We start from the raw sequence: 72,089 nt of genomic DNA on the forward strand, positions 1-72,089 counted from the left end.
GAATGACAAGTAAACAAAAGCCAACTACTTTGAAATAGAGAATATATTTTTATTTTTTTTGTTTTCCAAGGTATCTCAACAGCCGGCAGCCGTGAGACTAATCTTTCGTTCCTCAATCAGTGCATTTTGCGATAGAGAACTGGCCACAGAGTTTGCTCCATTCGCAGAGAATGTATTTTCAAATCTTATTCGAGAAATAATTTTTAATACTTTAAATAAAATTGAAATTATAGATACTACACAAAAAGATACAATAAATTTAGTAATTTCCTCAGAAGTAGAAGTATTTGAAAATGTACTAAAGAAATTGATTTTTAAAAAAATAAAAATAGTTTCATATTTAATGTTTGCATTAGAGTTGCAACAATTATAGGGGTGTTCAATTATTAAGCCACACTATGAAGATTTGGGAGAGAGTGGTCGAGTTGGGGTTGAGAAGGATAGTTTCTATCTCGGAGAACCAGTTTGGATTTATGCCCGGGCGTTCGACAACGAGGCAATTCACCTGGTGCGGAGACTGGTGGAACAGTATAGGGAAAGGAAGAAGGATCTGCACATGGTGTTTATCGACTTGGAGAAGGCGTATGACAAAGTTCCTAGGGAGGTTCTTTGGAGATACTTGGAGGTAAGTGGGGTCCCAGTGGCGTATATCAAAGCAATCAAGGACATGTATGATGGAGCTAATACCCAGGTGAAGACGGAGGGAGGAGATTCTGAGCATTTCCCTGTCTTGACAGGATTGCACCATGGATCTACTCTTATCCCCTTTTTGTTTACTTTGGTGATGGATATGTTGACGCGACGTATTCAAGGTGAGGTGCCTTAGTGTATGCTTTTTGCATATGATGTAGTTTTGATTGATGAGACGAGGGGAGACGTGAATACTAAATTAGAGGTGTGGAGACAGACCTTTGAGTCTAAAGGGTTCAGGTTGAGTAGGAGCAAGACAGAATATTTGGAATGTAAGTTTGATGACTTGAGGCAGGAAAATGAGGTGGTTGTTAAGTTGGATTCCCAGGTGGTTTGTAAGAGGGATAGTTTCAAGTATCTTGGGGCCATGATTCAGGAGAATGGTAAAATTGACGAGGATGTCTCCCACCGTATTGGGGCGGGATGGATGAAGTGGAAGCTCGCTTCGGGGGTGTTGTGTGATAAGAAGGTGCCGCCTAAGCTTAAAGGAAATTCTACAGGGTGGTAGTCCGTCCGACCATGTTGTATGGAGTAGAATGTTGGCCAGTCAAGAACTCTCACATTCAAAAATTGAGGGTCGCGAAAATGCAGATGTTGCGTTGGATGTGTGAGATTACTAGGGGTGATAGAGTTCGGAATGTGACTATTCGGGAAAAGGTTGGAGTGGCTTCAGTGGAGGACAAGACACGGGAAATCCGATTGAGATGATTCGGTCACGTGATGAGAAGAGACACGGATGCTCCGGTTCGTAGGTGTGAGATGCTAGTGTTGGATGATTTCAGACGGGGTAGGGGTAGACCGAAGAAATATTGGAGAGAGGTAATCAGGCGGGAGATGGAGCAGTTATAGCTCACTGAGGACATGACCCTAGATAGGAAGATCTGGAGGACGCAGATTAGGATAGAAGGCTAGTGTCAGTTTGTGTCGTTGTGGTAGGGCCATTACTTGGTAGGTGTATTATTCTTGTTAGGCCAACTTATTGCAGGCTTTATTACGAATTTCTTTAATATTCCTTGTTTATAATTCCTTGGGGCTGGCGTATTTATGTTTTGTCATCTTGTCTCATGCTTTATTACGGATTTGTTTATCATTCCTTGTCTTGAGCCGGGGGTCTATCGAAAACAGTCTTTCTACTTCTCCGGAGGCAGTGGTATGGACTGCGTACATCTTACCCTCCTCAGGTCCCACTGTGTGAGAATACACTGGGTTTGTTGTTGTTGTTGTTGCATTAGAGTAGACTCTCTAATGTTTGCATTGATGCCGACTTTCTAATTTTTGCATTAGAGTAAACTGTTTGTGTAACATTTAATTAGAGTGTGGTCTTTCTTCAGATCTTGCTAACACAGAATGTTTATGCATCGAACTGTCCATCATATTAAGTGAACAGAGAAAGTTGTATTTCGTTTTTGAATTTATATACTCGCTCAACATATATAGCTATTCATATTTTATTAATTCATCTACTACTTTCATATAAAAGGAAAATTCAAAATGTATATTTCATACACACTTGCACTTCTTCTTTTTCTCAAAGGAGAACTAATATATCTTAGCTTGTAACATGCAAAGAAATTCTAGTAGGCTTGTGTAAATGTCTTCAAATGGGACTCGTGATTGAAGGTTATATTGATTAAACTTATATATCAGCTACCCAATTAGCGTCTCTATAAATATGAGCAATAGAGACCATCCAGTTCCTAACCAAGATCAGGTGACAAATGCAGTTAATAATATTACTATATCGATAAGGCACAATTCTTAGCACACGAACAGATGAACTACATTAGCATCCTAGCATTAATCACGAGATAACTTATTTTCAACCAAACGATTCAAGTTTTACTGCCCAATAGCAGTAGAGTAATTGATACTAAAAATGCATCTGTAAAAAAATAGTACAGCATGTGAAATGAAGATAAAGAAGAATGAGGTGCGAACGTACGATGGACACATTATAGTGGATTCGAGTCAGGTCACTAATCACAAATATGGTAAAATCTTTTTATCTACATGCACTGAACTAGTGGTTCTAGGTAAAAAGATTTTTACCGACACTTGTGATAAGATAAGTTGATAACAAATAATTGGAGTAACTTTTTAAGTTCAAAAGATGTAAAAGATATCAATTTTATATCTAATTTAATTTTATAATCCAACTCATGAATCGAGAATTGTTTAAATCCGCTTAGGAGAAGAGAAGAGAGAGGAGAGGACAAACTAATATATGGGATTAATATCAGTGCTCAATAACAAAAATAGATCTTGATCTCAAGCTTAATTCAACTCAAAAACTAACTGACGAAGAAAATATGTTCAAGTTCATACAAGAATACCATTTTTTTAATCACATGCCGGAGTTTTCAACATAATGTAAGATTTGTGATCTTTGGCTATGATATGATATTTTAAAAAATCATGGAAAAAAGTGCTCCAATAAGGAGGTGTGGGCATCCACTTAGCTCTTCTAATAATTTTTTTTAAAAAAGTATGGAGAGTAGGGTGCCCGCCATATCTCACTCTTATTAGTCAATCAAGGCTATTGAAAATCTTGAAGTGACGATTGGGGCAGCAAAATTAAGAATTAATTAATACTCAAAATGTGGTTGAGAAATAGGTATTCGATCTCCCCTTCCTAAAATCAATAATAGTGTACAATATTAAATAGGTTTTTAAGTTTATCTCCTCTATGTTTAAAAATAAATAAACTTATCAAATTCAGAAAGAGGTGCAATTATCTACTCAACTTTTGAGAAATCTTAAAGCAAGAGAGAGAGGATAATACACACACCATCAAATATTGGCCAAAGTGTGTTTTGCTAATCATTGGATAATAGTTCAGGTAGAAAATTCACACTTACAATATTCAGATATGAAACCAAAAAAATGGATAATTAGGTGTGCTTTTTTACTCTTAACTCTTTATTTCATGGGCAAACAACACAAATCCCTACAGTTTGGAGCTTAATTACGGAAAATTTTGACATTTTACATAATTACTGAAAAATTTAATTTTGGGTCTATCGAGATATATAATTAGCTTCCGATACATCCAATGAAGATCATTTTTTCCTTTGTAAAGATACATAATTAGCTTCTAATACATCCAATGAAGATACATAATTAGTTGAGATTTTCATAAGAACTCTGTAAGGGTGAGAATTTATATAAATATAATAAGTTAAAGTGTGTATTTATGTTATTTTTCCTTATTTTATTTCATTTAGAAGAACCATTTTTGGAAGGAACTTTGATAATAATTGGACTCATGTCTTAAATTTCCACTGACCCAATTTAAATGGGTTAGTGAAACAGTTGGGACTCTTGCAATATCTTTTGGGCAAAGCAATACAGCCTGGGCTGATAAGCAACTAAGCCTTTGGGCCTAAGCCCTTAATATTCTGTACACATATATTCTCTTTTTAGGTTTGAGACACTTAAAAGCCTCTTTTTTATTCAAGTCATCAAGTAGTAGAAGTGCTATAAAACATCCACTTGTATTTAATGTGCCAAGTACAAATATAACAATTTGATGGAAACTTATATATTTTGATTAATATTTGAACTTGAAGCCTCTTTATTGAGGTCATGCCATTGACATAAAACAAAATACTACTACTAATTATTATGGCGTAACATATATATACATGTCTGGTTTAAACGTATACTAGATCTAATATAAAGATAAAAATTACAAGCAACGAACCTATCCATCTTATAGTTTCAGTGTCCGATTCCAATCAGCGTGAGAATGTTATTCTCAGGCTGCCTCCAATAGAACCCCTGCAAAATTACCGGCAGGATGTTGCACGATACAAGAACGTAAATCAGCAACGCGTTCGTTCCCATCCACTTCAATACTATGGTCCAGTATTTTCTATATCCCAACACATCAACAATCATGTAGACTCCAGTGAAGAGAAATCCAGCAGCACCAGCAGTAACACACATGTAACTGAAGGTATACAAAGCCTTGTTCAAATGCATCCCAAAGCCGTAGTCACATATTGCACCCAACAGTACCAGACAAGAGGACGGTATCAACCATTGCTGGACTCTAACTTTATGACCCTTGAAATGGACGATAATGTGGCCGTAATGCAGGCCAATGAAGCATGTTACAATTGCCATTAATGAACTCAATAGTCCTTCTGGATCAAATGGGGCGCCACACCATGATGGTGCAACTGGAGGAAGAGGACCGTAGTCTGGGGAACTGACACTACATTCTTTCAATCGTCCATAAATAGGCCTGTTATATAGATGTTGAATTCCCAGTATCTTTCTATCGATCATTCCTACAGCGTTACATGCTGGCCCAGTATCTCCTCGTACACCGCATTTAACTGAGAATGTTACTGTTTTCGAAGAAGATAGGTCCGTTGGCATCTGATACTCCCAATCAGGAACGTATAAACCATAGAACAAAGAAAGGTATACGACAGTAACAATTATAGTCAGAGCCCATTGAAGACGATATTTCTTCATCAAAGACTTTCCTGAACTGACGTTAAAATTAGTAGCGTTGAGCCAAATTTCACACATAGCTGCCACCAAAAACGAAACTGCAATTCTCTGCAGTATACCCATCCATCTAATGCTCTCAAAATCCGCTCCGTAAGTAAGACTTCCGGAGCCATGAAAATAGCCTCCTTGAAGAAACAGACCAATGACAAAAAGCTTAAGAGCGCGATAGATTGCTTTTCTAGTCCCGATCAACCTACAGGGCAAGTTCTTGAACGCGAGTCCAAGTGATACACCCACAATAAACAAGAAAAATGGCATGACAAAATCAGCTAGGGTTACACCATTCCAGGGCGAATGATTGACAGAAGGATAAACTCCGCCAGCATATTCCACGAATACCATCAACACAACAGTGAGACCGCGAAAAATATCCAGAGAAAGAACGCGGCCACTTCCTGTTAATGTAGACTTGTTGTTCAAGTCTACATTAACGTTCTCTTTCGTTCCATCGCATGTAATAATTTCAATCTTAGAAGAGACATTATTGGCTTCTGTCTGAACTTGCACATAATTATTCCCCCACCTTATTCGTTCACCATTAATCTTCTCTCCAGTTAGTCGATCAGATTCCATTACTGTCGATATATTAAAACAATGCAACCGGAGAAAAAAATGAAGAAGACGAGATTTAATTTCTTTCTCTCTAAGTAACAATTTGAAGGGAAGTAAAATAATTCTAATGTTGTCTACTAGAGGTAGAAACACTAGTATTTATAGTAGTGAAAACCTAATTCAACTAAAAGTAGGAAAACTATTTCTATATTATCTACGGAGTATAATATATTAAAAAGTAGAAAAGTGATTTTCAACTTTTTGTTCTTCACTAAAAATACTCCTTTACACAAAACTGTCTTCTAATCACTATTTTTTTAAATTTATTATTTAATTATTTTTATTATATTAACTAAACTCCTAAAATATATGGGACTCCTAAAATATATGAAAGGAGAATCAATTAATATTTTTCTTTGTACTGATCAATTAGAAAAATACTCTTAAATTAGGATAGAAAAATACTCATAAAATAAGACTCTATTAAGGAAATACTTCTATAAATAATGAGATGCACATTAAACTAGAAAAAGAAATCGATTTAGTTGTTGAAAAAATATGATTGATGTTAATCTAAATTGATTCGATTGCATGTCTAGATTGGTAGATGCTTAATTTTTCAACTCTCAACTTCTTCACTGTTTTTGACAACATGATAGAATTCAACGTGTGTGTATATATATACTAGTTTAGGTGTACGCGTCTTGCGCGTGTACCTTACTTTAATGAGTTCAAATATTACATTAGATATTTGTTTAAATAATAAGAATGAATATAATAATTGAATTTAATATTTTTTGAGCATGTAAAGATGGAGAATTTATTTATTAAACCTAATCTTTATCAAAAATATTTTTAAAAGTCGATCGACATTCAATCTAATCTTTACACGCAAAAATATTTTCAAAGTCATCCGACACTCATCTACTACCAGTAAACAATAACAAAATAATATGATAATAGAGATATCAAAATAATAAACTGAACCTAGCCTTTACATAAAAAAATTCTTCAAAGTCCACCAACATTTATCTATCACATATAAACTGCAACAAAATAATACGATAAAAGTGATATCAAAACAATACAATTAAACTTAAATTTTACACACAAAAATTTCTCAAAGCCGATCGAGATTCATCTACGAACTGTAAACTACCACAAGATAACAAACTAATAGAGATATTACAATAATACAATTAAACCTACTCTTTACCTAAAAAAAATTTTCAAAGCCGACCCACATTCATCTAGTATCTGTAAATTAAAATAAAACAATAAGATAATAAAGATATCAAAATAATACAATTAAATCTAACCTTTACACAAGAAATTCTTCAAAGTCAACCGACATTCATCTACGACCTGTAAACTATATAAAAAAAATATAATAGTAATCACAAATTAAAGCTTCGATTTTGAACCAACTAATTTTTCTTTGAGCGAAAATTTTGACCCTAAAGAATGATTTTGAGTGAAAACAAAGAAGACATATATATACACACATGTTGAATTCTATTACGTTGACAAAAACAGTGTAGAAGTTGAGAGTTAGAAAATCAAACATCCATCAATCTAGACATGCAATCAAATCAAGTTAGACGAGCATCAATCATATTCTCCCGCTAGGCAAATCGGTTAGTTCTTTAGTTTAACTTACATCTCAATATTTATAGAAATATTTTCTTAATGGAATCTTATTTTAGGAGTATTTATTCTAATTGAATAGTACAAAGAAAAATATTAATTAATTCTTTTACCATATATTTTAGGAGTCTCATATATTTTAGAAAGTCTGTTAGAAAGAAAAATATTAATTAATTCTCCTACGATATATTTTAGGAGTCTCATATATTTTAGGAAGTCTAGTAGAAAGGAAAAAATATTAATTAATTCTCCTACCATATATTTTAGAAGTCTCGTATATTTTAGGAAGTCTAGTTAATATAATAAAAAATAATTAAATAATAAATTAAAAAAATAGTGAAAAGACAGTTTTGTCTAAAGAAGAATCGTTTAATGAAGGGTAAAAAGTTCAAATCACTTTTCTAAGAGTCTTCACATTTTTAATATATTATAGATGTAGGTGTAGATATAAATATATATATATATATCTTCTTTGTTTTCATTCAAGTCATTCTTTAGGGTCAAAATTTTTGCTCAGACAAGAATTATTTTTTCATCAAAACTGAAGTTCTGTGATCACTATTGTATTATTTTATTGTAGTTTACAGGTGTGATCACTATTGTATTATTTTGTTGTGGTTTACAGGTCGTAGATAAATTTACAAGTGATAAATGAATGTCGGTCGACTTTGAGGAATTTTTTAGATAAAGGTTAGGTTTAATTGTATTATATTTAAATATCTATTTTGAGAATTTTTTTGTGTAAAGGTTAATTAGTTTAATTTTATTATTTTGATATTTCTATTATCGTATTATTTTGTTATAATTTACAGGTAGTAGATGAGTGTCAGAAGGCTATGAGGAAATTTTGTGTAAAGGTTAGATTTAATTATACTGTTTTGACGTCTCTATCATCGTATTGTTTTGTTGTAGTTTACATGTGGTAGATGGATGTCGATACCCTATACATTATGTTTTTTTTTTTTTTTGATATTTATCTCTGAGATCACTACCTATTAAATTTTGCAAATACGTACAAAGAAATATTTTTAAAAATCTTTAATACATTATACGTGCTAAAGGGTTACTATATAAGTGGCCGTTGTTTGTATGCATGCAATATTTTTCAAGATCTTGAAAACTTAAATATTTCTCAAAGATGTTTATGTAAAACAGTTTCCAAAGCTTTTATGGTAAAAAATTTGTTTAGTACTACTGAATAATAATAGTGAGAGTTCTTTTTAAGAAAAAAAATTATTCCTTTACTCGTATATTTAAAACACTCACAACTAATAAACCTTTATGAAGCTTTGTTTATGACTATGCAACTCTATCCATCTTTATTTTGTGTACTTTCTTTTTTTTAATAAATATTGTACTTACAACATCCCGGGGTGGAAGGAGGATAAAGTAAATTATCCTGAATAAGTTTTATACTGTAGAATCTAATTCGCTCAATATATATACGTTTAGAGTATTTTTATCGTGTTCAACATAAATTCTGCAAGAATAAATTATATTTCTTATGATATAATTTTGTAGATTTTGAAATTGGATTCATGCGTCCATCAGCATAAGCTATATAGAAATCTAAGACATGTAGTTTGTGGAATTAAGTGGGAGTAATAACTTGTGGTATATTATATAACCCGAAAATTAAATATAAACTTACTTCTTCGTTTTTTTTTTTTAATTTGGATATTAAGATATTTTTTATCACTTCTTTTCGTTATTTAAAGAGTAGAAATAAAAAAATTAAAGATCATAAATTTGAAGGACAAAATTAAGAATTTGTTTAGTCAAACATTTTGGAAGAACTTTTTGAATTTTTTTCTTTTTTTACAATTATAGGATTTTTCTTGTTGTCTGGAGATTTTGAAAATTAAATCCAAAATCTATTGAAACCTTATTTTGGCCAAAAAATAATTTTTGAATTCTTTTATATTTTAAAACTTACTCCAAATTTTTATATTTTATAAGAAAATAAAACTCATCAATTTATGACATCAGCAAATTTTATCTATCCTTTTCGGTCATCTAATCCAAAAATGCATGCTCGTCCTGAAAAAATATTCACTAATAGAAAGATTATATTAGAGGAGAGCTAGAGTTACAGTTTCAATCGTGTTATTTTATTCCTTTTTGTACTGATGGATGTCTGTAATTGTGTATTATGTAACGAATTGTAGTAGCTGCTAGTATTTATTTATTAAAATATTATGTTATAATTTTACAATAATATATCATCTAGTTTACTATAACAATGATAATTTTGTGTCAACATTATAGGTACTTTAATAGGTTTTAAAACTTATGAATACAAATCAATATATTTCATATTTAATTTTTTTTATAAAAAAAGAAAATTTATTTCAAAAAATCTATTACCAAATACATTTTGAAAGTTCAATTTAAACTTCACTCAAATCTGATTTCTTAAATCTACACCCCTTAACATAAGGATATTTGTGCAAATAACTCAATGGAATATGCTGGTTAGTAGCAACCTAGTTCGATCCAGCCCAACTCATTTCAGCCCACTCTTGCTTATATATTCAAGCAATCAACTTATATTTTTCTTATTCAATGTCTCTTCTTTAGACAAAATTGCGGCGCTAAATGTCAGAACAAATAAATGCCGCTCTTTTCAAATGCAAATCATGGTCCCCCGACATTCAACGGGAACGAACTTGGCTCAAACGCCGTAAGAACCACCGTCTCCGTCTCGCTGCCGAACGCCGCCGCATCACCACCGCCGATGACTGCCGTTCATTGAGCCTCAACGCCGCCGATGAACGCCGTCGTTCCATGGACTGCTTGACTGACGTTGACGTCGATGAATTCCGTGCTTGCTTTGAATTAGGATTCGGATTCGATCCGAATTCTGATTTGGATCCGAAGCTAACCAGTGCTTTTCCCGCTTTGGAGCTTTATCAAGCTGTTAACAAGTTATCTCGATCCTCCTCTTCTGTTTCGATGGTAACTTCTGACTCTGAAACTCCTTCATCTGTTGAGAGCTCCGTCTCCATTGTTGAACCAGGTATCATAATTCAAAACTTGAAGTTTATGAGTTTTTCTTATACTAATATAAAATTTAGTTAAAAGTTATTTGAGTTCGTCCGAACAGTTGTAATATTTTTTTATTTTTTTTTGTGTTTGTGTGAAGGTGATGATCCGGAGACAGTGAAAATGAGGTTGAGACAATGGGCACAAATGGTGGCTATTTCAGTGCGTGGATTACCTTCCATATAGTGATTGATTCAGAATTAATTTAAAAGTTTAGTGATATTCGATCGATATATTACTAGAATATTACGTAGGTGCAATGCAAAACTCTGTTGTAAGATTAGTAGATGCAAAACAAGATGTAGAACTTTATGTATTGAGCAGTTGAATAAATGGAACTGGATGCTTAATTTACTACTTATGTTTTTTGAATTAAAATTATTAGTGCTGACCAAAAACGGCGGATTGAATAAATACCCCATAATAATAATATACAGTAATAATAAGATATTCAATTTAATCTTATAAGTGGAGTAGGGAGATATACAATGTAAGCAAAATTTATCTCTATTTTTGTAAGCTAGAAAGGTTTTTCTCTATTAGACATGATTCAAAAAAATGAAATCAACGTTGAATTGAAAGGAAAATAATAATAAAATAGGAAGATAACCAAATTAAAGAATTAAAAAAAGAAGCAACATGTTAATAATAATAATAATAAGTTTAATTTTCCTTTTAGGACTAGAATTCAAGATGTTACTAAATATTTAAACCAGAATACCTCCTTAAAAGGAAATTATTTTACAAGTTTTGGGGTGTTAATTTAGTATTATAATAAAAGCTTGTGATTATAAGGTAAGTAAAACCAAATTACAGATACTTATTATTTGCCAAAAGAGGATCACATGTTACATTATAGTTGGTGACTGTATACTTACTGTAATTACAGGTTCAACATTCTCGTGATTTTTTAGGATTGTTTAATTTGTCATTATCTCTGACCAAAAAAAAAAGGTTTTATATATGTTTTGCATGTCCCGGAATGTTCCAGTGGTCAAAATCCACCATATTTGTTTATAAAATTTATGCGCGCACACAGAATACTTGTTATAAGTGATGTTGTGTTAAAACTTTTTTCATTTAATTTTACTTGTTTATTATTATTAAAAATAAATATTTATTTTTAGTTGTCCAGTTTAGAACATGAATGCAAAGAGTATATAGGTATTATTATAGGGTGAAATCAAATGTTACGTTGTACGCATATTAGGGCAATGTGGATAGAAATTAAGTTTGAAGTTATAGTTAAAGACGTTAATAGAAAATGCAATAATTATTATACAAGTACGCATAAAGAGGCTAAATTAAATGAAACATTCTTTTCCAATTTATATAAACTGAAATTTTCTTTAAAGGATATATAGGATCGATAAGTTAATGGTAACTAATTAAGGGGTTGAATATATGATTAGCGTATGATGAATTTCCTTTATTAAGTAAAGAGAACAAGTGTGGCTTAATTTCACTCTCTTCAAGCTATTAATTGTGATGCTCTGGTTGATTAGGATTATAGATACATAAAATCAGTCAAAATCTTAAAGATAATTATTTATTTTTTCCTTTTTGTTTTTCTTCTTAATCCATCAATCAAATACTTTTAAAGTTCATGAATCCTAGCCCCTTTAAATTAGTTAATTATAAACAGTTGATAAGCTTTAAGTATCAAAAAACATTTGTAAGTATGTCAAAATTAAAATTATTTTTTTAAATAAATTGTTAGGTGTTTGAATTGAAATATAGAAACGGCTAATAAGGGCATGGTTGATATGTTTGGTTAATATATATATATATATATCAAAATATTCTTAATTTTTTGTACCAAGTTATAAATTTAGAGATATCCTTGTAAACAAATAAGGAACGACAAGTCTAAAGTAATAAGAAAGATAGGAAAAAAGATATTTGAGACTAGAAAAAATATTAGTAAAATACACCGACTATCCAGTGTAATCCTGGGAAGGTAAAATGTACACAGATTGTACCAAATTAAAGCAGAGGGGTTGTATCCGATAGACCCTCCTCCAAGAGAACAAATAGTTGAAAACAATGTATATATATAGAAAACAGAATAACTGAAGCAAAGACTGTCATGACGTTATACTATAGACAACCTGACAAAATCACAGATAATAATCAATCTCAAAGGACAAATAACTTCAAGAATAATACTACGACTGATGGTATAAAAGAAGGAAAGATTTTATAAAAGCACAACTTAAGATATCAAAAATACTAAAAATTTCTTCAATTTGAAAATATTACAAAAATTCCTTTTTTTTTTTTTTTAACCAAAAGGTAAAAATACATCCTAAAAGAGTCCTATTTTTGTCAGCTATTGAGGTGGCGATTTCCTCCTCCATCAACGGCACTTTTGAGCGCAAATCAAGCAGCAATTGCTATTGTTACTACCCTATTGTCTGATTTTTGATTTGTGCAAATTTCTCCCATCTTAATCTTTAATTTTCATCTCAACAGATTCAAAAATTTCTCTCAATTCTCAAAAAATTCATCCACAGTAAATTTTCAACCTTATTTTTTCTTAAACTAGTTTGTTTTCATTGTTGTTGAAAGTTGAGTAATTTGAAGTTTTGAGCAAAAATCAATCAAAAAACAACAACGATCCCATTATGACGAAGAAATTAAGGAAATCACTTAATGCAAAGAAAAAAAGAGATTCTGATGACAAAAAAAGAGTCTGTAATGCTTCAAAACGCACTTCTCGTGACGCAAAACGAAGAGATGTTGAAATTATATCAAGAAAATTTTTATGAAGGTATTATATGTTTGTATATTAAGCAAATTAATAATACAATTTTCTTGTATTTCAAACAAAATTACCTATGCAGTTTTCTTGTATCTCTTGTTATCTGAGTTTGTTAATTAAGGATAAGTTTGTATTTCTCTAATGTTTACTTTTCTTGTATATCTTTTTATTTCTTGATATTTTTTGTCAGTACAAGTGCATAATTATGTAGCTGTTGCTATTTTAAGTCAGTTATATATGCATAATTTTGTATCTCTTCGTTAATTTTAATCGGTTAAATATGCAGAATTATGTGTCTCTTGTTAATTTTTTATCTATTATATATGTAAAATTATGTATCTCTTATTATTTTAGTTCTGTTACATATGTTGTTTCCATATCTCTTATTATTTAACTCTTTTTACAGATGCAAACACTTGAATCTATTATTTTTAGTTTGTTATACTCTAATTTTCTTGTAGTGTTTGTTTTAAACATTTTTTATTCATTTACTACGTAAATTTTTTAGCCTATTAATAGATATAAATCATGCAGGAATTGTGATTTGCGTATTGCTTTGTTCACTGAGTTTCTAAGTGATGGACTACAAGTATCATATTCTGATATTGATGTCGAATTTTTTTGAATGAGATATGCTTTGCTCTTGTGCAATTATGGACATGTTAAGGTTGAGAATGGCTACGTTAGTGACAATGAAAACCCACCAAGACCTAAACCCAACTTCATTACTCCAGATGAAAATAAATTGAGTTTCAATTGAGTAGATTTAGTTATGTTGTTTTAGGTGCAATGATATAAACACTTTTAAGTTTTTGTCTAAATAAATTTTGTATCGCTTTCTATATAACACCTTTATTGTATGTATCTCTTGTTAGAAACTTTTGACTGTAATATGTATAGGAGAGATACATGTTATAACTGTAAGAGATATATTTGTATCTCTTTTTATAAATATTTTTATAATAAATTTGTTTTGACTTATTTGTCGAGATGATTTTTGATTGTTATCTCAATATCTCACTATTCAATTACATTGGACAAATTATAAAATATTTACTTATGCTTATGATTAGGCAAAATAATCAAGATGAGATGCATGTTTTCGTCATTCGTGGCGTTATTTTTTAGTGAACAGTGAGGATGATTTTTTAGGTTGAATTAAAGTTGAAGTGTTTTGTTTGAATAGAATGTTCATTTAAGAAATATTACTGTTGAAGTATTCTAGTTGAGTATTTCAATGATTTTTTAGAAATTATTCCAAGTGCTTCACATCTTTGAACTTATCTATAAATTCGTATTTCAATATTTATTTTTTGTTTGAAGTATGTTACATATATATGATTATTTCTATCACATACAAGTTTGTTACAATTATACATATATAACAAATACATATTCAGTTAGATTAGTAACATTTTGTCATCTTATATCTCAACGTACGTTAAAACATAAAATAAAAAATATTAGTTTAACAGATATATAGACATATGTCAGATATATCTATGTGCAATTCTACACTGCGTTCTAAGAGATACAAATTAATACAACCAACCATTCTATGAGATGCGTATTAATACAAAGAGATACAACTAATAAAAATAAAGAAATACATATCAATACTAACAAAATATTCTGTGAGATACATATTAACCAAAAGAGATACAAGAATCTAAAATAACAGATACTTATACAACATTCAATGAGAAAATGAATTCACTATTAGAGTATGAGCTACGTTTTCAAGGAGATTCACCACCTCATATCATTACGGATAAGCAAGGGAGATGAGTTTTCATCAACAATGTATCGGGACTCAATTTATTTTCTTGTTTCGTCGATTTCAAGTTCTACAATAATGGCCGAAATCAACGTTTTCCTTCTTTGATCAATTTCAAGCTCTGCTTCAATGGCAGAAATTAAATTTTCGTATGCGACATATTCGCCTACTACAATGTCATCACTCTTATATCCCTCGTACTTGACATCAGTAATCCAAATACCAAAATGACGTAATAACAACGAAATATTTATTGTGATTAGTTGATAAAGAAAATGGCAGAAATAAAAAAGGAAAAGAAGAATGAAAGGTAGAAAGAAAACGGAGAAGAAGAATGAATATGCAAATTGAATATGGAGAATAATATTTCAAAAATCTTTCATTATTAACAATATGCCACTTTTTAGGAAATATTATTGTTAACTAAAAGATTTGGAGAGTTAATTGCTCATTCAATTCTTAATTTATTTCACCATGCTTAATTTTATAGATTTAGTTGGTGCTTAAAATGTATCATTACACTAGTATCTATTTGGTTTATATGTATCTGAAAATACAAAAATTAAAAAAATTATGAAATTTTAGAAAAAATCGGGATAAGGTGTAAATATGGGTAAACTAATCGAGATTTATATAAATTTTATAAGCGAGACAATGTTTAACTATCTAATGTAACTATCTTTCTGCCCTAATACGTGTTCTCCATAACCTCTCATCTGAAATCATGTCTCAAAAAATTGAAACTACGTCAATCATGTCTAATCATCTTTCTCCAATATTTATCATATATATATATATATATATATATATATGAAGAGAGAGAGAGAGAATTAAAAATATTTATATAACTTGTAAGTTTTGCCAAAACCTCATTTGATTATTACAGCTCATTTTTCTTTTCAAGTACTTTTGGTTATCTAGTTCATTATTTCAGGAAGACACTTTGTAAAAAGAAAATTTAAACAGAGCTAGATAAAAACAAATAATTTTCCAATCGTTGAAGCCTAACTTTATTAAAGTATTAAACTAAATATCTTATTGGGGAAGGGATATGCCTTTTTTTTTTCCCTTGCATTGCATGTAAACACCTCCAAAATCATGTGATAAATCATATTTATAGTGCGGATATATAACCAATAATCACGTGTAATGTAACATGGACCAATTATCATTTAATCAGTTCAATTAATTAAACAAAGACTTACTATTACTCTCTCTCCATTTTGATTCGTAGTTTGATACCATGTATACTTTTTTTGTATATCTTCAAAAACATTACTGAAGGTTGTATTTACTCTTAACATATTGCAATATTGTTGAAATTTTCCATTAATGGAATCTTAATCATCATACAAGCTGAAGAAAGAAGAAGGAAATATTTTTCTGAAAGTGAAAATTGATTTCATTAATTGGAATGATTACAGAGTGATCACATTTATACAACTAACTACCTCATCTAACTGTCTAACTAATCTTGATTAATTACTAATTGAGCTAGTCCTCTAACTTTGAGATATTTACAAAACAACCCTCATGCTACTAGGTAATACTTTCCTCAATACTACCCCTCAAGCTGTGATGTACAAAGATGTTTAGCACTCCCAGCTTGGACAACAAATGTTCATGTTGCGATCTTCCAAGGCCCTTAGTTAGAATGTCTGCTATCTGATCTTTAGTACTCAGGTACTTGACTTCAACCAAACCACTTTGTATTTTCTCCCTGATAAAGTGATAGTCCAACTTTATATATTTTGTTCTTTCATGAAACACTGGGTTTGCAACTATTTGTATAGCCAATTTACTGTCACAGTAGATCACAATAGGTTTTTCAATTTCTGTTCCTAGTTCATCAAATAATTCTTTTATCCACACCACTTCTGCAACTGAGTTGGCCATTCTTCTGTACTCAGTTTTTGCTGAGCTTCTTGATACAACTCCTTGTTTCTTTGATTTCCAAGATATGAGTGAATTACCATACTTGACCATAAATCCAGATACTGATCTTCTAGTGTTTGGACAGGCAGCCCAGTCTGCATCACAGAAGACTGTGATTTTATTTGATTTTTCACTAGATAACAGAATTTCCAATCCAGCCTATCCTTTTACATATTTGATTACCCTCAGGGTTGTATTTAGGTGTGATTGTTTAGGTTGCTGTAGAAACTGGCTCAGGGTTTGAACAGTAAATAAGATATCTGGTCTGGTTATAGTTAACTATAAAAGTTTTCCTATCATTCTTCTGTAAACTGATGGATCTTCCAGTTCTAGATCATTACCTGGTCTCTTTACTCCCTCATATATTCCTTGGTAGTGAGTTTAGTATAAGAATCTAAGGGAGTAAAAGTAGGTTGTGCTGCACTCAAACCAGCTTCAGAGATAATCTCCAAGGTGTACTTCCTTTGATGCATGACTATGCCTTTATCTGATGCAAACTCAATACTAAGGAAGTACTTTAGTTCTCCCAAGTCCTTTATTTTAAAGGTTTGATGCAACACTGATTTAGTCTTATGAATGAGCTTTATGTCGCTTCCAGTAATTAGTAAATCTTCTACATAGAGAAGAAGAATAACAATTGATATACCAGTCTTCTTAGTAAACAAAGAATAATCCAAATGACTTTGGATGAAACCAAGTTTGATCAGTGATTCAGTGAGTTTAACATTCCATTCCCTTGGTACTTGTTTCAAACCATAAAGGGATTTGATGAGCTGCATACAGGTTTCTCTCCCTGAACATCAAATCCAGAGGGTATCTTAAAGCCTTGAGGCAAGGTCATATATACTTCATCATGTAGATCACCCTGAAGGAAGGCATTGTACATATTTATCTGGTGTACATGCCACTTCATGGTAGAAGCAACAGTTAGGACAGATCTAACAGTCACTATCTTAACTACTGGAGAAAAAGTCTTCTGGTAATCAAGACCTTCTCTTTGATCAAAGCCTTTAGCTACCAGTCTGGCCTTAAACCTCTCAATGGAGCCATCAGCAAGGTACTTAATCTTATACACCCAATAACAGACTTGCCACGTGGAGGAGAGACCACTTCCCAAGTGTTATTATCCTCTAAGGCAGTAATTTCAGTTTGCATGGCTTGTATCCATCTAGAATCAAGCTCAGCTTCCTCAAATGATGAGGGTTCAACTTTAGTAGACACACCAATAAGGAAGGCTATATATGTAGGGAAAAGATGATCATATGAGACATAATTGGAAATAGAATAAATGGTTGAGGTAAAGTTAGGTTTGGAGGCAGTAACAAAATCTTTCTGCCAGATGAGAAGTAAGACATTAGGTGATGGAGAGGTAAGTGGTGATAGTGGTGGTACAAATGGGGTATCGGGTATGAAAGGTGCAAATGGTGCATCAGAGATAGAGGGGGCAGATGATGCATCAGCAAGAGCGAACAGATATGGGATCAAGAAGAGGGTGTATATCAGTGGGAGGATGTGCAGGTAACAAAAAAATATTGAATTCATTTGTAGAGAAAGAAGAAAAAGAAAAAATTGTTTCTCTAAATTGTACATCCCTGCTGATAAAAAATGCTTAGAGTGTGGATCATAAAGGATATAACCTTTGGTAGTTGGACTATAACCCATAAAAATAGAAGGAACACTTCGAGGCTGAAAATTATATTTTCTGGGGAGTTGAATAGCATAACATAAACAACCAAGAATTTTTAGATGATCATATTGAGGCTTGACCTTGTGAAACACTTCATAAGTAAATTTGCCTCTCAAGACAAGAGTAGGCAATCTGTTGATAATGTAAGCAATAGTCAAAATACCGTGACCCCAAAACTGAATAGGTGTATATGACCCTGAAATCTCAATGATCTTGCAACCTCTAGTAGGTGTCTACGTTTCCTTTCAGCAATGCCATTTTGTTGAGGAGTATGAGTATAAGTTCTTTGATGAATGATCCCATAAGAAGCAAGTAGTTTGCTACATACAACATTGACAATCTCTTAACCATTATCAGTCCTAATAGTCTTAACACAAGAAGCAAACTGAGTAGTGACCATTTTTAGGAAATTCTGAGGAATGACAAACACATCACATTGAATTTTATTAAGAAAATCTAAACTAATTTGGAATAGTCATCAACCAAGGTAACCAAAAACCTATTTCTATCAAAGGTAGGGGTCTTGTATGGACCCCACAATTACAATGAAGTAGATCAAACAAGCTATCGGGCTTACTGGTACTGACAGAGAAAGAGGGTCTGGTTTGCTTAGCTAGAGGGCATGTAGTACACTGATAAACTTCCTGAGTACAGGATTGAGGGGAAAATGGAACAAATGAGATAAAACTTTAGAAGAAGTGTGACCAAACTGCTTGTGCCAGAGAAAAATGACAGCTGGTGTGGAAGTTTGAGCATCATAAGCAGCGAGAGACTTGACTGGTAATGGTAGAACCTCTTTACTAGGAGCTTTAATGGGAAGGAGGTAGAGACCACCTGATTCTCTACCAATCACCCTCACTTGCCCACTGAAGAGGTCCTGTAAGATAAAAAAGTCAGGAAAGAAAATGACTGAACACTGAAAGTTTTAGTGAGTTTAGAGGCTGACAAAAGATTAAATTTAAATTCTGGGATATATAAGACATCTTGCAGAAGAGAGCCATTAATATTCAAAGAGCAGGATCCTTTATAGGATATATCAGTGGTAGCCCCATTAGGCAAGTTTACTTTGGATTGTTTTGTAGTAACTCCCTTGAGATTTATGAGTAGATATGAGTTGAATGTCATATGGTTTGTAGCACCTGAATCTACTACTCATACATTAGAAGAAGTAGGGATAGTACCTGTAGTGTTAGCAGAAACTGAAGTACTAGAAAAACTATATTGTCCTATATCATAATTGAGAGAGTTGACGATATTTCCATATTGATCTGGGGTGATATTGATTCCAAAGCTATAGTTGTTATTAACATTGGATGGAGAGCAGTCAGAAGTGTACAATGTAGCAGATTTTGCAGGTTGTTTCTAGCATTATGAGCAGCAGGATATGGAGAAGAATAGTGACTGGTTAGTCCTTGATATGGGATGTGTTTTTTAGCATAATTCATCTGATGAGAGAGTATGTTATTGTGAAGATTCTTCTGCTAAAATCCATGACCTCGCCCTTGCTTAGGTCCTTGATTATTACCTGACTGTAGTCCTCTATTTGTGAACTTAAAGTCCGGGGGATATCTAATAAGACGAAAATAAGCCTCCTTGGGATGTCCTATGACCTTACAATAGTCACATTGTACATTTGGATTATAAAACTTCTTCTGGTATGAGGTAGCCCCATTTCTCATAGACATTAAGGCAACTAATTCACTTAGATCTAATAAGATAAAAACAAGCCTCCTTGGGATGTCCCATGACCTTACAATAGTCATATTGTACATTTGGATCATAAAACTTCTTCTGGTACGAGGTAGCCCCATTTCTCATAGACATTAAGGCAGCTAATTCACTTAGATCAGGTGTGGATGCTGAATTAGTTATATTTATCTGGCTCTCACGCTCAATTACCATGGAGTAGGCTTTATTAATAGTAGAAAGAGGGATCATCATCAAAATGTGAACCCTAGCTTGTGAGAAACTAAAACAACTTTAATTCATCCATGAACTGAACGAATTCACGAGATTTGGGTCAATCACAGCAAGGAACAGGTGTTATACTATCAAATTCTACCCATAGTGCTCTCAATTTTGAGAAGTAAACAGAAACAGTACTAGTACCTTGGTGATCGTTGCAATTTCCTTTTAAAGCTGATAAGTTCGAGATCCATCAACCTTATCGAACCGTTCCTTAAGATCATGCCATACCGACGCAGCAACAGATGAGTAAATAATTCCCCCAAGTAATTCCTTAGAAACACAATTCATTATCCATGAAAGCACTATTGCATTGCACCTATCCCATAATACGACTAAATTTGAACCAAAATCAGCTCGTTTACATGTACCGTCAATAAACCCTAACTTGTTTCTTCCTAAAATTGCAATTTTCATTGCACGATTTCAAATTGAGTAGTTCTCTGAACCTTTCAGCTGCAGAGAAATGAGCATTGCTCCTGAGTTATCACTTGTACCCAGGAACAATGGATGATTTGAACTGATCTTCTCCGGTAATGTGTCATCAATCGCCATTGGTGAAGAAAGAAATGAACAAAGAAGAGTTGAAGACAAGTAATGTAGAATAATAAGGAAAATACAGAACAGGATCGGTCAATCACAGTAGGGATTCATGTCTCTGATACCATGTTGAAATTCTCCATTAATGGAATCTTAATCATCATACAAGCTGAAGAAAGAAGAAGGAAATATTTTTCTGAAAATGAAAACTGATTTCATTAATTGAAATGATTACTTTATACAACTAACTATCTCATCTAACTATCTAACTAATCTTGATTAAATTACTAATTGAATTAGTCCTCTAACTTTGAGATATTTACAAAACAACCCTCATGCTACTAGGTAATACTTTCCTCAATAAATATGGTTCTTTTTTAGTTAGTTTATATGATACTTTCTAAAAGATCAAGTCTTATAAAATGGTATTTTATACATTTTTATATAAAAACCTTCCTTTTATTTTAGCTATAAATGTAAGATTTTGTTTGCACATTTAATAATTTCCTCTCCAACTAATAATTTTGACATCGATCACCTCATAGAATTGTCTTAAGTAATTAATATCCATTATCTCTCATTGGCTTATTTTCTAGATTAACTGTGTGTTACCAGATTGATCAAATATTAATGGCAGTCGAAATTTTCTTCTCGTGTGTGATCTTCAAGTATTAGGAACACTGCATATAAATTGAGTTATTTCATGTCATTATCCGATCATTCTCATACTCGTCTGACTAAAATTATCATAACTCTTATAATTATATTGAATTAAATCAGTTCAAAAATATTTTTAATATGATATGATTATCTTCAAATCAAATTTACATTGTTTTCACCTAAAGGCTTGCATGCATCATTTAAAAATATCCTTGCACCTTGTATAAAAATTCTTGTGCTTTCAATTATAAAGTTTTATTTGCACATGACTCAACTATGGTTTCTATCACCTTAACTATTCACGACTTGCCCTATAACCAGAGAAATAACTCATCCCAATTAATTTCAGGAAGTTTTTTAATTATTATTTTTCTATCTCAATCTATGTAATAATACATTTTTTAGTCAGCCATTAAAAAATATAACACAAGTTAATATTTAATAGAAGTATTAATTTAATTTTAATAAAATAATTTTTAACTATATAAATATAATAATTTATTTTAAATTATAAATGGTAAAAATCTTCCCTATATTTTTAAACTTCGTATTTAATTAAACGTTACTTATTACTTCGTACATAGATTAAGATGGACTTCAAATAAAATAATGATGCCGCAGCCATTGTGTTGATACCTGACCCACATATTCATTACTGTACATATTAAAAAGAAGTCTTGGGCTACAAATATTATTATAAAATTGTTTGTTTTTCTGAAAGAACTAAAATATCTGATCAGGAACTGCAGCATTAGATATTTTCAAATTAGAATGCAAATTAATCATTATTTGGACATGTAATCATGATAAGCATCTCTACGACTGAGTTTTGTGATTGTATAAATTATCCCCATTGTACATATTTTTTTAGAAAATTCTAATTGCGTAAAGGATTACACTTTCTAATTAAGAATGAATTAATAAAATGTTTTTTCCCTCTTCCTTCCATGGGAAAAATATAATGTCCCACTTAATTCTTCTAAATGCAGATGTAAAGATAACCTAATGTCCATCATAGAGAGGAGAATTCATGATTGAAGTTTGCATTTCGACGATTTTTCAAATTGCAAGAAAACTTTATACTAATATTGTATTCAAGAGAAATCGAACTTTTATCGAGAACGACAAAAAAATTAAAACAAGTTTATTTTTAGTGTTGGATCAAGAGACTGCTTGTTTATATATAAATTCTTAATAAATATTTTCTTTTAAATATATTTAATTTATTTTTCAATATAAATATAAAATATAAGCCAAAAATTACTGTTTATATTTGTATTTTTTGCTTGCTAATGGTAATATACAGTACTCCTTATAAGGTTAATATAGCTTGCAATTCACATATATAACTCTTTAATTCATGTAGCAAACTTGATACGTCAACTTAAAAAAAAAAAGAAAAAGTACTATATCTGTTCAAACAGCATCAACAATAAATCTATTTGTTTACTGTCAAAGGATGTGGTGCAGCGGATGAGGTTGCACCTCCCTTAACCAGAAGTCTCGAGTTCGAGTCCTGGGTAGGAGCGCTTTCCCCCGAATGGGGCCCTACGCGGCGCGATTCTGAATTAATCGGACTCCAATGTGAGTACCGGACACCAAATGAAAAACAAAAAAAAATCTATTTGTTTGGAGTTAAAAAAGACAGGATGGGCTGCAGATACTATTTTAAATGATGTGATCACCTAATTGCACTATAGAGGAATTAATTAAATATCTGATTAGGAGCTGTAGCATAAGATATTTTTGAGCTACAGGTTGCTGATAAGTAGTGATTTCATTTGGATGTGATGATTATAATTTCCCAAAGAGATGTATGGCTGAGTACTATGATATTTAATTTAGGGTAGAAATAATATAAGACGATAAGGTGAACGATTTTATATTCGAAAGAATTAAATGAAATACTTCAGATATTGAAATCCTTCTTTTTTGGTTTAGTATAAGTGTGTGCATGCACATAATATGTTGTTTTGCCTTGTCTTCTTTATCAATTGATTATTGAATACGTAAATAATACAAAAAAAAATACTACGTATTTTAAGGAGTAATAAGAAATACTCCTTATAACTTCCTTTGTTTCCCGCCCCCATTTTTATTTTTTAAAAGAAAAAAAAATATTACTTTAGGTGCTAATAAATAATTACGGAATTACCCCTCCAAATTATCCAACAACAATATTTTGCAATTAAATAAATGAGTGAGTTACGTTCTTTCTTCTAGAATTGTTGGTCAAAATTGACCGTACACCAATTACTAGCTAGTACATTAAAAAAAAATTTAATTATTTGTTTGATATTATAAAAATCTTTTCTTTTTTTAAAAAATAAACTGCAATTGCCTTTTTTCCTTTCAAATCCAATAACATTACATTCAATATTTAAACCTGATGTTATAGAAATTATTTACTTATGAAAAGTACGTGAAAACGTTTGCGCCATCGTAATCGACTTGGACTAATAGATAAGGAAAACGACTTAAAGAGGACTAATACAAATAAAATAGATCTAATTAGAATTATTTATGTGACCAAAACAACCTTAAAATATCTGATTAGATATTTATCTAGCTTATTTCCTACTTTTAACCTTCTTCACTTTGTTTATACCTACATGATATTTCCAATTGCATGACTCACTAGCAAATAGCAAATATTCTCCGTTAATTATTAGAAAAGCCAAGTAAATATTACTAAATGCTCTTTTTAACACTGTAAAACACGTTTACAATACTATTTATGAAATTTTATTTTATTTATTTCTTGAGAGAGAGAACCAATTATGCTTCTGTGAAATGTTATTGTATCGACAGAGTTGGAAAATACTTTTAAAATGTCTAAGTACATTTTCATGCGCGTTTATAAAATTATAAAGCTCAAAACCAATAATTTAAGAGGAAAAAAAAAAACAATAATTTACGAGTACAAAAAAAATACATACTGATATAGTTGCCAAAAAAGGGGCACCATCTTTTTGAAGCGAGCCTCAGGAAATAAAACAACCAAATTGAAGCGAAAGAAATATTTCTTCGTCTCAATTTATATAACATATTTAGATTGAATATCTAGTTTAAGAAATAAAGAAAGACTTGATAATATTTATTAAATTATTTTTTATTAAAAATATATTATTATTATTTTTAATTAAGTGAGACTTTATATATGGGATCAATATAAGAATAAAAGTGAAATTGTGTTTTTAAATAGTACTAAATAAAGAAAGATGATATTCTTTTTAGGACGAATAAAAAAGGAAATTGCGACACTTAAAATGGAACTGAGGGCGTAATTTTTTTGCTTTTATTTATTTTTTTGATTTTAATTCTATACAAAAATTAAGAAAATAAAAAAGACTTTTAATTTTATAATTTTAAATTAAAGATATATAAAGTGTACTTTCTTTGTTTCATTTTATGTGTCATAATTTGATTGGACACAAATTTTAAAAAATAAAAAGAAACTTGATAAGTTTAGCAAATTGTCCTTTATTAAAAAATGTACTATCATTATCTTTAATTGAGACCTATAAATGAAATCAATAAAGATAAAAGTAGAATTATATTTTTAATTAGTTATCAAATAAGGAAAGGTAATATTTTTTCTGAGATAAAAAAAATAACAATGCATGAAATAAGACGAAGAAAATGTTAAATATATTTTAATTTTTATGATCTTAAATATACTATATATAAAATTTAAATTAAGAAATTACCAAAAAGAAAAGGCAAATAGACATTTATTTTGAAAGTGATTAAAAAGAAAAACAAGATGAGAAAATACTACTGTACACTTATCTTAGCTGTCAGGCACGTGGCGCGTGATCAACACCTTTCACTTCCAAAAAGTACCTGACTTAGGCCCAGTTTGGAATTATTGTTACAAAACTGATTATTTGCGAAATATTTTTATAAAATAATTTTTTTAAAAAATATTTTTTAAAAAAATAATTTATGTTTGATAAATTCATTTGAAAAGTACTTTTGGTAATTAAATTATGATTGAATAATCTTTTTCAAGAAATATTTTTTGAGATAAATGACCAAAAAGGATATTTATCAATAACCTTTATTATTAAAATCAATTTATAGAGAAAATTTATTTTAAATATCTATGTTAATATTTTTAATTAATTTTTTTATTTAATTAAAAAGTACATACTAAAAAAATTTCAATCAATATTTATATACATAAATACATTAAAAAAATTAAAATAATTTAAATATTACTTAAAACATCAAACAAAAATGAATACAAAAGTCATTTCATAAATTAAATCACTGAAAATTAGTAAACACTATATTCATGTTTACAAATATCTAAATGAGATAATATTTGTTATTTGTTACCTTTTCTTTTGGATATGTTTTTACCGTTTCAATTGTAAAATTAAGTAACCAAATTAATATATGTATACCATCTGATGACAAATATTTAAAATAAAATTTTATCTATTATTTGTTATTTTTTTCATATATTTTTACAGTAAACAATCATATATATATAGAGAGAGAGAGATAGATATATATATATATACACTATATTTTAACAAATATGTCACTTTTCATGAATTATTTATTTAAAATTAAATATTTGAGAAAAAATTTATATGTGATATCAAAATACAATCTTGTAACGTGATTTATTTGTCAATTGTTATCATTAATAATAATAAAATAATTTATATATTCTTTAGTCATCATCATCAATGATATTTTAAAAAATAGTGAAAAATAAAATAACAATATATAAATCATAAAGAATTATGACATAAATATGAAATGTAAAATTTTAAAAATCAAAAGTTAATCAAACTTGTAAGATATGTTAATTAATTAACAACGTATATATATGTGTGTGTGTACGATAGAAATATTTTTTCCATAAAAAAAAATTTTCTGCTTCTGCTTCTATTTTTTTGGAGAAGCGGATAAACTGCTTCTACTTATTTTTAAAAGCACTTTTGCAAGTTTACCAAATATCCTTTTAAAAAAAAAAATACTCTCTCTGTCCCATTTTGTCCATTGAGATGATACAACTATTAAGAAAATAATGATTGGTAATGTAAATTTATCATTTTGTTCCTCTTAATTGTGTCTTGTTATTAGTTTAAATATTGATAGATGATTAATACCAAAACACCATTTATATTCTTAATGTTGTACTCTTAATGATACTTCTCTTTTTACAATATTTTTCAAGAATGCTAATAAGAAGGAGTAATCAATTGCACTAAGAATATAATAATACTTTTTTTTTATCTTATCTTGATAAGTAAAAAGAACAAGTAAAATGAGATATCAAATTAAAAAATTTAAAACGAGTAAAATAGAATGAAGGGAGTATTTTTTTCTCAAAATAAGTGTTTATTTTGGGAAATACCAATCCCAAACTGACTATTAACCCACACTATTTTCGCTCTTTTTCCTATAACAAAAATATCTGGTTGACATTTTCTGTAGATATTATCAGCCGCTGCTTACGTGGCAAAAGGGCCACATCATGACACGTGTAAAAGCGTCGCCATGTGGATCCCTCTTTGGCCCCCGACCGAAAAACTACCCCCTGGGTTGATCAAAACCGCCCACTCCACCCCCCTCTTTATACCCCCTAACTTCACGCTTTGTTAGGAGTAATATATAGAGAGATATTTTTGTTGATTTTTCCAAATCTACATTGTTATCGGAATGGAAGAAACTCACAGGAAAGTGATACCGGCGGCGGAGAGTTGCGCGTCGTCGGAGAGTTGCGGTAATGAGTTGACCCGGTTGAGTTCTGGTTCGTCGTCTTTAAGTGTTGCGAATTCCAAAGGTATTATGCTGCTGCAGAGTGGAAATTCTACAACGGTAATACTGTAGTTCTTTTTTGGCGATTCTTCGTCGTTAAATCTCGTGTATTTTTTGGCATACACCTTAAATGTATTGAATCTTAAGTCAGTAAGGTTATTTCGTTGTTTATTTGGTTAAATTGTTGGTAATAGATGTTGATATGGTGACCTTATGTGTTTTCTGTTGTCTGTATGCTTTTTTGGCCGGAGAAATGACTAGACATGATAGAGAAGGAGGATGTTTAGCTGGTGAAGGATTGAAGGAAGATATTGAAGAAAAAAAGAAGTAAAACTTACATAAATCCCAACAAGTTTACCCCTAATTTCTCACTATCCCTTCTTTTAACAAAATTACATAAGATCCCTCATTTTGATTTTTCGGATACACAATTTGACAATCGATACATCCTAACAAGAAGTTAATGCGCTTAAAAAAGAAAAAATAACGAAAATCTTTTTATTTGTGGAGCGAATCACGCGACTTCCGTTGTATTCTACTCTCAAAATCCAAGAATAACGTAGTCAGATCAAATTTTGAAATTCAGAACACTTGATGAACCTTCAAATTTTATTTCCGATACAAACAAATAGTACCTTTGTAAGAGGTTCTCATGTTTTAACTTCAACATCTTTTCGTTTTGAATTACGAGTTTTGTGTCTTCCAGTACATAACTTTATTACCTTCTTAAGGAAATCTTTTGCGCCTTTTCTCTCTTTAGGTCGGAACATCCGTTTTGTTGCGTCTTCTCATACATTTCAGGACCTTAAATTTCAGTCGTATAAATCACTGTTGTACCTTGTTTAGGGGTAACCGTGTGTGTCGTTCGGAGAGCTGTTCTCCGACAACATTAGTTAACGGCGACGAACTTCTCGTTCCGTCGCTCAGTTTATCTATGATTGATTTTGTCATGTCATAGAAATTCAATCTAAAGGATATTGAAGAAAAGGGAAGAGAAACCAAAGAGAAAACGAAGGGTGGGGATGGAGAAAACAAAGAGTGGAGGTTGGGGTTTTGGGTGTTATAGAAAATTCTAGTGGTGCATCGTCTGATGCAGTTGGTGTTGGTGGTTCTAGTGTAATGGGTTGGGTGTTTAGTTTGAGTATGGTAGCTTCTGTAATTTGATTTAGTTTGTTGTGTTACTTTTGTGTTTGTTTTATGTGTTTGGATAGACATTAATGGAGAGAAGGAGGAGGAGGAGGTTAGATATTAATGATATTAAATTGGTGGAGCAAAGATTTTTAGCCAAATTTTTAGGGGAATAATTAATGTATTCGATTTTTTAGGGTGACAGTTATTTAAACAATTTAAAGAGAGAGAATGTAACTCAGAGATTTTAGTAATTAATATAAAGGATAGGGATATTAAGTAGTTTAGGTAAGTTAAGTTTGTAGTATTAAGTAATTTTTCCAAAAAATAAATGGCTCACTAAGTTGGTGTGAAATGTGTGGATTCTGGGATAGGAGGTCTTGTAGGTTTGGAACCTATCCTTCCGGAGTGAAGGATTGTCATCGTATACCCAAGTTTTTTTAATTTGGTAGATCAGGTTAAAGATCTATGGCTGGTATTCAGTTCTGTTTTTAATCTGGTTAAGGGAATCTAGCATAACCTCAAGTGTGTTTTCGGAGTTGGAAGAAGTGGAATTATGCTTTTTTTTGGCTGAAAAGAGACAAAGAACAGTTCTTGTGGCAAGGATGGTGTGAATAAATTGTCATATGGTGTATCCTGCAGGTTACAGTTTTTGTTCACAGGAATTCCCTTTTTATTGAGCTTCTATATGTCTCCATTTCAGTCTACCTCTTCTATCATGTTGAGAAGGAGGAAAGGGGATCATTATTCATTGAAGTCATGAGGGTTGTTGTTCATTTCTTGTCTGAACTGGAAAATTAGCATCCTAAAGGAAAGAGTTGGAGCCTGTAGACGATCTATCGTGAATGTTTAGCTTGCATTCTAAATTTCCTATTTTCACGTCTTGTCAAAAAAGAATTTTACCCTCTTGAGCATTTCTTGATATTGTTGTCAGGATTTCTATTAGAGACTTTCACCTATGATTCAGACTACTCTATTAGATCTCGTGTTGAACATTTTCGGGGTGCCATTAGCGTATGGTGTATCTGGCTGAAATGCTCTTTCTTTATGGCAGTTTGGGGATATCAGATTTTGTATTATGTATTCCCTGTTAATCAGCTGTTACTAGCAAAAAGAATTGCAGTCAGTCTGCTGTTGGGAGCTAGAAAGTACCTGGTGTAATAATCCGCAAGTTGGTTCGGTTCCCTAGTCTTAGAAAAGGTTACTACATTGTATTTTTAGAACCCAGTTTTCTTTAAAGCTACATTTCTAAATATGTAGTCATTGTATGTTTAAAACATTGTCACGCTTCTTTTTTTAGTCATGCTGATGCATTAATCCTTCACATGCAGTTAATATTAATAATCTAAAAATGTTTGAATTGTTCTGTTGAAACTGCAGCATGTGTGGGAAGTGTATCTTGACTTGAAAAAATTATCATTATTTTATAAATAATATAATATAAGTTCTGAGTATGGAGTTTCTACTTTGAAAAGGTGTTTTTCTGATACTTCCCGTTTCCTCAGAGATTTTAGACCCCCTAAGTCTCTAAGTTTTCATTTAGCTGTTAATTTGATAGTGCTTGCAAGATATACACATTGTTTGCATATAGTGATTCTACAACATGGATCTCTTTGGCCACTCCATAGCAGATACCTGTTTGGTTCGGACTGATGTGATAAAGCTTGACATCAAGCATGCAAAAGGGTAATTGCAAAGTTAGGGGAACAACTGAGTTCTAAGTATTGGTTCAAACATGGAAATGACTGTCCATAATTAAGTGTATTTCAAGGAAAAAGGAATGGAGAAGTGGTGTTGGATACATCAGATGTGATTAGCAATCTCAAAAACTTTCTCACTGCCTTTATTCTTCAATCTGAGAGCATCAAAAGTTTAAGTCCTCTTTTCAGGGACATTTTCTTGTATGCTAATTGCTAGGGATGATGCCCTTGCTCTTCACCCATCAGGGTAGAAAAGAAAACAAGAAAGATCATCGGGAAGACCAAGGAGAAAGCATTATATGCAGCATTATCCTCTACGCCATTGTTGCTAGAAAGGAAGCTCAAGCTTATCCGGTCAGATGGGTGACAATTTTGTTCCAGAGAAAGAGGGAGGGGTGAGGGGGTGAGCAGTTGAAGCACTAGTTGGAGTGGATCTTAGTTTTGAAAGTGGTTTACGTGTGTTTGTTATGTAACTTAATAGTTTTTGTTTTTGCTTTCCAAGCTCTAGGGATTTCCCCAAAATCTTCTATTTGGATTTCATAATTGATATAAATCTTGGTTACAAAAAACAGAAGCTATCGTGTAAGTCCTATGTTGGTTTTTTAAAATTATATACTAACCTCCGTCTCTTAGACGTAGGCTTCTTTTTCAGTTAGTCCGTTCTCCTTGAAAGGAAAGCTTCAATACAATTTAATCACAACATAATCTACCTCTCTTCCTATTCTTCTTTTCTCCCTTTTCTACGGGTGAAACACGAACTGCACTACTCTTTTCTTCAATAAATACAAAACAACTCACATTTTCAGTTCTTTCTTGCGTTATGCCGATCAATGTAAGGAAATTAAGAAGCGATAAAGGGAGTGTTATATTCTCTTTTTTCCTTTTCTTTTGCAAACTGAATACCTACCTCAATGTTTTTTAGGTAGGTTCAGGATTAGGTTTCTTGAGTTGTCTTGTTATAAATGGAACTAAAGTACTATTCAACCTTTATTTACTAATTTCCCTTTTTAGGTTTGTTATTCTGTGTTTTCAGAACGATTGAAAATTGCTGAAATTAGCCATAATTGAAGCTTGGTTTCATCTAATGACCTAAAATTTTGACAAATCGAAGTAAAATCCTTTACTACCATGCTGACATCCATCAGAAGAGGATGAATGCAATAGGGCTAGAAAATTTCAATTCTTTAAAAGTTTTGCAGTGATACTAATATTCATGGAATTGAACATTACTATGAGGATAGCCTCTTCTAGATTCTGATTGCTGTTTCCTACATCACCCGCAAAAGCAGAAGAAAAGAAGTTGTCTCGTTTCTGATTAAAATGTTGTGCTTCTTGTTTCCTAACCATGATGAGTTATGTATCTTTCTTTGAAAAGTAGACTTTTCGCCTGTCGTACCTACTTGGTGTGCAACAAATCTTATTGATAAATGTATTTAAATGTCCCTATGCATGGGGGGTAATTCATGTTATCAGTGGAACTCATGTACATGTGCATATTTGCTATGTGTAACTGAATTCTTTTTCTATATGCTGGTAAAGGTTAATATACCCATTCAAGCAAATAGGGAAAATCCCATTAGGGAAACTGTCTCTCTTGTTTTTGGGTTCATCCTTTCAGGTCATGTGTCCAGACACTACTTGTTTGTTGTTGTTTCCTTTCAGGTCATGTGAGATGCAGGTTCATATTATGTAGGCTTGGGGTGGTTGGCTAATGAATTACATAATGAACAATCAATAATCATGGAGTGTTAAATTCTAATTGGGGTTCTGAGTTACCTTGTGGTTACTTTTTGTCTTTTTATAGTTAAGATTAATTATGTCGAATGGAAGTATTTCCTGGTCCTATTTCCTGGTACAGTTACCAGTTTATGAATAACTTGCATTTAATTGGGTTTTACAATTCATTAGATTCTTCGTGTGATAAGATGTGGGAGACTATTGTCCTCCGGAACCTCCTTAACTCATGTGAAATTTGAATATGGATGGATATGGCAACCTAACTTTTTTTTAGAACGATATCTTTTGTAAGGATCTATGCAACTTACATCCACGTGAAATTCATTAGGTTCTTTCTATGAAATTTGCACTCTCAATTTGTGTATATGGGTTCCTGCATGCGAACAATCCTTTCATGCCGGCTTACTGAAGTAGGACCTCAAAGTTCTATCTTTTCTACTTCCCTTTTGTATAGTCTAGTAGAATATAGAATTCATTGTTTATACCTTCTTGTTTGTCCTTGAAATGATCATCTGTGAAAGCTGCTTGTGGGTCTGTGGCATGCATATATTTCTTGATATGTTTTTCTAATTTTTCCTTAATGGGCATTCTCAGTTTAGCTGATTTCTGATTACTGTATAATCATGGGGTTTAATCCTACATTATTTAATGTCCTTAGCCACCTGCAGCAGTTTCATTCTTAAGCTGCGTGGAACTAACTGACCAAAACAAGAAAGCTCAATACTGCAATTGACATGTCTCTATTCCAGTATCCTGCCAGAATATTTGGATAATAACACTTGCATATTTCACATTTTATTTCAGGACAAGTACACAGGATGGACAAATGAGAAGCACAATACATTTCTGGACCATCTTGAAGCATCATTTGTAAAGCAGTTACACAGATCCATGGCCTTGCGTGCTGGATCTGTGGAAATGAACCAGAGCTGCAGAAATTTGTCAGAAGAGTTATCTTCACATGTCAACAAAGCTTCAGAGCAGGTAAGGAGCCTAATTTTAGTTCATTCTCTATTTCTAGAGCTGTAACATGGCCCCTTTTTTTGCTGCATTTTCACAATGACATATTTTTTGGGAAGGAACGACATTTTCTCACTCCAAAGACTGGTCTTACTGAGTTACTGACACCTATCTGACAGTAAGTGTAAATCGCCCGACATCAAGAAGAAAAAGAAATTCAAAAATGTAGGCTGATATTCTAAATGCGTGTGTATCTGTGTGTATATGTATGCATGTATTTAGCATTCCACGATTTAGTAGATGTGAAAATTTATGCCGTGTGAGAAATATCTTAGACATTGATTTGACACGATCATCATTTTACATACCATTACGCAAATACTTGAATGGAAAAAAAAATACTGGTTCTACACACTTGGAAAATTATATTTACGTTGTTTAACTAATGATTAAAGGGTTATATAAGTATATACAAATAGCATATATAGCCAAAAGAAAATATGATGATGAAGTAAATATCAAGTACTTGATGTGATCTTCATGTTTTGGCTTTTTGTGAATGACTTCTAAAGTTCAAAGAACAAACTTTGGTGTCTTGCTTTTTTGATTTGAGATGCCAAAATTCAAGAATTGAGAGGTATACATTAACGTCCATTGAGAGAATGGAAGAGAAGAATATCCTAATTCTGGCTTGCTTTATAAGTGTACATGATTCATTGTAATTTCCTTTTAATTAGTGAAGGAAGCTTAACTATTCCATTCCTACTTTTTACATCCTTTCTCTTTTAGGAAGATATATTCTTTCTTCGTTTCAAATTGTTCTAGGTTTCATACCATCTAAATGGATCCTGATAGATAAAGAGTGTGCATAATATTTTTAATTCTCTTTATTCCCTTCTGTTTTGGTTCAACACCGAAGTACTTTTGAGCTACGTTGCTTGGACTCTCAAAAGATGCTTCCGCACCCAGATGTGAACTACTTCTGGAGGGGCCAACATGCACCATCGACATTTTTGAAGAGTCCGAGCAACATAGCTCACAAGGGATCTGCACAAAATTGACTCCTCTTGTCCAACTAGTTTTCTGTACAGTACAATGAAAACAATACCATGCCCTTCTTAAAACATAATAGAAGAACCTCAGTGGATCTTGTTTCATAGTTTTCCCCCTCTCTTCCAGTTAACTTTTCCGCATCATGGCTGTTGGAAGAAGATCAAGACTGTGAGGAAGCCACCTGTTGTGTATATTGCAGCTGATTCTCATGATTGCCAATTTTGTTTTGAACTCCATCGCAAGGGGAAACGAACAAGAGATGAGAAACCAACGGATGGGCTCAAAACAAAATCACATTTAATTTCTGAACTTGGAGAACTTCAGAATACAGTTTGTACACTTACTGGTAAGTACTTTGCTAAGTTTGTGTTGAAATTGTTACTTAGATCAGGAGTTAAGAGGACTGGCCATCTTTCATAAACAGTAAAATATTTGAAAGTTTTACTTGCGTAGATTCCTGGGATTCTGAAAAACCGAGGGAACATTATATATATACATTAAACATCGGTACAATATAGTTTGTGTTAATTCTACATTTGTTAGCAGTTATTGACATTGAGCAGTTATTGACATTGCTAGAAATTTTGCAGAAGGTTCAGGTCAGAATTTCATAGGTGAAGATTTTGATGAGAACTCGAGGTGCAAAAAGATGAAGACAGTTTCGGTGGACACTACAGACCAAGAGCAAGTAATGTGCATCAACTTCTTCCAATAACCTTTGAAAAAAAATGATTTTTGTGGTAAAAACCCCCCTTATCTAATCGCTAGATGTTTTTACTATAGATTGTTCCAACAAGGAATATGGGAGTCCAAGAGTTGCTAGTTCCATGTTCCGGAGAGATAACTAAGTAACTTGGAAGCTCCACAGCAAACAATGACGGAGCTAGTTCTATGTTCCAGAGTAATGACAAAAGTCAAACTCGAAATTCGTCAAGAAGACTATGGCCAATGTACGACTTGTGGAAGGCAGCTGAGGGGTGGTGAAATATTGGAGATGGTATAGTAGGAAAAGTCTTGCGTGCATTTGCATAGGGTCGTGATATCGCAATAAAGTTGTAAATGACGTGTAGATAATTATCTATACAAGACCAAGTGTTCTGCAAGAGAAAGAAAATATGTTGGGGGGGTGGAACTAGAAAATTAGTATCAATTTTGAGATCTGCCTTTAGAGCAAATGTCTATATAAACTTTAGCTGGAGGACTTCAATAGCTAAATTCTTTTGTTTGTTTGTTCTTTCCTCTCTTCCCTTTGAAGATGCATGCATATGTACTGCTGTACGTGTAATTAGAGGAACTCTCTCGATCCTTTACTGTGTCTTCAACGTCTTTTTTCATTTTGCTGTTTTGTTACTGTTTCCTTGTTTTGATGTTCAAAACGGAGTTATCCAAGGGATATGTGTTATGATCATGTCGCAAGGTATGAAATCCGAGTTTCATATTGATTGATGGGGAGCTGATATGGGGCTTCTATAATCTTGGGTTTTCCCACTTTTGGTGTGTAGAGAGCCACCCACCACCCTTGGTGCCTGTCGTGTCTTGAATGGTGATGCCGGCATTGAATATGGGTCCGGGACTAGAAATGGTCTAGCACATGGCTTTTGAGGACGATGTACGTGGAGCATGCTCGTCTGTTTTGATTATATTATAACGGATCGAGTTTCACGTGTTCATTCAAAGGAAAATTGATATGGAGCTTATATGGCGTTTTAAAAGCTCTCCCGCCTTAAAAGCTAGATTTTGGAGTGTGCATAATTGTATCATTATGAAACAAAGTAGTAGGATTACGTAACCGCTTCAACATTGCTTAATACTTCATAGAGTTCTAAAAGAATTGAATTATTCACAGGTTGGTAAAGAGTTGAATTGTTCTACAGGTTGATTATACTCCGTATAAGTATGCATCCTTTGGCTGTCTAGTTTATAATCGAAGTGTATATTTTAGTTGTATATATCGTGCAAAATATGAGGTAAGTGAATATGTGTTGTTTTCATAAAACTAGATATTTCAGGTTTATATTTTATAACAACAACAACAAACCCAGTATATTCTCACATAGTGGGTTTTGGGGAGGGTAGAGTATACGCAGTTCATACCACTACCTCAAAAGAGGTAGATAGACTATTTCCGATAGACCTCTAGCTCAAGATAAGAGGTAGTATACAGAAGCATGCAAGGCATAGAACAGGATAAAATAACACAGGTACGACATCCACAAAAAAAGTAAAATAAAAAAAAATTACAATGCCAAACCAAGGACACCAAAATCCACCTAATTACTGACTACGATTCATCCACACCCTTAGCCCTCTATCCTAATGCTTCTCCTCCATACCTTCCTATTCAGGGTCATGTCCTCAGTCAACTGCAACAGCTCCATGTCGCGTCTAATCACTTCTCTCCAGTATTTCTTCGGTCTATCCCTACCCCACTTGAAACCATTCAAGGCTAACCTCTCACATCTACGAACTGGGGCATCCGTGCCCTTTCTCATCACATGACCAAACCATCTCAACCTCACTTCCCACATTTTATCCTCCATTAACACCACTCTTACCTTCTTTCGAATAATTTCATTCCTAACCCTGTCAGCCCTCGTGAATCCACACATCTAGCGCAACATCCTCATTTCCGCCACCTTCAACTTTTGAATATGAGAATTCTTAATCGACCAACACTCCGCTCCATACAATAACAGTCATCTCCTAAAAATCCTAAAATACACCTATATTCTAAAATTTCTAGAACCACTTTTAATTTGACATATTATAAACGTATTTAATATTACAATATATTTAACATACAATATACATTATCAATATATTGTATACATATTCCATTTTGTAGAAGGAGAGCCTTGAAGTAACTGGTAAAGTTGCTGTCATGTGACCAGAAGGTCACGGGTTCAAGCCTTGGAAACAGCCTCTTGCAGAAATGCAAGGTAAGGCTGCGTACGATACACCCTCGTGGTGGGGTCCTTCTCCGGACACCGCGCATAGCGGTACCTTTAGTGCACTACATCCTTGTGGTGGGACCCTTCTCCGGACACCGTGCATAGCGATAGCTTTAGTACACTGAACTGTCCTTTATTCCATTTCATTTTGTGGGACCCTTCTCTAGACACCGCGCATAGTGGTATCTTTAGTGCATCGGAGGACGGACTGCCCTTTATTCCATTTTGTAAACAAGATGACGTACAATTTCTCCTTACTTTAAAGTTGGTTTGGAAAGTGAAATCAAACCAACTTGATCATATATAAATGTATTTAATATACAATATAATATAGACTATCAATATATTGTATACATATTCTATTTAGTAAACCAGGTGATTTATATTTTTTTCCTTACTTTAAAGTTGGTTTTGAAAGTGAAATCAAACCAACTTGATCCAAAAACATTCGGGAAAAAAAAAAAATACTAATAATCAGGACACGTGTAATATATACATTAACTTCGATATATCCGAAAAGTTGACATTATAAGTACAAGTTTTTAGTTGACCCATACTCCCCAAACCCCTTTCTAGTATAGCTAGCACACTTTGATAATAATAGTAATATCAATAACGTGCATGAAAATTCAACAATCCACTTTTTTTTTCCTATTAGGGATTCATGGCAATTCAACGATTCCCATGGGCAGATGAATCACCGGGTAGTTCAATTGGATCTTCATCTTCAATTTCAAACGTACCCAATAGAAAATGGCGCAATTTGTTTCCTCTCTTCGTAGCCCTTGTTTTTATTATAGAGATTTGTTTTCTGGGTAAACTTGACGTGGCTGAAAAAGCCAATTCTTGGGCTGAAACGTTCTATCAGTTCACTGCGTCTTCTTGGCCTACACCTAAAGTGATGCTTGTTGATGAGGCCAAGTTGGGTGGTTTGGTTAATGAGGGATTTGTACCTGGGGGATGTGAGGAGTGGTTGGAAAGGGAAGATTCTCTCCAATATTCTAGAGATTTTCGTGATGAACCAATTCTTGTTCGTGGACGTGATCAGGTTACTTGCCTCTCTCGGTTTCAATTTGTTTGTCCTTCTTTCCGGTGTCTCTTTTTCATTTTTGAGAACTCTTTATTTCCCAACTTATGACGTGGCTTGTTTAAAACCATGAGATTAAGTAGATCTTTGCCAATGAAAATCAATTTTTTTTGGAGTTGAAGTTAAAAGTTAGAGTTTGGAGTTGTATTTGACCATGAATATAAATTGGAGTTGTTTTGACTTTTTGTGAGAAGTAATACAATTCCAAATTGTATTTGGAATTCTTATGGCCAAACACTACAATTTTCACAAAACTGAAATAATTTTTTCGGAAAAAGTGAAAAATTCTCATGGCCAAACACCCCTAAAGGACATTTTGCTACATTTTAGACATATTTAGTTAAAGAACATAGTATTCAAAAGTTTTTCTCTTTTTCTATAACTGTGGTATCTAGGCCAGCTTGCACGCATCTCGATTAATTTCACGAGATACCTTCCACCTCCCACGTACCACTAATTGCACACACCTCGACTAATTTCACAAGATACCTTCCACCTCCCACGTACCACTAATCGCACGTACGCAAAAGCTGGCTCGGACACTACGGTTGTATCACAAGATTAAAGGATATATTGCTACATTCTACTCCCCTGTCCCAAAATAAGTGTCACTTTAAAGAATGAAATTGTTGCAAAATAAGTATCAACCTAGGAGTTCAATGCAAAAATTACTGTGTTTTCTAACTATATCCTTGTATTAAAGAACTATTTCTGCTTAATAGTGCTCAATTCTCAAGAAACATCTAATAATTAGGGGTAATTTAGTAAGCTATACCTTCTATTTATTGCTTTTCTTAATGGGCGTGAAATGAGCTAAGGTGACACGTATTTTGGGAGAGTACATGTCTTTAGTTTAAGACCACATGATTCTTAAGTCTTCTTTAATTTCTTAAACTTACCCATTCAAACAAATTGAAACAGAAGGAGTATTGAGTTTTGGAAACAAATGAGCCAAATGGAGTTAATGGATACGAGGTTCCACTATCTAGTTTGGATATAGGCATAGCTGCTTTTCATTTTCAACACTATTGTCAGTGATATTTCTTAGTCTCTTTGGATACTGATTTACTTATTTTATGGATTTGTTTGCAATTCATGTGTTGGCATCACCGTATGCTTAAAAGTGCATGGTTGACTTCAGACTTTTGGCTATTATCTTTTAGCTTGGTTATAGGAGGGGAGGTTTGGTTAGGTGATGGCTTTTGGTTTTATGCTTCCTTTGCCAAGAGACTTTAGATGCTGGTTAAAATTTATGATCTTATATCGAATTTTGATTTCTTTTCAATCACTATACGTTATACAGAATTTTGATGTCTGTTCAATCACTTATAGACAGTGAAATTCTGTTCGGTGGGTTGTAAGTTTGGAAATGATCACAATAAGAAGCCTGATGCAGCATTTGGGATGCCACCACAGGCTGGTATAGCTAGTGTGCTACAATCTATGGAGTCAGCTCAATACTATCCTCAGAACAACATTACTTTGGCACGACGGTGGGTAAGCACATTGTGAAAAAGTCTTATTACATTCTCCAGCTTCAATGGACAATTTTCTTTTCAATATTTCTTCGTATCATTTTTATCTCATTCATCATTTGTATGTTATGTATTGTTATTAGTTTTAGATAGCTTTTGCATTATAAGCACATTGACAGCTGTAGATCCCTGTCCAAAAATTTGCCACAGGCAAGATATTCAAAAACTGAAAACATGACTGCGTGCCTCTTTAGGTACAAATATATTCCCTGTAGAAAATAATTAAGATTCAGATCGACCAAATCATCACAGTGTCCCTGCATTTCCATATTCATTGCTCAATGTAATTTTGTGACTGGATCTTGTTGGGTTTCTTCATTCCTTTAGGGCAAAAGAATAAAAACTTTGCTGTTTCTGTATGGGCATTTTCAGGGTGAGGGGAAACCAACCATACCTTTTGTAGCTAATTGTGAGCTTAAGATGCTAAAGTTACTTTTTTGATAAGTCAAGATGTGATGTACCTAGCTTTGGTTCCGAAAAATTAAGCTACAACTTTAGTTTCTGAGTGGTTTAAGTTAAGCTCTTTCTGTTTTACTTGCAAAGAAGCTTTTATTTCTTTTTCTTTACTTCATTTAGGACATTTAGATGATAATTATGGTTTGTCTACTCTTGAGGTGTTTCGGTATGCTAGACGAGTAAAAAGGGGGTTACAACTCAATGCTAGGATTATAATTAGGTATTATGGATCTGATCAAAATTCATTTTCAATGTTTGGATGCACGATATGCGCCAAGCAAATGGTTAATGATCCCATCTAATCTAGTTTAATCTTTGATTCGATTTTGGATTAAGTTTGCCATATCAATATACACCATTGGCCAAATTTCATGATATTTTCCTGAGCCTTCTACAATCTTATCTGCCAACATACTTGTTGGAGTCCCACATCGGTAGGTTAAAGGGTCCTTGGTCTCCTTATATGGTCTTGGGCAATCCTCCCCTCATGAGCTAGCTTTTGATGTTGAGTTAGGCCCAAGATCCATTTCTTTATCATGGTATCAGAGCCAGGCCCACCCAGTTCATTGTTTCCGATGTTGGGCCCCCCGTCTTATATTGTCCACGCTCCAGACGTCCAGCCCTGCCGTGGGCATGCGGGGGGTGTTGGAGTCCCACATCGGTGGGTTAAACGATCCTTGGTCTCCTTATATGGTCATGGGCAATCCTCCCCTCATGAGCTAGTTTTTGAGGTTGAGTTAGGCCCAAGGTCCATTTCTTTATCAATACTATTAAACAAAAGGAAATTATTAAAATATTGCAGAGTTAATTGAGCACCACCAGATACTTAAAGCTATGCCAGCTGTATCTAACAAAAGTTTGATCTTTGGATTATGTTGTAACTGAGATTTTGCTATGACCTTGCTTAAAAATTGGCTTAGCATTATACACATGGTACTTAAACCAATGCTACCTGCCATGGCAGATTCTGAAATTGCCTCGGTTAGTGCTTCTTCCTTAACTGAGTCACAAAGTTAGTTTATGCAGCCAAAATTCTCAAGGATCCTGGTGTGGTTGAGATTCAAATTCTGCATCATTTTGCTGACCTATTTCATTTTTATCATTCGCATACCAGAAAGGGATATGATGTCGTAATGACAACAAGCCTCTCTTCAGATGTTCCTGTTGGGTACTTCTCATGGGCTGAGTATGATATCATGGCTCCAGTACAACCTAAAACAGCGGATGCCGTTGCAGCCGCTTTCATTTCTAATTGTGCTGCTCGCAACTTTCGTTTGCAAGCTTTAGAAGCCCTTGAAAGGGCAAATATCAGTATTGATTCTTATGGAAGTTGTCATCATAACAAGGGTGGAAGAGGTTAGTATATTTCAAGTATCCTACTTCTGAATAAAAAGGATAAAATATGTATAGAACTTTTAAGAAAATAGTATCACTGTGGAGCTAATTCCTGTCCTTAGGGGATAATATTATGGGTTCTGGTCGATCCTTGTGTTTCACCACTTTCCTCCTGAAGACCGGGTTTTACTACCAGTGTGAACTTTATGTTTTTTATCCCGGCGAATGTAAACATGCATGTTGTGTTTCTTTGGGTGACTAGAGTTCATGCTAGTCTAGTGATTTTGGCATGTTGAATTATTTTGCTCATGTTCTTACGTAAAGTTTGAGTACAATTTTTCCACCTGATTGGAATAAGTTGGAATACAATATTTTTTTTCTTAAATAGTTGAATTTCATTCTGAGGAAATATATTGTGATTTATTGAAAGAGAAGTATAGCAAGAAAAGGATGTGGTGTATTTTCTATTTTTCTTTACATCATATGGTTCAGGCATACACTGATATCCAATTAGGTCTTTATTGTTACTTACATAAAGAGAAAAGGAGATCCAGTTATATCTAACTTGCGGTCTCTGTTCTCAATCTGATGGCAGTTGACAAAGTGGAAGCACTGAAGCGCTACAAGTTTAGCTTGGCTTTTGAGAATTCTAATGAGGAGGATTATGTAACTGAAAAATTCTTTCAGTCTCTTGTAGCTGGTAATCACATTTGTATTTCTTAGTTGGTTCTGTAGACGTGGATTTTCAGAGTTGAGTGTGTGTGTGATTTTAGCTTAGCCCCTCCCTTTTTACCTGAAAGATATATTTGCACCCATTGTATGCTGATGTGGTTTTAGTCTGATCTTCTATATTTACTAGCAGACCTCAGAAGTTGGAATTTTTCTTGATGAAGTAATTGGCTTCATTAATGGCATCAGGAAGATGCATAATAGTTACAAAATGTAGAAGCAAAAGAAAAACTGTTAGCTTCTTTTACAAGGAAAAAAAAGACTGTCTTATGACCAGGGAGCTAACTGTTGGTTTAAAACCGTTAAAAGAAAATAACAGGATATCAATTCAAAAGCTAGCCGTTGAAATAGAGATGAAGTTTGAAGAAGAGAATATGCAGAGAGACAGATTATTTTCTTGTTAAAAGACCGTCTATGATTGATCATCAACTTAGCAACTTAAATAGTTGCTATTACAACAAAAAATAGGACAAAGAAACAACCTATTTCTATCAAAATTAAAATAACTATTAGTTTCCTACCAAAGAATAGGACTCCTAATTTAACTAGAATTGTACGTAAAAAAATTGTTGGAGAAAAAAGAAAAAACAGTTGCATTCTTAAAACAACTTTCAACACTAACAAAGTTAAGAAAATATATATCATATGAATCTACAAGGGATACATTGGCTCAACTATATAGATAGAAGAGATATTTAGCCTTAGGAGTTGATGGTCCATCAAAGCATCTTCTATTCCTTTCATTCCATATGCTTCAAAAAAATACTAGCAAGCATCATCTTCCAGATTTCCAAATGGTTCTCCGTTAGCTCCTTTATTCACCATGGTTTTACCTCTGGAGGTGGACACCGGATATGACCAAATTATCTCAAGGGCCTTTCTCTCATTTTATCCTTAATTTGTGTGCTACTTGCACCTTCTGGTTTATATGGTCATTTTAATCTTTTCTAATTCTAATCCTGTATGACCCGAACGTCCATCTTAGGATCCACATCCCCGCAACACGCATCTTGTCGATATGTTGCATGTTAGTGGCCCAACATTCACTACCATTTAACATTGTCGGTCTTATTGTACCTTTCATTTTGTAGACATCTTTCTATCACATAACACCTCAGTAGAACTTATCCATTTCAACCATCTTTTGATTCTATGATTAACATTTTCATTTGTCATTCCATTCTCTTGGAATAAGGAGCCTAGATATCTGAATTGCTTGCATTTAGGCTCCCTAATCCTTCTGTCTCACCTTAACTTCGCTCTTCGTGTTGACTAAACTTGCAGTGCATATATCCAGTCTTACTTCTACTTATCCTAAAACCTTTACACTATAAAGTGCTTCTCCACAATTCAAGCTTTTGGTTGACAACCTCACTGGTTTCATCAATTAACACAATATCATCAGCAAATAGCATACACCATTGGACCTCATTTTGTATTTTGTTGGTTAGTTCATCCATAACTAGGGTAAACATATGGGGGCTCAGTGCCAATTGTATATATGTTCTAAGACTATATATTTTTGGTCAAGGTTAATCCTATGTTTGCAATTTTGACAATATTATCAGTTCAGGTGAGATGTTAAGATTTTCAACTCCTTACTGCTGACAAAAGTAAGATATAAAACTTGTAGGATCAATCCCTGTGGTGGTTGGCGCTCCAAACATCCAAGACTTTGCTCCTTCTCCTACTTCACTTTTGCACATTAAAGAGTTAAAAGACGCTGAATCAGTTGCCAAGACTATGAAGTACCTTGCTGAAAACCCTATTGCATATAATGCGTCATTAAGGTATGCATCAACAGAAGTTGTTCTTTCTTTTGGCTCCACTTGTTCACTTGATAATGGGATGGTGCTCTTCTTCGTTTGAATTTTCTCCATCGTAAATTGATTATCTGGTTCTCCTTTTCAGATTATCCCAAAAATTTATCCACTGTTCTCTAAGTCATCTATCACCTTCTTAACATAGAATTTCTATGAAAGTAATACCAACCCATTTCACTAAATTGTTTTCACTTCTGTATTTCTAGTTTTGGACCAACTTATATGTAAATACTGCTTTTTAATCTGAGCTAAATAAATGATTTGGGACGACAACACAATCACTCTCTCTCTCTCTCTCTCTCTCTCTTTGTGGTGGTTGGGGCTCCAAACATCCAAGACTTTGCTCCTCCTCCTACTTCACTCTTGCTCTCTCTCTCTCTCTCTCTGTGGTGGTTGGCTCCTTCTCCTACTTCACTCTTGCACTCTCTCTCTCTCTGTTTGTTTGTCTGCAGTTATGAAAAACTTACTTCCCTTTTGAGTTTTACTAAATATTTATTTTAACGGGACATCTAACAAATGATTTTCTTTCATCGTTCAGGTGGAAGTTTGAGGGCCCGTCTGATGCGTTCAAAGCCCTGGTTGATATGGCAGCAGTTCATTCATCTTGTCGTTTGTGCATCTTCTTGGCAACTAGGATCCGGGAGAGAGAAGAACGGAAATTTATGAAGCGTCCCTGCAAATGTACCAGAGGGACTGAAACTGTCTATCATGTATATGTTCGTGAAAGGGGGAGGTTTGAGATGGATTCTGTTTTCCTAAGGTATTTCAATATCCAGTGATTTCATTCTAACCATGAATATCTAAGCTTGTTTTCTTTAATTATCAAAAAAGATACTAATCCATATTCTATGAATATGTCAGAAAAGACACGTGTCTACTTTTCCCAACCTAGTTTTTCTGTTGTTTCTGACTCAACCACTCGATTGATGACAATTTTTGACAAATATTCTCCAGAATTACCCCGGCAGAATAATATTTCAGATTTCTATTTTCTGAAATCTCCCATGCTTTTATTTGATCACTTGGAATGGGGCAGACTCTTTCTTTGTCCTCGTTTCCTTGTCCATGATGCACTTGAAAAGAGTCATCATTTACTTCTCTTTCACTTTTTACTTTCACCAAGCTATCATTTACTTCTCTCTTTTGCTTTTTCCTTTCACCAAGCTATCGTTTAATTTTCTCTTTTGCTTTTTTCTTTCACCATGCTATGTGATTATTTTCATGTTGAAGAGCTAAAAGTGGATCCTTAGTGTTGGCCATAAGATTTGAAGCCCTAATTTGAATTTTTTATTTGAAACCAACATTTGTTTATGAAATCTCCACGGAACTTCAACTTCGATTCAAATCTTAAATTCTCCAACAAGTAAATTTAAATTTCAAGTTGTCATTTCAATTTTTTTTAAATATACAAATTTGACCCATAAATTTATATATTGTAAAACAATCCATAAGTTGGTAGATATGAATCCAACCATACCATATTATTTACAACCATATTCTCCTGATAATCATATTTTTGTAAAATGCATGCTCGGCGTGAAGATATTGTCCGTACCATGTGGAAGGATTATATTAAAGGGTAACTACAACTCATGTTCAATTTTCCTTTTTATTGAACTAAAGTTCGATCAATAAATGTTGTAGTTTCTAGGAAGACCTTCTGGTAGCGTATTATGACAAAAACTATGATTTGCTCATTTGAAGATTGTATAAAAATTGGAGATCTCATAATTTTCACAAATTGTGATGTTTTCATGTTTATGAGGAAAAAAATACAACTTAGGAAATCAAAATTGCATGTCCAAGTAAAATTTCAACTTCAAATCAACCTGATTTCAAATCACCGAATCATGTCCAAACGGGCCTTTAGTCTGCAGCCTGCAGTGGCTCTTATACTCTCTGTCCATCTTCATGTTTAGGCAAAGATAAGAGCAGAGATGTTCTCACTTATGATTTTCTTAATCGTATTGCATATAACCTACCAATTAGCTGCTTAATGAGTGTTTATGATGAAGGCATGTGAAATACTTATCTTGATGAGGAGTCCACAGCCCAGGGGGTTAAGAAGTGTTTCCACATGAAAAGAGGAAATAGTATGTGTGGTTGGATAACTCCATTGAGACAAGTTCAACCGCTGCATCAGCAGTACTAATTGATTCATAGGCTGAAACAGGAATGTCCTGAAAATTGTTGGTTGTGTGTGGTTGCTTCTGAATTTTATGGAGTCGAGCAACTAAAGAGAAAGTCTGTTGCTTTTTGTTGTTTCTTGTACTTCGATTATTGGGTTATTTTGTTGTGGATACTGTTCAGTAAGTTTTCTTATGCTTTCACTTGTGTTCTTTTTGGACTGCTTTTTATTGAGCCGAGGGTCTATTTTAAACAGCCTCTCTACCTCTGAGGTGTAGGGTAAGGTCGGTGTACATTCTACCTTCCCCAAACCCCACTTTGTGAGACTACACCGAGTATGTTGTTGTTGTTCAGCAACTAAGAGAAAGAAGCTTGGAACCCTTTTCATTTGAATGCACTGAAATTCTTAATCGGAACTCTTGCACCCACTATATCTAGCGAATTATGTCTTTTGCTCTTCTCCTTCTGTTTAATTTGGCAAAGCATGCTCGACTTTTTTTTTTTTGGTCAGATATTGCCTTATTTTTTCAATGTAAACTTTGAATGATCTTAATTTCTGTATCTACGCAGGTCAAGTGAGTTATCTTTGCAGGCCTTTGAATCTGCTGTGCTTGCAAAGTTCAAGTCTGTTAAACATGTTCCAATTTGGAAGGAGGAAAGACCTCGGGTGCTACGTGGTGGAGATGAACTCAAACTTCACAAAGTATATCCTGTTGGCTTGACAGAGAGACAGGCATTGTATTCCTTCAGATTCAACGGAGACACCGAGTTCAAGAACTACATCGAAAGCCACCCATGTGCAAGATTTGAAGTCATATTTGTATAGTTGGAAGTTTGAAATTCAGAATTGCAAGCCATGGTGGTGCGCTCTCTGTTCTTTCCCCATGCTGTTGTTGTCTACAACACTGGTTCTGGATCTGGCCATATGGATGCAACCAGAGAGTCAGGAAGTGACGATTACAACCGGTGAATCCATATTTGGTGTAAAATTCTCATCTTCACATTTTCTAGCATAAACAAAGGCCAAAAATGAAAAATTCTGCCCTTTTTTTTTGTGGTGCCCGTATTTTAACTTAAGTTCTATGCACTGACAACGTGAAAGATCTTTATTGCGGTGAGGAATTCACCAGGCTGATGGTTTAGCGGAGAATTGTAGTTAAGTTTAGTTCAGACTGCAGGTTAGTGTTACAAATATTGACAATGATACAAACTTTAGCAACAGTTAGTTGTTCTTTTAATATATTGGGATTAGTTACATAGACTTCGTAATTTTAGTTCTAACGGATATTTATCCTATTATGTAGTATTTTGTTTTAATATTGACATATCTAATAGACGATTGTTTGCTAGTACGAGAACATTGTATTAAACGCTAAATGAAGTCATTACAGAACCATAAGAATATCTATCACTAAGGATGCTCAAATTTGCCAAATCTAGCCAAAATATTACAAGTACTTGCCGCATTGTTTTTAGTTATAAAACTTGTCCCAGATTTATCAGCCATGAAAATTTTGGTAGCAAACAAGGTGGAATAGGTTCAATGGAAGAAGGGGTGGGAGGGTGTTCACCCGAATCCCCTCGGCAAAAATTATAACTGTGGATCACCTGAACAACATGCAAAGGTTAACTTAGCGGTCTTGGACATTCAAAATGCAGTCCAACTGCATTACTTTTTATATATATATATTTTTTCTGGATCCCCTGAGTGAAAATGTGCATCAACTTACCTAAAGTTATGAATGACTTAATTTCTTAAACACAGATATATAGACTATAGAGATTGACGTTAATTAGGAACGGGAGAAAGGAGAAAGAGAAAAAAAGGACTGACATGAGCAGAATGCTTGTTTCTTTGTTGAGTTCCAGCTTTTTACCATGTTCTCTAATTATATTTGTTATGAGCACTCGTTTAAGTGTGGGGTGTGAAAGGAATTTTTTTATTATTTTGTGTATTAATTGCGGTATTCACATTTTATTTGTTTTAATAAAATTTCTTTTTTTTTTTTGTTTTCCCACTGTGCGTAAAGCAATAATTGTGGGATTACACTGATTATGTTGTTACTGTTGTTGTACTGTGTAGACGCATTAAATATTTTGGTTAATATTTTCTGCTATGTGTAAACATATTAATTGTGAAATTACACTTGCTGTTGTTTTACTGTATAAACGCAACAATTGTTTTGATCAGTGTTTGGGAATTTATTTTATTTGTTGATTAGCCTCAAATCAATTTAGAAATTTTTTCAATGTGGTCAAGTGATTTGTTGGTAGTATCAGACAATAACAAATACTCCTATATGTAGGATTTAATTTTAAATATATTTGAAAGCAGAATAAATTTCTACTAAATATGGCTTCTGCAAAACTGAAGTAAATAATAATGTGCTCCCATAAGCGCTTCATCAATTATAACCATACATATATTATCATTTAATATTCAATAAATGCTTGTGTTTTTCTTTAAAAAAAATTAACCATTACATTGATTCTTTTCTCATATTAAAATTTTGTCGAAATTGGTAGTTTAAAATTCTTAGCCAATATTTAAAGCGCTTGCTTATTTCAGTCTTTAATTTTGTACACTTCTAAATTAAAATATATTCTTTACATTTGTTATTACTCGATGACCATTTTTGTTGCTATTACTTATTTAGATTTAAATCAATTAAATTATTCTCCTAATAAGAAAGGTTTGCTCAAAAGAGTTGGTCATAAACAACAGATGATAATATGTACTTGGTAGCGAATTCACCCTTATTTATTTTCATGCCAAAATAGTTATCGATGATAACTACGAATCCTCTAATTCAATTCAAATTTACTTAGCCTAAACTCCGCCCCTACAAATAGGAGGCAAAGAAACACACAATAACAACAACAAAGAATTTGATTCCCTTATCCAAACATAACACATTCTTCTTTCGCTTTCTCCTTTTTAGCCATGCCTAGAAAGAAAATAAAGTTTGAGTTCATTGAAAATACCACTCAGAGAAAAGCCTCATACAAAAAAAGACAAAAAGGCTTCTTGAAAAAAGCTTATGAACTCATGACACTTTGTAATGCTGAAACATCTATTGTCACCTATAGTCCCTACCATGATGAGCCTAAGGTGTTTCCAAATCATGATGCAACTATCAATACCTTTACAAAGTTTAGGGAGTTATCGATGTTGGAAAAATCAAACAACATGATGACTCATGAAGAGTTCAACAAAAAAAGGATCAAGAAAATGGAGAAACAACTGTACAAGGAAAGAAAGAAAAACAGGATCATTGAGCTTACAAATAAGATGTATGAAATGTTGAACGGTAAAGGTACTCCTGCTGATATGCACTCTTACGATCTCAATGATCTAAGTTACGTAATTAATCAGAATGTCAAACAAGTACAGGAAGCAATCAAAACGAAGGTTGATGTAGAGGGTTCCACATCGAATGCCCCTCAACATATTGATGGACTGACAGTACCTGACAGGACTAACTCTGAGTGGCGAAGGGATCTTCTGTCAGCTCCTGCTGGGGCTCCGGTGTCGATGGCTTCTCTGATGACTACTTCATCGAAGATTCTCAGTGGGACCAACTCAGAGGGGACAAGGGCTCCTCTGTTGGTTCCTGTTATGGCTTCAGTATCGATGGTTCCTCCAGTGGCTCCATCGATGATTCCCTCAACCGCTCCTTCTCAAGTAGCTCAATCAATGTCTCATTTGATAGCTACTTGTCCTCAAATAGTTCCTTCTGAAGGTCCTTCATGGGTTTCTCCCTCTCCTCATCTTCCTCTTTCATTTTCTTCACAAACACATCCTCCAATACCCCTCCAAATAGATCTTCAAAGGCCTCCTCATGGAATGGCCCCTTCAATACCTTTATCAATGATGGCTCCTCCAATGTTTCCTTCAATAAATACCCCCCAAATAAGTACATCAATGCCAATGAATAACTATCAGAACAGCTCTATTGACTTCCCACAGAATCCTGGATTATCACCAGATATGTTGGATTGGAATAATGATGACATAATGACTTTATTTGATGATTCATCTTTCAGCATCATTAATGTTCAAGAACCAAATGGTGACAACAATTTTTAAGGATGTAGAACCAATGTGTCTCTTTTAATTAGTACTTCTTCATATGTCTAATTAAGTTGTGGCATCTCTCCATATCTCTTTATTGTGTCCTTACTTAAAAGTATTTGTCTGTCATGTTTTATTTTATTAAGTCTGCTATTTTATTCACTTATTAATTCTATGATGATCAATTTGTATTTTAGATTTTACTAGATACTTGCATATTTATTTGTGCTGTTATTGAGAACGTTGTTATTGTTAGTACGATTTTCACAAACGACCTCTTGAACTTTGAAAATCAAACAAATCAATATAAATGATGGGTACATTTTTATTTCACAACTTTTGCAATGTAAACTAATGAGGCATCTAAGATTGAAAATGAACTAAAAAAGTAAAAAATTATTAAGAAAATCTATTAATATCTGTCTGTTGAAAAATAAGGTGATAGTACAAGATTCATTACTCCTAAATGGTTGTCATCCCTTTATATATACACCTCATTATAACTTTAAAACGAGAAAATTATTTAAGAAAACTCTTTTTTGATTTTTGATAAAATTTCAAATTTTCTTGTATTTTATTTTCAGATTTTTATGCTTAAAATAATGATTTTAAGTAGATGTGGCTTAAAAGTTTTAAAAATATAATAGACACGAAACAGATGAAAATGACTTGTTCCCTCTAAACTCTAATTTCTACTGTCATGATGGGGTCATGAATTCATAGAACCAAGTACTTTTGGCTTAGAAATTTGATTAATTCTCTTTCACTATGATAAAAGATAATATACACATACTAATAGATAGTAATTAATACCTTTGAGTTGATCTAATCTTAAAGCATGATCAATATTTAAGTAAAAATTAATCATAAGCAATAAAGTAGTGTTAGATTAGTCATAAAAATTTAAAAGCAAAATTTGATGCTTACAAAATTTTTAAGATTAGATCAAAATTCAATTTGAATCGCATTTTGTTTTTTAAATCTAAATGCACCCTTTTATTGAAACTTCAAAATCAGGATACAACTTTGTAGGAATCAATCCTGTACTAAATTGAGAGTCTGACATGACAGGCTCTATTAACTTTGTATTCACAAGTATGAATTAATGAGATAAGTAACTTGACTTTTCCTTTCAGGGCGCGCGGTTCAAACTCAATCTCTGTTGCCTTCATTGGTCTGATTCTGAAAGACGCTACCCCCATTCTGTCTAGTTGTAGAAGTCCTCTTACTGATCTTGGTATACTCTGAAAGCTTGTGTATATCTTACTTTGTTTGTGCATATGGTTGATCGATACAAGTTTGTCTGCCACTTTGTTTGCTTCCCTGTAGCACTACAGTGTTGCACACTTATTCTCCTTCTTTTGACATCTTTCTTAATTGCTTCCACTTCTGCATGCGTGCTCCATGGTGTTTTTATCTCTGCCGTTATACAGTTTATTAGTAATTTAGAATCAACCTCTGCTATAATCTTTGGGGGACCTTCCTTCCACATCTGCTAAGTCCATTCCATATTGAAGTGCCTTGCTTTCTGCCCAATTGTTTGTTCCTTTTCCGAGGTATATGGAGAATGCAATTAGAACCTTACCTTCACTGTCTCTGATGACGCCCCCTACTCCACATTCTCCTCCACGACAACTTCCATCCGTATTAATTTTATGAAATTTGATATCGCAGTTTACTTTCAAAGTTGGTATTAGAGTAGAACAAATTAAAATTTAAACAACACACCCTTCCAAAAGTTAGTACACTACAAATCACCTTGCCATAATTCATAATTTGATTCCTATATTTAAATATATTCGGATTTAATCGAATTTTAATGTGTATACCAAATAATGTGAGGAAACAAACAAAAAAAAAAGGGATGTGATTTGGTAAAATTTATAGTACTATTATAGATATTGAAAATTGTTGACAAAGCAAGTGAAATAGGCTGGAAAATTGATATACAGTTACACAATTATTTTTAAATATTAATTAAACTGAAGTTATAATTGAGCAATTGTAAATGAATTATTGCTGATCCATAAACCTGGACTGATCTTGCTTCTTTAGTTAAAGCCTAAAGGGAAAATTAGTTAAATTATTTCTTTTATACTACTAATAATAAAGATAATTATTACAAAAGTTAAAAATAACTGACGTAGGACAAATCACAAGGGATGTTGCTATTATGGAGCTACACCTGAAGGAATGTTTTATGAAATTATTCCTGTGGTCAAAATTTTTTATACCTTTCAATGTTGAACAATACATATTCTCTCCATATACGTAAATCCATATTTTTAAATAATTGCATTATCAATTTATTTTTTTTACTTCTTTAATACAAGAATATTTTTTTATTTATTTAAAAGATTGAGATACAAAAAGAAATGAAGCGGTAAAATTCGTGATCGGGACAAATCTTCGTAAAATACTCTGTTGAATGTGTCAGGTACAAGAAAAAAGGAAAACAAAAATCTGCCCAACAATTAAGAAATTGTGTGCCTGCAATTTGACAAGGTGAAATATTGTTGCTGTAACATTATTTTCTCATCTTAATTTTACATCTTTGGAGTTTCTTTTCTTATTGGTGAAGACAATTTGATTCATTTCTTGACAAGGGTAAGAGTACAATTTTCAAATTTGATACATACATATTTTATAATCGTGGTGTCAGGTCAACTTGCACTCACCTTGACTAATTCCATGAGATCTATCATCCCGTCAGCAACAGGTATCATGTAGAAACGCGTCTGATCTTCATACCCGTAAAGATTTGAATGTGTTTGTCCATTTTTTTTTTTGTTATATGGGAACGAGATGATGTTTTCTTGTATGGTCTTAATCAATATTCGTGATTTAATTTTTAGATTGAGTTAGATGCAAGTTTTATAATCTTAATATTTTATCAGAGTTAGATCCATCTCTATTGTTGTGTTTTTCCATGTTGGACCTCCATGTTATTTTTTCCACGCTATATATGTCTAGTCTTGGGTTTAATTGATGTCCGTATTGGTTGAGGAAAAGTATGAGTGTCTCCTTTCTTAGACAATTTCATGATATAGTTTTTGAGGATAGTTACTAGTTAAGCCTAAGGTCCATTATCTTAACACAATATTAGAGTCATCATTTCTATTGTTGTGTTTTCCGATATTCGACCTTCATATTATTTTGTTCACACTCCAGATCTCCAATCTTGTCGTGTTAATCTTAGAGTGTTAATCTATGTCCAGCATTGATCGAGGAAATGTGTTATTCTTTCCTTATATGAGTTTAGTCAAATTTCATGATTTAATTGTTGGAGTTGAGTCAGGCCTTAACATGGTCTCAGAGTCACCATGTTGGATCTCCATGTTATTTTGTTCACGCTCTAAATGCCTAGTCGTGTCGTGCTAGGTCGTTAGTTGATGTCTTACATTAGTTGAGGATGTGTTACTGTTTCATTATATAGTCTTAGTCAAGTTTCATGTTTTAGCATTTTCCTGCATTAGGCCTCCATAGTATTTTGTTTGCTCAAGATGCTCAGTCTTGTCATGCTTGGTTGTTAATTGATGCCCCACAATGGTTGAGGAAATGTGTTATTGTCTCCTTATACGGGTTTACTCAATGTTCATGATTTAATATACAATTTCTTCATACTGTAGCAAAGTCACCATATATCTCTATTGCTGTGTTTTTCGATGTTGGGTCTTCATGTTATATTGTCCACACTCCAGATGCCTTTTGACATGCTAGGAGGTAATTGTTGAGAAAATGTGTTCTTGTCTCCTTATGATCTTCAACTATCCGACTTTCCTTTCCTCATGACCTACTTTTGCGGCTGAAGTAAACCCAAGGTCCATTTAATATAAATTCAGATATCTAGTCCTGTACGTGTGGAGAATGTTATAGTCTTGTTCTAACTTAGTCAGTGTGTTATTTATGGACAGATCAAGAGGATTATAACTTCTCATGATACACAGAAACATTAGGTAATGAAAGACAGGTCGTTGGAAATCAAACGGTGGCATAAGCAAGTGAGTAAAGTTCCATTACTTATTTGTTGTAGCTTTTCTTTATCTTTTATCTGGTGCTTGTAACTTTCAAATAACTTGAGAGAGTGTAAATTTATGAGTTTGCGTGAATTCAGTAATTTTTGTTCATGACAGAACTATGAAGTGTTGGCAAATATTAAGATATTTCAAATGTTTTTGGACAAATAACAACTATGCATAGGTGACAAGTGTCGACAATGCAATAACGACAAATTTTTGTTGGGTTCGAAATCGAGAGGGCGTCATGCGGAAGCTTAAAGTTTACAAATTAAGACGATGATAATTCAGATGATAAATAAAAATATACTAAAAACATATTGTTGATGTTATTTGGCCAATTGACTTACACATAAAAACTAATATTAGAGAAAACATAAAATTATTGGGAAAAAATCTCCTCTAAACAAGACTCTTTAAGGACTAGATTGTGTATGTTATTGTGTTAAGGTACGAGAAGGGAGGGTCTATTTACAGAGTTCCAAAACTTTTTTTTTTAGAAAAAGGTTAGCCAAATATGAAAAATTTTATATTTTTCTTTCAGAAAAGGTAAAAGTAATTATGGTATTACTTTTATTTTCCTTTTAAGAAAAATATAACTTAATTTTGGTAAGAAAATCAGGACAAAACCCCTAACAATTTCAACAATTATTTGTTTTGGAGATCATCAGACATGTCAAACCCTCAGCATTTGGCCACTTTTTAAAATACATATAAGTACCTCATTATGTCTTTATCGTTCGAACATGAGAAGAGTGAGCCTAACCATCAGTTCATCATAACTACTATCTGTCCCAACTGGTGATTTTGCTATTTTGTTATTCTTGTACTCTCTCTCGTGGAGGTACGCTTGTTTAATCCTGAGAACGAACATTTCACATCACTGAAATAGTTTCTTAGGATAGTGTCATGCATGACTCAAGCCACACTTGTATTTCTCGTAAATAAGTATCATTTACTATTATATTTTCCTCTTGTTTCTCCAACATTAGAAAATCTACCAAATATTTAACTGTGAACTCGGTAATTGTATACTAACTTGATGTCATTATAATAACCTATACACTTCAAATTTTGAATCAGCCTCTTATAACTTCTTTTGCAGGTTGTTTGCAAGAAGCCCAAGAAACGTGGAAGGTATTGTTACCATTCTATTTCTTCTCTTGTACTTCCCCTCCTCAAGCTGAAACATGATGTTAAATTTACTGATACTGCTTTTATAATGTTGTTGTAGGGGTAAAAAGAAAATGGCAATGATGCACGATCTTTATGATCAAATTGATTTGGCAACATCTACCAAATACCGAGCAGAGGAGGTCCTATCAAGATTGAGCACTAAACATCCAAGCTTTATGAAGCCAATGATCAGATCAAATGTTAGTGGAGGTTTCTGGCTTGTAAGCACCAATCTATCACCCAAATTAAGTGATTTAATACAGTTGAATAAAGTTTAAGTTAAGTAAACCGACAGTGTTATGAAATTTTACACTATCAGTGTAGTTTACCAATCCATATTTGATATAAAAGTTAGCTTTTAGTGTTTTGTTAAACTTATTTGAATATATCTGTGATTGGTTTTCTTCATTTATTCTTGGAAGTCTCTTCCAAGGTTATTCTGCCAGTTGCATATGCCACGGCATGATATAGCCGTTACTTTGGTAGATGAAAGCCAGGATGAGTACAAAACAAAATATCTTGCTGAGAGGAATGGACTCAGTGGCGGATGGCGGGGTTTTTCTCTTGCCCATGACTTGGTGGAGGGGGATGTTTTAGTTTTTCAGTTGTTCAGATTCTGCGAATTGAAGGTCAGAATTCGAAAATTTTCCTTCTGAGTTCTCTAGTAATCTGGTGCATGCTGCTCTGCATTAGTTGGAGGTTTTGTGAATGAATAGTACAGTGAATATAGAGTTACTGAATTGGAGCTAAAGATGAATGTTTCTGTAAATTGTTCTCCGATATGATTTTGTGATCAACTCTTATGCACCAACTTGTAAACAAACTTTACAATACGAGGTCGTGTTAAAGAAAACTACAGATAACTGCCAATTATAAGTGGAATTAATAACCTGAGAAATAAAGCAACTTGCGAGTTCCCGAATAGTGCAATTTCGTTTTACAATGTCAGCGTATATGAGTTAAATACTTCTATGTATTTTGTGTTGCCTGTTCATTGCTGTGGACATTGTACAGGTGTATATAGTCAGAGCTAATTATTTGGCTGAAGTTGATGCTGCACTTGTTCTTCTCCGTTTATATGCTCACCAAAAACAAGTTGATCCCGGTTAGTTTTGCAACCCAGAGAAGATATTATAGTCCCCTGCATGAATCTATCCTCTCTTTTTGCCATTATTCTTATATTGATGTATGGAAGAGCAGTGCACCAAAGGCAGGATAATAGAAGTACGAAACAAGTTGGGATCAAGCGTCAAAGACTTTCATCACATGGGGGGGATGATTATTCTGCGGAAAACATGTTACACAAACATAATATGTTCGAGGAGCTTGATCTACCTTCAAAAGGTTCAAACTTAATACATTTTGCTTCAAACTTGACATCGAGTGGAAATAAATTTCTTCTCAAGTGTATTATTTGTTGATTTGCTGTAGGACTGGCCTATGAAACTCTTAGCATTGTCGATGCTGTAAAAGCGGGCAAACTCAATGACGCTCCAAGTGGTTTCTCATCCTGGAAGATGAGGCCAACCGAAATTGAGCAGTTAGAGATCAGACCCTTTTCGGGTGGGTACTCCATTTAACCCCATCAGTGCCAGATATGGTATTTAGGCCGTTAATGCGGCTGCACCTTTTGTCATCTTACTCTGAACCATGGAGTTTTAAGTCATATATGACACTTGTAAAATCTTTTTACACTAGTGTAATTTTAGCTGTAGCAAGTCATTGTTTTATATCCAAATTACAATATTAGGCTTGATATGAAGTGTGTAAATCAACTTAACCTGATAGTGTAAAATTTTATCCGCCCATATGCATACACTTCCATTCCCCAAAAGGAAATTTGACTTTGGAAGTGCATAGTCCAAGTAAAGTTGTCTGTTTTATTTGTGTTGGAGGGTCAATTATTAACTATGTCTATGTTTGAAAAAATGTAACACAGACATTAACATCTCCTGAAAAAAAAAAAAATCAACAACATACTTAACGTAGTTTCACAAGTGGGACAGTCAATCACAGCATGCTTAACCAAAAAAAAAAGTTTTCCTATTTATTCCAATCGTATATCAGTTTAGAAAAAACTGCATAACAGCGAAAAGGGGGAGGGTGGGGAGAGAAAATCATGGAATAAAGACATGAAAAATCTAAGTTTTCACCAAGTTAAGTGCAACCTAGAGTCTGCCACCCCTTAGTGCAAGAACAAGGTGAAGAACAGAACCGCCTTCAATATTGTAATCTTTAGCTGTCTTGTCATCTGCGAGTTGTTTTCCAGCATAAATAATCCTTTGCTGAAAAGGAGGTATTCCTTCTTTCTCCTCAACACGTTCCTTAATACGATCAACGGTTTCAATGAGTTCAATGTCGATCTCAATTTCTTTTCCAGTAAGAGTCTTCACCTTGATCACAGTTCCTCCCCTGAGCCTCAGAACAAGGTGAAGAGTTGATTCTTTCTGAATGTTGTAATCAGTCAGGGTTCGACCATCTTCCAACTGTTTTCCAGCAAAAATCAGTCTCTGCTGATCAGAAGCTATGCCTTCTTTATCCTGAATTTTGGCCTTGACATTGTCGATGGTATCGCTGCTCTCAACTTCGAGGGTGATGGTCTTTTCTATTAGGGTTTTCACGAATATCTGCATGATTGATTGATCTTTGCTTCCTACACAAACAAAAACAAAGAGATTTCTGACCCATCAACTCTATTCCTTTCTTTTATAAGCCTTTTTTTTCTTTTTCTCCTTATTCTAACAGGACACTGTTTGTTTATCCTATTGCTTTTTGGATTTGGTTTTGTTATGGACTTGAGTTTTTTTTAGATATTTTTAACGAACAAACATGGTAAAAGGTCTGTATTATTGTCTATTGACAATTGACAGCACAAAATATATTATTTTTTAGATCATAGAAAATTTTCCAAAAGCTTTTCAATTCGAAACAAATCAAAAATATATATAAATTAAAAAGAAAAAAAAAATCTAATTGAGAGATTATAGTTCAAGAAGCTAATAGAAATATCCACTATTATAGTGAATCAGTATGGGAAACAATGTCAATTCGAGCTATATACGGATACAAGTCATACAACAAAAAGTATTATACAAGCAATTGTTATGTTCTCTCCCAAAAATTCATCAGAGATGACCAGTTTGTGTTGGGCTCCGTCAGCCCAAAGACACTGTGATATTATCCTCTAGTTTTGGATCAAGCTAGCACGATTGTCATCCTACCGTTATATGTAGCTTCTCAGTCTTTTCAGCTATCAATGTAGGACTTTTGTCCGCACACCCAACAGTTTCCAATAATCATGAAACAACTAAGTGGACCTAATATACTGAGAATTATCAGTTTATCTTGAAATAGTTGTACACTAAGAATAGATTAAGTGATTGGGGGCATGATTGCTAGTTTAACTTGCAGACTTTGTAGTGTTTGTGATGAGAATTATGATCACTTGTTTTTTTAAATTCAGTTTCTCTATGGCAATGTGACAAGAGCTACTGTTGTGCTCTCATAGTCAGCTGCCCGGCAGCTACATCCCAAAATGGACGTCCCGAAATAAATGGGACTTCTGGATCTGACTCAAAATCTAAGATCACGAAATTCACTGGAAAAATAAGCGAACCAACCTGCACTAAGACGTCCTCAATAATCCCATCTGGTCTTGCTAGAAGGGAGTAGCAACAGACTTGAACCAATGACACAATGAAAATTGAATGATGACAAATACAAAAGGTAAATCTATAGCTGTTTATATCATCAGAATGATTTTAGCTAGGTGTATTTACCATAACTGGCAGAAAAAAAAAAAGTACAGTCCGGTGCACTATACTCAGGGTTGGGATCTATTGTATGCAGCATTTCTTCCATAAGCTGTTTCCAAGGCTGGAACTTAAGACCGGTCACATGCATGACAACAACTTTACCAGTTACTCCAAGGCTCTTCTTCAACTGACAGGAAAAGATAACAGATTATTCTAGAACAAGTCTTCAACTGGTTAGGAAGTGGTGAGGAAAATCATTCAGAAGGTGCTCTATGTTGGTAGCATGAAGGCCAAGTTAGGAAGTAAGTAAGATGCTTTGAATATTGACTTGTTATCTTATATAGTTAGGAGTGCAAGATAGCCAAGTTTACTTTGTTGTTCAGCTGTGTTATGAGTCTTAATTGTTTACTGAGCTGTAATGTTTACTTAGGTGATAAACTAAGTCCTTCTATATTAGTGTTTGGACATATTTGGGCGCTATTTTAACATTGGGACAATTACACAAAAACAACATACCCAGTACCACCAAGTGGGTACGAGGGATACGCAGTTCATACCACTACTTCAAATATGAGATAGAGAGGCTATTTTCAATAAACCCCGAGCTCAAAATAAAGCAATCTAAGATAAGATAAAGAATAACAATAGAACAAGATATAATAGAAATTAACATATTCAATAATACTAAAAGCAAGATATTCCAAGTAACACACCAAAACATACAATAGAAATATGATCGTTGCGGCTATTTAATATTTTAAAACTTGCATGGAGTATGAACATTGAGGCTATTTAATATTTTAAAACTTGTCCAGAAGTATGACAATTGAGGTGGTTTAATACTTCAAAACTTACCGTTGAGACTGTTTAATATTTCAAAACTTGCTTAAAAATATGATCGTTTAGATTATTTAATATTTCAAAATTTGCACATAATATGAACGTTCAGACTATTTAATATCCTAAAATTTAATTGCCCAGAAGTATAACCGTTAAGACTTTAATATTTCAAAACTTTTTTCAAAAATATAGCCGTTGAGATTATTTAATTTTTAAAAACTTGCACAAAATATAAACGTTGAGACTATTTAATAGTTTCAAACTTGCTAAAAAATATGACCGTTGCGATAATTTAATATCTTAAAACTTGCACGGAATATGAACGTTGAGACTATTTAATAGTTTAAAACTTGCCCAGAAGTACGACAAATAAGCCTATTTCATATTTCAAAAGTTGCTCAAAAGTATGACGTTGAGACTATTTAATCTTTCAAAACTTATATAAAATATGAACATTGAAACTATTCGTGTTTTAAAACTTACCCAGAAATATGACTGTTGACTATTTAATATTTCAAAACTTACTCAAAAATATGACCGTTGAAATTATTTAATACTTCAAAAGTTGCACAAAATATGAACGTTGAGACTATTTAATATTTTAAATTTTACTCAGAAGTATGACTGTAAAGACCATTTAATATTTCAAAAATTGATCAAAACTATGATCGTAATGAGATTATTTAGTATTTCAAAACTTGCAATGATATGAACATTGAAACTATTTAGTATTTGAAAATTTGCTAAAACATATGACCATTGAGACTATTTAATATCTCAAAACTTGCACAGAATATGAACATTGCGACTATTTAATATTTTAAAACTTGCCCCAAAGTATGATTTTAAAGACTATTTAATATTTCAAAAATTACTAAAAATATATGACTGTTGAGATTATTTAATATTTCAAAATTTTCACATAATATGAACATTGAAACTATTAACTTGCACAGAATTTGAACGTTGAAACTATTTAATATTTTAAAATTTGCTAAGAAGTATGATTGTTAAGACTATTTAATATTTTAAAACTTGCTCAAAAACATGATCGTTGAGATTATTTAATAGTTCAAAATCGCACAAAATATGAACGTTGAGACTATTTAAAATTAAAGCTTGCTCAGAAGTATGACCATTGAAACTAGTTAATATTTCAAAACTTGCTAAAATATATTACCATTGCGGCAATTTAATATCTCAAAACTTGCATAGAATATGAATGTTGAGACTATTTAATATTTTAAAACTTCCCCAGATTATGATCGGTAAGACTTTTTAATTTTTCAAAAGTTGCTCAAAAATATGATTGTTGAGATTATTTAATATTTCAAAACTTGTACAGAATATGAAAGTTGAAACTATTTAATATTTAATATATTAAAACTTATCCAGAAGTATGACCATTAAAACTAATAATATTTTAAAACCCACCCCAAATTTTCGTTATGCGTGAAGCTCGAGAAAGTATGGATCACCTATAAGTACAATTTAAGTCGGTGTAATAAAACTTTTGCAATGCATGAAGCACGAGAAAATATGGGACCACCTATAAGTACATATTTAAATCGGTGCATTAAAACATTCGCTATGCGTGAAGCTCGAAGGAGTATGGAAACACCTATAGGCTATAAGTACAAATTTAAGTCGGTCCAGTAAAACTTTCGCTACGCGTAGAGCTCGAGGAAGTATCGAACCACCTATAAGTACAAATTTACATCGATGCAATAAAACTTTTGGGCGTGAAGCTCGAAGAAGTATCAGACCACCTATAAATAGAAATTTAAGTCGGTACAGTAAAATTTCCATTATGCGTGAAGCACGAGGAAGTATGGGACCACCTATAAGTTTATATTTAAGTCGGTGCATTAACACATTCTCAATGCGTGAAGCTCGAGAAAGTATGGGATCACCTATAAGTAAAAATTTAAGTCGGTGAAGTAAAACATTTGCTACGTGTGAAGCTCGAGGAAGTATCAACCATCTATAAATACAAATTTAAGTATGTGCGGTAAAATTTTCCTTACGCGTGATGCTCGAGGAAGTATCAGACCATCTATAAATATAAATTTAAGTCTGTGGATAAATTTTTACTATGCGTGAAGTTGGAGAAAACATCGCACCGCCTATAATTATAAATTTAATATTTTAAAACTTGGACGGATATGAACATTGATACCATTTAAGATTTTAAAACTTGCACGGAAATATGACAGTTGAGACTATTTAATGTTTCAAAATTTGCTCAAAATATGACAAACGAGATTATTTAATATTTCAAAACTTGCACGGAATATGAATATTAAGACTATTTAATATTTTAAAACTTTTTCAGAAGTATGACCGATAAGACTATTTAATATTTCAAAACTTGCTCAAAAATATGATCACTGAGATTATTTAATATTTCAAAACTTTTATAGGATATGAACATTGAGACTATTTATATAGTATTTTAAAATTTGCCCGAAAGTATGACCGTTGAAGCTATTTAATATTTTAAACTTGCTTAAAATGACTGTTGCAACCATTCGATATCTCAAAACTTGCAAGAAATATGAACGCTGTGGCTATTTAATATTTTAAAATTTGCCCAGAAGTATGATCGTTAAAACTTTTTAATATTCCAAAACTTGCACCAATATATGACAATTAAGACTATTTAATATTTCAAAACTTGCATAAAATATGAAGAGAAAATGCTCTATTTCCACCTTGAACTATATGCGAAAAGGCTGAGACACAACCGAACTTTAGGAGGGTCCTATTACACCCTGGACTAATTAAAATTATATTTTTTATAACCTTAGTGCCTAAGTGGCACAACACACTGAAGGGTCCCAAATTATGATCGTTAAGTCTATTTAATAACCCAAGTTTGATATCTTGCCAAAAAGTGGTCAGTCGGGTATACTATTTCCACTTTATAGTCATTTCCTGATTTGGGTCATTTTGGCCCACGTAGTTCAGATACATTCCATATACACTAGGAAAAAAGTCACTCTATAGCACTTTTTAAAACAAATAACCCGAGTTTGATATGTTGCTGTTAGAGTACGTGCCCTACTGACCAGTGACTTTAACGTAAGAGTTGCCTATGGATGGAATGGGTTGCCTGACGTGTTCCAAGAAAGCAGTAAAACAGGAAGTAAAAAACACAATAATTTTTACATGAAAAATACCCGGCTCAAAAAGGTGTAAAAAACCACGACCTGGTACCTCTACAGGATTTAACCCCAACTTCACTAAATAACTCTGAGCCTTAAAAACGACTGATTACAAAACTCTTGTAACCAACAACTAGGAATTATAAACTCTAATTCCAATACCTCAACAATCACCATTAACTGTTGAACCCAATAACTAGGAATCATAAACTCTAATTCTTATAACTCAACAACTAGGAATCATAAACTCTAATTCCTATAACTCAACAATCACCATTAACTGTTGAACCCACTTCGAGTTGTCCCAAACTTGAAGTTAACTCAGCTTAGTATTGTTCGTAAACAATCAATCTAGAAAAGCAATAAATTACAACTCAATAAGAACAATACATTTAAACTGACTAATGAACTGTAAAGTTCTGTCATGTGAAACAGGCTCGTCAATCTGTTCTTTTGTACTAGCAGCACTTGAATCTTCAGTCAGAATTCTCTCAATTATGAACTTTCTCAATTTGCTCGTGTTTAGCTTTTTCTCTCTATGTAAGTGCGTTGTTTATTCTGACTGATGCATCTTGTATTTAAGCACAACTTTTCAAAGAGTCATTCATTATTCAAACTCCCTCTTCAATCATAACTCTCATTGCATAGAGTTCTACATCAAGTGAGACTCCTTCTTTAATTCCAACTCTTGTCTCCTTAGTATTGTAGTCAAACTCCAACTCTCCAAAGAGTCCTTAAAATTGTACATTTTGCATAGACTTCTTCAATTTTCAGAATCTTTCTCCTTCTACATGTAGGACTCTTAAGGATATGCTCAGAAGTGAAACTCCTTCTTCACATAGGACTCTTTTTTCAACTCAACTTGTTTTTCCTTATCATCAAGTGTTTGAATCAAATTCAACTTGTTCTATTCCCCACGTGATCAGTAAGTTGAAGTTTTCAGTTGCACTGAATTAACTCATTCTAATTTTTAATTATTTATACTATAGACTGTATTCTTGAACTTGTCGGATCAGTGGAACACATATACCAACTTGTTTCATTCATACTGTCATTCATCAAAACTTCAAGGTTCCAACAAATTCCCCCTTTTTGATGATGACAAACCTCTTATCTTTGTGCATTCAAATATCTTCACCTGTAGGCACTTAAGTATAAAACACTAGAATGAACAAGTTAGTCAATGGGTTATAAACATTGCACAACCCTCTTATCTTTCCCCTTTTGGCATCATCAAAAATTATTTCAATGCAATAATATACTAGCCAAAGTGATTTGTTATGCTATTCATGGTCACTGGGGCTATCACCAAAATAATCAGACAAAGACTTTAGCCAACATAGTAATGTATTAAAGAGAGAAAAAATATGAGTCAATTTAGCAAAGATAACCATTCCATTTAACTTCCAGAGCATGTTCCACATTTAACCTAAGCTAGTACTGAACAAAGCAAAATAACTGAGCATTAATAAAAAAAATTTGGTATAAAAGTATGACATGGCTAAGGATACGAATAGTGAAGAGCTGATGAGGAAGGTGGAACAGGTGTTATCAACTGTGTCAATTGATGAATGACTTCAACATTTTCATCCCTTTCTCAATCAAGGTCAAGCTTCAAAGTCATGATCATAGCCTAAAGGACCAGTTATTCCATTTCATAACTGTCAGATGCAACTTCTATTTCAAAATTTATCTTAGCTAAATAATTTTTCTTATCATTTTTTTCGCAATAAGTCAAACCTAAACTTGAACTGAGAAATCCTAAAAGATCTGAGCTAATTAGGAACTAAAAGAGAGAGCATGTCCCTTTTCATTGTTCAGAAACATATGTTGCATGTGATTGATGATCAAGCTTGGCAAATCCATGGTACAAAACTGATATTTTGGTTGACAGAGAAAAAGGAATTTCTGATGTAGGATTAACTTATTTGTGCACAATCATTTGGAGAGAGTCAAAGAAAATTTGGTCAACCAATTCGTCAGCATCATAGGACAAGGGGAGGATGAAGTATGAGAAATGGAGCAGGTGTGCTCAACTGTTTCAACTTAGACAGCCTATACTTATATCAGTGTAGAGCATACCTGATAAAAAGAGCTTTGTGGTCACAATTGCTTGCTTGTACCTATTTTCTGCACAATCTAATATAAAATTAGGTTAGAAGAGTCAAAATCTGGAACTGGGACACACAACTAAATGTGCAAGACTGAATCGAATAACATTTTAGCTGATAAGATTTAAAATAAAAATGGTTATTCTAGTCAATCATTGAGGGGAGTTCATGCAATTTTAATCATCCCCAAATCTAACCTGTTCCTTTCAATATACTCTCTACTTAGTGCTTTTGGTGCTTCTCCAGTTATTTAAGTAACCCACATAGTTAACATTTTTATAGCCCTCAAGAGTAAAATTACTTTCATTTGAATACCATAGTCCTAAGCCATTGATTTCCATGAGATATCTCGAGATTCTTGTAACAACACCAAATCTTATGAATCGCCAAAAAAATTATCATCAGCTTGTGTTGGTGTTATTGATGCATCAATTTCTTGATTTATTATTCCCCCTGTCAATATGCCCTCAGTCTGTACAATAGTTGAACCAGGTGGTACAACATGTTCCTGTGCATGCTCATCAGTTTTTTTTCCCATCTCCAAAAGATCCATTCCCCCTTTAAATGTGGTGAGTGAAAGAAACTTTATTTGCTTCCAGTCTTATACCTTGAGCAAGCTTATCTATGTACAAATTTTGCTTGCCTCCTTTCACTCTCAACTGCAAAACAAATTAGGGGTTAACTTTAGACACCCAGACAAGCTCGGGTCCTTTATTATGAGAAAAAAGATGTATGAGATTCCTTCTAGCCCATCGAGGCAACAGGTTATGTGACATGTTTCTCTGACCAGATTTGACCTTCTTGTTAGCTTGTGCTAACATGGAATCAGATTTTTTTTGCTAGGCTTATGCTTCTTGATTTGCTTTTTGCTGCAATTGGACATTCAGTGGTTGGATGCCCCTGGTTACCACAAATATAACACAGATCTTTAACAGCATTAGAACTTTTATAAAAGCCCAACCCAGCCTTTTCATTGTGAGTTCTTTGACCTAACTTATGAACAATTCTTGAAGAATCTATCCATCTATTAGCTCTTTCAAGATCAAGTTTCAATTTAGAAACTTCTTGACTCAATTGAATAACCTTTTTTTTTCACAAAAGTATTCATGTTTAATCTTAGTCAATTATGACTCAATTTTTTCTTGTTCCTCACTTTTGACCTTTTTTCCTTTTTCAGAAATAGTCAGTTTTAAGATTTCAGATTTAAGGGTCACATTTGATGAATCAAGTCTGCTAACCTGTTCCTTAAGAGTGCAGTTTTCCTTTTCAACGGTGTTCTTACAAATTTCTAGATCAATAAATCAAACTTGAGACTTGCAAGATTGTTGAATAACTCATCCCTATCAGAAGTTAATTCTTAGAAATCTTCAATTAGAGCACTCATTAAGAAAATAAGTTTTGTTTTAGAAAACAAATGCAACTTTTCTTTAAGTTCAAGTATACTTACCTCAGAAGCATAATCTTTTTCCTCCAAGTCTGAATCTCCAAAAGCCATGAGTGTTGTTTCATCAACTTCATCATCATCTGAGTCAGATCCCCAAGCTACTACCATTGTATATTATTCCCTCTTTTTGGTTTTTTTGTTCTCCATTCTATTTTTCATACAGGACAATCCCTGATTTGATGATCAGTCTTACCACACTTGTAGCATCCATTTGGATTGTCATTGGACCATTTCTTGCTACCTGTTCCCTTCTTCTTTTTAAAGAATTTGCCGAAGTTCTTAGCTATAGAGGCAACTTATTTTTTATCAAGTTTAATTTCTTCATCATTGTCAGATGCCTTCAGAGCTAAGGTATCCTCAGGGACTGCTAGCTCTTTAGTTCCATCAATTTCCATTTCATAAGTTCTCAGACTCCCTACTAGTTCATCTAGTGTCATACCTGTGAGATCCTTATTTGCCTCCCTAATAGCAGTCACTTTAACATTCCATTTTAATTTTGGTAGAACGCTCAACACTTTTTCAACTTGTTCTTCAACAGTGATGACTTTTCCCAAAGAAGTCAACTCATTTGTCAAGGCAGTAAGCCTTGTCATTATTTCATTCCAGGTTTCATTCTCCTTCAACTTAAAAGCTTCGTATTCAGTAAAGAGAAGAGCAATCCTGAATTTTCTTACCTAAGAGGTACCCTCATGTGCATTGACCAGTGCATCCCAGATTTTCTTACCAGTGGTACAGTTTGATACTCTGTTGTATTCAGTCGTTCCTAGTCCACAGACTAAGATGTTCTTAGCCTTAGCATTTTTCTTTAATGTCACTAAATCATCAGCGGTAAACTCACTTCTTACCTTCTTGGCCTATTCACTATCTTCTAACTTCATTGGAATAGTAGGACCATCAGTGATCCTATCCCATAACTCGTAGTCTTCCCCTTGAATGAACGTTTTCATCCTAGATTTCCATCAAAATGAAGTGAGAACCATCAAAGAGTGGAGGTCTAATAGTGGATTGACCTTCACTGTGACCAGTAGGTAGTGCGAAATTCATCATATTGATCTTTGTCTTAGGTGCTAGCCCTTTTTAAGACAACCTTGCTCTGATACCACTTGTTAGAGTATATACCCTACTGACCAGTAACTTTAACGTAAGAGTTGTTTATGGATGGAATGGGTTGCCTGACGTGTTCCAAGGAATCAGTAAAACAGTAAGTAAAGAACACAATGATTTTTACGTGAAAAACACCCGGCTCAAAAAGGTGTAAAAAATCACGACCTATACCTCTACAGGATTTAACCCCAACTTCACTAAATAACTCTGAGCCTTAGCAACGACTGATTACAAAACTCTTGTAACCAACAATTAGGAATTATAAACTCTAATTATTATACCTCAATAACTAGGAATCATAAACTCTAATTCTTATAACTCAACAACTAGGAATCATAAATTCTAATTCCTATAACTCAACAATCACCCTTGACTGTTGAACCCACTTCGAGTTATCCCAAACTTGAAGTTAACTCAGCCCAGTATTGTTTCTAAACAATCAATCTAGGAAAGCAATAAATTACAACTCAATAAGAATAATATATTTAAACTGACTCATGAACTGTAAAGTTCTGTCCTGTGAAACAGGTTCATCAATCCGTTCCTTCATACTGGAAGCACTTGAATCTTCAGTCAAAATTCTCTCAATTATGAACTTTCTCAATTTGCTCGTGTTTAGCCTTTTCTCTCTCTATAAGTGCACAATTTATTCTGACTGATGCATCTTGTACTTAAGCACAACTTTTCAAAGATTCATTCATTATTTCAAACTCCTCCTTCAATCATAACTCTCGTTGCATAGAGTTCTACTTTAAGTGAGACTCGTTCTGTAATTCCAACTCTTGTCTCCTTAGTGTTGTAGTCAAACTCCAACTCTCCAAAGAGTCCTTCAAATTGTACATTTTGCATAGATTTCTTCAATTTTCAGAATCTTTCTCCTTCTACACATAGGACTCTTAAGGATATGCTCAGAAGTGAAACTCCTTCTTCACATAGGATTCCTTTTTCAACTCAACTTGCTTTCCTTTATCATCAAGTGTTTGAATCAAATTCAACTTGTTCTATTTCCCACGTGATCAGTAAGTTGAAGTTTTCAGTTGCACTGAATTAACTCATTCTGATTTTTAATTATTTATACCGTAGACTGCATTCTTGAACTTGTCGGACCAGTCGAATACGTATATCTAATTGTTTCATTCATATTGTCATTCATCAAAACTTCAAGGTTCTAACACTTGCCAAAAAGTGATCAGTCGGGTATACTATTTCCACTTTATAGTTATTTTTTAATTTGGGTCATTTTGGCCCACGTAGTTCAGATACAGTCCATATACAATACTGATATAGTTCATATACAATACTGATACAGTTTTCAACTTAGGTCATTCGGTCATTTTAAAAATATTTCAGTTTTTTTTTGCTATAAATTTTTTAACTGAAAAAATATTCTGTTATTTTTTTATTATTTAGAAATAATAATTAAATATAATTATATAAAAATGATATAATTATTATATGGAATATGTATCTATATAAGATATATGTATAGAAATTGTATAGTTCTATCAAATATGTATATGTATAAAATATATAGAAAATGTACAGAAACTATATAATTGTTGTATAAAATGTGTAAAAAAAAAGTATAATTATTGTATAAATTGTGTATCAAAACTATATAATTTTCGTATGAAATATTTATATCTATAATATATTAAAAGTGTGAATACCTTTAGAAAAGTGATTTGAACTTTTTGCCCTTCATTAAAATACTCTATAATAGACAAAATCGTCTTTTCACATTCTTTCTTCAATTTTTAATATTGAATATCGTCTAAAATAAATATATACAAAAAATTAAATGGAAAAGATTTTCTACTTTTAGTTGAATTCCTAAATTTATGGCAATAAATTATTAAGGAAAATACAACTTCAAAGAAATTATTATATAAAAAAAATTCTTTATAAGGTAAAGTTTAAAATATTTTAGAAAAATTGGGAAACTATTTTACATAAAATAGGTCAAGACTCCTAAAAGAAGAAGAAGGAAAAAATTCTTCCAAATATTAAATGCAATTCGTATATCCCCATTAAAAAAAAGTAGTGGAATTCACCCCAAAAAAAGGTATTGTTTTTAGTTTAGGTTAGAACTATTATTCTTTAATTTTGTTATAATATTTTAGTTTATGAGTCTTTATATTTCTTTCCTTTTTTTTATTTTACAAGTCCGTTTTTAGGTTTATACAAATACATTATTTGAGAAATAAAATTTTGTGACCATAGCTTTGTTATTGAGTAACTTTGTGATTTTTGAATCTCAAATTTCTATTTATATTACGTTTTGATTCTATTGATCATAACCTTTACACAAAGCTTTGTTATGAATGTTTTGTGTAGAAATTAAGTTTAATTGTATTATTTTGATATCTTTATTATCATATTATTTTATTGTAATTTACAGGTAGTCGATAAATGTCAGACGACTTTGAAATTTTTTTTTAGAAAAAAGTTAGAATTAATTATAGTGTTTTGATGTCTCTACTTTGAGAATTTTTTTGTGTATAAAGTTTTGATTTAGTTGTATTGTTTTAATATCACTATTATCGTATTATTTTATTGTAGTTGACAGTAGATGAATGTCGATCGACGTTAAAGAAAATCTTTTGTAAAGGTTAGGTTTAATTATATTGTTTTTATATCTCTATCCTCGTATTATTTTGTTGTAGTTTATAGGTGGTAAGTAAATTTCGATTGACTTTGAGATTTTTTATTTTTTTTTGTATATGCTAGGTTTAATAAAATAAATTCTCCATCTTTACATGTTTAAAAAATGTTGAATTTAATTAATATATATTTTTTATTATTTAAACAAATATTCTATTTATTATAACGTTTGAACTCATTAAAGTGTGGTACACGTGCGAGGCGCCTACACCTAAACTAGTGTATAAGATATGTATAGAAACTGTATAGAAGGTGTGTAGAAACGGTATTGAACAAGTCAACAAATTGAAATGGCTAGAAAGTGAAATTTAAATTCAATGACTATTTTCGTGGAAATAATTTAATTTAAAGTATTGTTTCTGTCATTTCCCCTAAAAAATACTTGACCCAAAAAATAGGCCAAAACCCATAACAAACGTGCTAAAAAAATTTAAAAATATTTTCATTAAAATAGGCTTGGTCCATAACTTTTCTTAACTTCTATAAAAGTAATGTTAATTTTATATTTTTCTTTGTCTATAATTTTAAATTGTTGTTTAACTTTTTGTTTTTCACTAAAATAATTTGCAATAGACAAAATAACTTTTTTTTTTACCTTTTTCCTCACTTTAATTTTTCTCCAAAAAAAATTACTCCGACTGAAATCCTTTTTTGTTACCGGGACTTTCCACTTTTCTTAAAATAATGGGCATATATATGGTAAAAGAAAAAGAAGTCCAATTTACAAGGACTAATTCGTTCATTAAATTTTTCTTCAAAAAAAATAAAATTACTCCTGCTGAATTTATTTTTTTGTTATCGCGACTTTCCACTTTTCCAAAAATATTGGGTGTATATATAGCATGTCCGTAGCTAACAATTTTGTTGCTATTATTATTTTTTGCTTTTGGTAATCAAAAGACTACTAATTTGATCTACTTTTTAATAATTTCTTCTTCTTTTTTATTGACGACTTGACATGAAATACACGTGCAACGCACATGCACTAAGCTAATATTTCAAAATTTGCATAGAATATGAATGTTGAAACTAATTAATATTTTAAAACTTACACAAAATCTGAACGTTGAGACTATTTAACATTTTAAAACTTGCCAAAGGTATAACCGTTAAGACTATTTAATTTTTCAAAACTTGCTCAAAAATATGGCCGTTGAGATTATTTAATAATTCAAACTTGCACAAAATATAAGCATTGAGACTATTTATAATTTTAAAAATTGCCCAGAAGTATGACCGTTGAGACTATTTAATATTTCAAAACTTGCTAAAATATATGACCGTTGCGGCAATTTAATTCTCAAAACTTGCATGGAATATGAACTGTTAAGACTATTTAATATTTAAAACCTACCCAGAAGTATGACCGTTAAAACTTAATATTTCAAAAGTTGCTCAAAAATATGACCATTGAGACTATTTAATATTTCAAAACTTGAACAGAATATGAACATTGAAACTATTTAATATTTTAAAACTTGTACAGAAGTATGACCGTTAAGACTATAATATTCTAAAACGGGCCCCAAATTTTCGTTATGTGTGAAGT

General features: G+C 32.8%; 7 protein-coding genes across 9 annotated transcripts; 5 read left to right on the forward strand and 2 right to left on the reverse strand.

The window, feature by feature from the left end:
* Nucleotides 1–4,334: 4,334 nt before the first annotated feature.
* On the reverse strand, nucleotides 4,335–5,595 carry LOC107879505 (heparan-alpha-glucosaminide N-acetyltransferase-like). Its single transcript, XM_016726538.2, has one exon. It carries the CDS (start codon nucleotides 5,554–5,556, stop codon nucleotides 4,411–4,413), a length of 1,146 nt encoding a protein of 381 aa, XP_016582024.2. The 5' UTR covers nucleotides 5,557–5,595; the 3' UTR covers nucleotides 4,335–4,410.
* Nucleotides 5,596–9,905: 4,310 nt separating this feature from the next.
* Nucleotides 9,906–10,840, forward strand: LOC107840275. Its single transcript, XM_016684094.2, has 2 exons — nucleotides 9,906–10,432; nucleotides 10,559–10,840. The coding sequence occupies exons 1-2, from the start codon at nucleotides 10,012–10,014 to the stop codon at nucleotides 10,642–10,644; spliced, it is 507 nt and encodes a 168-aa protein (XP_016539580.1). The 5' UTR covers nucleotides 9,906–10,011; the 3' UTR covers nucleotides 10,645–10,840.
* Nucleotides 10,841–27,281: 16,441 nt separating this feature from the next.
* On the forward strand, nucleotides 27,282–35,479 carry LOC107840276 (cold-regulated protein 28). Its single transcript, XM_016684095.1, has 5 exons — nucleotides 27,282–27,627; nucleotides 32,937–33,116; nucleotides 34,272–34,491; nucleotides 34,736–34,833; nucleotides 34,929–35,479. The coding sequence occupies exons 1-5, from the start codon at nucleotides 27,469–27,471 to the stop codon at nucleotides 34,995–34,997; spliced, it is 726 nt and encodes a 241-aa protein (XP_016539581.1). The 5' UTR covers nucleotides 27,282–27,468; the 3' UTR covers nucleotides 34,998–35,479.
* Nucleotides 35,480–37,623: 2,144 nt separating this feature from the next.
* Nucleotides 37,624–47,445, forward strand: LOC107840277 (putative fucosyltransferase-like protein). The gene is made up of 7 exons (XM_016684096.2): nucleotides 37,624–38,144; nucleotides 39,516–39,676; nucleotides 41,289–41,530; nucleotides 42,105–42,209; nucleotides 43,872–44,028; nucleotides 44,600–44,821; nucleotides 46,759–47,445. The coding sequence occupies exons 1-7, from the start codon at nucleotides 37,761–37,763 to the stop codon at nucleotides 47,012–47,014; spliced, it is 1,527 nt and encodes a 508-aa protein (XP_016539582.1). The 5' UTR covers nucleotides 37,624–37,760; the 3' UTR covers nucleotides 47,015–47,445.
* Nucleotides 47,446–49,089: 1,644 nt separating this feature from the next.
* On the forward strand, nucleotides 49,090–50,427 carry LOC107879963. The gene has a single exon (XM_016726884.2). The coding sequence runs from the start codon at nucleotides 49,133–49,135 to the stop codon at nucleotides 50,276–50,278; it is 1,146 nt and encodes a 381-aa protein (XP_016582370.1). The 5' UTR covers nucleotides 49,090–49,132; the 3' UTR covers nucleotides 50,279–50,427.
* A 2,150-nt stretch (nucleotides 50,428–52,577) lies between these two features.
* Nucleotides 52,578–57,298, forward strand: LOC107879964 (B3 domain-containing protein At5g42700-like). Of its 3 annotated transcripts, XM_016726885.2 has the most exons (9): nucleotides 52,579–52,768; nucleotides 52,926–52,982; nucleotides 54,178–54,264; nucleotides 55,385–55,416; nucleotides 55,514–55,676; nucleotides 55,878–56,084; nucleotides 56,470–56,560; nucleotides 56,656–56,799; nucleotides 56,887–57,297. In XM_016726885.2, exons 3-9 carry the CDS (start codon nucleotides 54,223–54,225, stop codon nucleotides 57,033–57,035), a joined length of 828 nt encoding a protein of 275 aa, XP_016582371.2. In that variant the 5' UTR covers nucleotides 52,579–52,768; nucleotides 52,926–52,982; nucleotides 54,178–54,222; the 3' UTR covers nucleotides 57,036–57,297. The 3 variants fall into 3 exon arrangements, with proteins under 3 accessions (XP_016582374.2, XP_016582371.2, XP_047251032.1); XM_016726888.2 differs by lacking the exon at nucleotides 52,926–52,982 and having other exon boundaries at nucleotides 52,578–52,870; nucleotides 56,887–57,298; XM_047395076.1 differs by lacking the exons at nucleotides 52,579–52,768; nucleotides 52,926–52,982 and adding an exon at nucleotides 53,048–54,084 and having other exon boundaries at nucleotides 56,887–57,298.
* Nucleotides 57,299–57,489: 191 nt separating this feature from the next.
* On the reverse strand, nucleotides 57,490–58,208 carry LOC107879965 (ubiquitin-NEDD8-like protein RUB2). The gene has a single exon (XM_016726890.2). It carries the CDS (start codon nucleotides 58,086–58,088, stop codon nucleotides 57,624–57,626), a length of 465 nt encoding a protein of 154 aa, XP_016582376.1. The 5' UTR covers nucleotides 58,089–58,208; the 3' UTR covers nucleotides 57,490–57,623.
* Nucleotides 58,209–72,089: the final 13,881 nt, after the last annotated feature.

The sequence above is a fragment of the Capsicum annuum genome, chromosome 8 (assembly GCF_002878395.1).
Source record: "Capsicum annuum cultivar UCD-10X-F1 chromosome 8, UCD10Xv1.1, whole genome shotgun sequence".
NCBI lineage: Eukaryota > Viridiplantae > Streptophyta > Magnoliopsida > Solanales > Solanaceae > Capsicum > Capsicum annuum.

Coding starts and splice junctions, on each gene's coding strand:
- LOC107879965 (XM_016726890.2), bottom strand. CDS start 58,088: ATGCAGATATTCGTGAAAACCCTAATAGAAAAGACCATCACCCTCGAA.
- LOC107840277 (XM_016684096.2), top strand. CDS start 37,761: ATGGCAATTCAACGATTCCCATGGGCAGATGAATCACCGGGTAGTTCA. Junction 38,145..39,515: donor TTGTTCGTGGACGTGATCAG/GTTACTTGCCTC, acceptor AATCACTTATAG/ACAGTGAAATTCTGTTCGGT. Junction 44,029..44,599: donor GCATATAATGCGTCATTAAG/GTATGCATCAAC, acceptor TTCATCGTTCAG/GTGGAAGTTTGAGGGCCCGT.
- LOC107879505 (XM_016726538.2), bottom strand. CDS start 5,556: ATGGTATTCGTGGAATATGCTGGCGGAGTTTATCCTTCTGTCAATCAT.
- LOC107879964 (XM_016726888.2), top strand. CDS start 54,223: ATGAAAGACAGGTCGTTGGAAATCAAACGGTGGCATAAGCAA. Junction 54,265..55,384: donor TCAAACGGTGGCATAAGCAA/GTGAGTAAAGTT, acceptor CTTCTTTTGCAG/GTTGTTTGCAAGAAGCCCAA. Junction 55,677..55,877: donor TTAGTGGAGGTTTCTGGCTT/GTAAGCACCAAT, acceptor TATTCTTGGAAG/TCTCTTCCAAGGTTATTCTG.
- LOC107840275 (XM_016684094.2), top strand. CDS start 10,012: ATGTCAGAACAAATAAATGCCGCTCTTTTCAAATGCAAATCATGGTCC. Junction 10,433..10,558: donor CGTCTCCATTGTTGAACCAG/GTATCATAATTC, acceptor GTTTGTGTGAAG/GTGATGATCCGGAGACAGTG.
- LOC107840276 (XM_016684095.1), top strand. CDS start 27,469: ATGGAAGAAACTCACAGGAAAGTGATACCGGCGGCGGAGAGTTGCGCG. Junction 34,492..34,735: donor TACAGTTTGTACACTTACTG/GTAAGTACTTTG, acceptor GAAATTTTGCAG/AAGGTTCAGGTCAGAATTTC. Junction 34,834..34,928: donor ACACTACAGACCAAGAGCAA/GTAATGTGCATC, acceptor TTTTTACTATAG/ATTGTTCCAACAAGGAATAT.
- LOC107879963 (XM_016726884.2), top strand. CDS start 49,133: ATGCCTAGAAAGAAAATAAAGTTTGAGTTCATTGAAAATACCACTCAG.